At 37.0% G+C, this 72,089-nt stretch overlaps 1 protein-coding gene and 1 non-coding gene across 3 annotated transcripts; both read left to right on the top strand.

Moving 5' to 3' along the window:
* The first annotated feature begins 45,932 nt into the window (after positions 1-45,932).
* LOC122046887 (protein Brevis radix-like 2) lies at positions 45,933-49,951 on the top strand. Of its 2 annotated transcripts, none has more exons than XM_042607825.1 (7): positions 45,933-46,138; positions 46,248-46,352; positions 46,788-46,910; positions 48,259-48,623; positions 48,710-48,845; positions 48,945-49,384; positions 49,457-49,951. In XM_042607825.1, the coding sequence occupies exons 3-7, from the start codon at positions 46,803-46,805 to the stop codon at positions 49,533-49,535; spliced, it is 1,128 nt and encodes a 375-aa protein (XP_042463759.1). In that variant the 5' UTR covers positions 45,933-46,138; positions 46,248-46,352; positions 46,788-46,802; the 3' UTR covers positions 49,536-49,951. The 2 variants fall into 2 exon arrangements, with proteins under 2 accessions (XP_042463759.1, XP_042463760.1); XM_042607826.1 differs by having other exon boundaries at positions 46,216-46,352.
* Positions 49,952-70,799: 20,848 nt separating this feature from the next.
* Positions 70,800-70,881, top strand: TRNAS-AGA. Its single transcript has one exon. It is a non-coding gene; the product is annotated as a tRNA-Ser (tRNA).
* The last annotated feature ends 1,208 nt before the right edge of the window (positions 70,882-72,089 follow it).

Raw genomic sequence — 72,089 nt, 5'->3', positions numbered from 1 at the left:
CTCTGACAAATGCACGGTCGCCACGCGTCAGCCGGTTACTAGCTACCTTACGCAGAGCACGTGATGGGTAGTGTGGGAGAACAACGGACATCGATTCCCAGAAAGTACACGGCATGGACAAAGTATCGCCGGAAAGACAGATATCGCCGCACGGATGTGCATCTTTATGCCTGGCCGAGCGGCCTAAGGCAATGATCATTGTTCGACATATCGGCAGTCTAGTCAGTCAGACTTTGCCTCCTTTGACTAGACTCGAGAGGAAGGCAAGTGATCCGGCGGTAAAAATCCGGAACCCCATAAGAAGGAGTCAACGCTAAGAGGAGGTCAAAGGGTCCAGTGGCTCGCCGGAAAAGGGCGAGCCGACCGGACTCAGAAGAAAGAGAAATTTGATAGTAAAAGGCACCCTGGCAGGGACCAGGGTTCCGACGCTCAAATAAAGCAGTACGTAATGACCGAGCGGAAGGAGGTGCCGCCCGGACGGCGCAAAGAATCAAGGCCGTCCGGACGACGTTCATCGTCCGCCCGGCGGGCCGAACACCCCAGTCAGACGGTGGGTAAAAGACGGGGACATCTTCTGACAGCCGTCAAGTCGTATGGCTATGCCATACTTCTAGTCTGACAACGGGTGGTCCTGCCGTCCCATCAAAGAACATGCTCGGACTGGGGTAGCATGGTGTCAGGTAAGCTCTCTGACAAGTGCATACCGTGGTATGGGTTGCTGACACGTACGCACCTCGGCGGGCATGCATCAGTTCCTTCTCCGTCCTATATAAAGAAGCTATTACTTCGCCAAAGGTACGCGTAATACAAATTTGGCAGCCACTTTCTCCACCATTTACTTGACTTGAACGTCGGAGGGTCGTCGCCGGGAACCCCTTCCCGGCTAGACTTTCGTGCAGGATCGCCGGAGCTTCGTTCGACCAGCCGGAGATTCACCCCATCGACTAGGAGCGTGCCGCGTGCCCAGCGTCCTTTGGTTCAGCGATTCGGACAGGATCAGGGTTATTGTGTGCTTAATGATAGGGATGTGATTCAACAGTTGATCCGAGAGTGCCTAACTTTTGAAATACATGTCTGCCCAAAGGGGACTATTTTCAAGTGTTTGGGCAATCTCATATGGTTGCTGGCTGGGAGGGACCTCATAGCATGTTGCACTCTCTGCCCAAAGGGGAGACAACAATGATGCACCGAGACATCCCTATTATTTGTACTTGATATAATTCCTGCCCTTATTCTATTGATATGTTGCCTCTTTTGTTACCATGACAGTTTCCTTTGCAATTAACAACAATAACACTACTGTTGTGTTGTTGAATGGTTCAAACTTTAAGAAGTGGAAGCAGGATATAGAGTTTGCCTTGGGTATTGTTGATTTGGATTTAGCCTTGAGGTTACCTGAACCTGCTGCAATCACAGATACTAGTTCTATTTTTGAGAAGGAGTTACATGCAAAATGGGATAGATCAAATCGACTCAGTCTCATAGCAATTAAGAGATCCATCCTGAGCATCTATTGACTGGTCTACCTGAGACCAACAATGCCAAAGTACTGTTTGAGGCTATAGGACAGAGATATCAAGTATCCAGTAAGGCTGAGACTGGAGCCTTGATGAATGAACTCACGAGTTTAAGGTATGACAACCAGAGTGGGGTAAGGGAATATGTCTTGAAACTTATTTTTCTCCAATCCAAGCTAAGAGGTCTGAATGTTACTCTCCCTGCTGATTTCATTGTCCATCATGCTCTTAATAGCCTTCCACCAGAATTCAGCCAGATAAAGACTGCCTATAACACCCAGAGTGAGTATTGGACAGTGAATGACCTCATTGCCAAATGTGTCTTAGAGGAGGATAAGCTTAATAGAGAGAAAATTGAGTCTGCCTTGCTTGTTTCTCATTCCAAAGTCACTCCTGGGCAGGGTCATGGGAGTCGAAAGAACTATAAGAAACATAGTGTCAATACCCCTCATAAAGGTCATGGTCATACCTCCAACCTTTTAGGTCCTAATTGTTGGTGCGGTTAGCACTAACGATTTAACCCAGGTTTTGATGAATGACAAATAGGTTAAGTTAGTTTTGTTGTTGTCTGACACTTTGATCGAGTGTACAGGAGAAGTCTAGCTAGGTCGACGGGCTGACCGGATAGCTGGCGAGAAGTCCAAGCGGGTCGACGGGCTGACCGGACGCTTGGCGAGAAGTCCAGCTAGGTCGACGGGCTGACCGGATAGCTGGCGAGAAGTCCAAGCGGGTCGACGGGCTGACCGGACGTCTGGCAGGTAAGTGAGGTAAGTCACTGGAGGGGAGTGACTGCGAGGACGCGTTCCCGGGAAGGGAACATTAGGCGTCGATCCGGCTTAGATCCATTTCGGATGTCTAAGTCGAGATCGTGACTAGATTCCGGTCTCGAAAAGACGGAATCTAAGTCATACTCTTTGCTATTACTTTGTTGAACTTTAATTGTGCTAACAATCTGTTTTACAGGATATATATTTGCCTCCGGACTAACGTTTGTCGTGCGGGGCGGATTCGGTCCAGCGCCGGAAGGATCCGGCGCCGGAGGTAAACTTTATCCCGATTGCGCATCGCCACGTGGAGCATCTCGGTTTGGCAGTGCGTCACATTCCGCGCCGAAGGGATCCAGCGCCGGAGCACAAAGATATAAAGAAGCCCGGACAAGAGCCTCGAATCAATTCATCGAGAACTCTTCTGCTTGGTCTTGCTCGGCGACGCCAACAACGCTCCGACAAAGTGCTCCTTCCGTTTTTATTTAATTTCCTTGTCGGTATTGCTTTATTTTCACTAGCATTTCCTGTACTTATTCTGTAATCATATTTCGACTTGTTAGTGATTGCCCAACGAAAGTGGTCAAGGACCACGGGCCTTCGAGTAGGAGTCGTCACAGGCTCCGAACGAAGTAAAAAACATCTGTGTCTATTTTACTTTTCCGCTGCGTTTATACTCGGTGTTTTTTTTCGAATCGATATTCACCCCCCCTCTATCGAATCTAACGGTCCTACAAGTGGTATCAGAGCAGGTACCGCTCTGATTTGGTGCAACCACCAATCAGACTGGGGGTGAAATTCTTTCTTTTTTCGGTTTTCAGTTTTACACTCAAAACTCCAAACTGGTTTATAATTTTCTATTATTTTTTTTGGCTAAATTGGTGCAACACCAATCTAGATTTTTCTACTATTTCTTTCTTCCCGCACTACTAATCCAAGAACAAGTCTTGGGATTTTTTTTCGGTTATTTACCTGTGCAAAGAATGTCCCAACAAGAAGGATTCAGCACAGTGCGACATCCACTCTTCAACGGGGACGACTTTCCGTACTGGAAGAAGCACATGGAGGTCTACATCAAAACAGACTTCGACCAGTGGATGAGCATTATGAAACCCTACAAAATTCTAGTGGACAACTCCGGGAATCTAGTGGATCCTGAAGACTGGACAGCAGATCTGAAGAAAAAAGCATCAACAGAAAATAAAGCGATCAACACTCTACAGTGCGGATTGACAAGAGAAGAACTTAACAGAGTCGGTCCACACAAAAACGCTAAAGAGCTATGGGACAAGTTGATCGAACTGCACGAGGGAACGTGCGACGCTAAGGTAACAAAACGAGACCTGCTTTTAAATAAAATTTTTAATATAAAAATGCAGGAAGGAGAAACAGCGAATCAACTCCACGCGAGGATCAAGGACATCCTCAACGGGCTTCATGCGATAGGCCACCAGATGGAGAACAGAGACTTAATAAGGTACGCATTAAACGCCTTTCCACGTAATAGTTTGTGGGCATCAATAGTGGATGCCTACAAAATTTATAAGAATCTTTCTGAATTAAAATTAGACGAGCTTTTCTGTGAATTAGAATTACACGAACAAACTAATGCTGGAGCCGAGAAAGGTATAGCTCTATTTGCAGGTTCCTCCAAAGAAAAGAAAAGCAAGCCTGAATTTGAAGAAGAATCTGACCAAGACTCCGAAGACGAAGAACACCTGGTGAACTTGGTAAGAAAAATGTTCACCAGGAGAAAGAGGAGCTTCAGCAAAAAGGACCTTCAAAAGATCAGCTCTCCCTCAGAACAAAAGAACGTGACTTGCTACGGCTGCAATAAAAAGGGACACTACAAGAACGAATGCCCAAAACTGAAGTTCGACAAACCAAAGCCAACCAAAAAGAAGGCACTCAAAGCAACGTGGGACGACTCCTCGGACGAATCGGAGGAAGAAGAGCAGAAACATCAGAGCCACCTCGCACTGATGGCCCGCGAAGCCGAAACAGAAAATGAGTCGGAAGATGAAGACGGGTCTGAACCCGAAACAAGTCACGAGTCCGTACTCGTTTCCGAAGGCTCGAATGAGGTATATTTTAATTTAAACAAAAAGTTTTTAAGAATCATCTCTTGTTTAAATAGTAAATTAACTAAAGTAGAAAATGAAAACAAATCACTTCTTGAGGAAAATCAAAACCTCAAGGAACAAATCAAAAATTCAAATCCAACTCAAGATCTAACACTTGAGGAGGAGAATCTATCATTAAAAAATGATGTTAAAAATTTAAAAGAAATGCTAGAAAAATTCACAACAAGATCAAAAAATTTAGACTTAATCCTAAATAATCAAAAAGCATGTTATAATAAAACCGGACTAGGATATAAGTCGAATTCAAATAAAACCTTCAAATCATTAATAACCCAATACAAGTCAACCAATCTAGCTTGGGTTCCGAAAGCGTGTCTGACCACGCAAGTAGGACTTAATCAATATTATATACCTAAAGAAAAAATACATTATATAAAATTGAATAAACCAAACCAAAATCCAAAATACAAATCTAAATCAAATTCAAAATCTAAACATTTTAAAAATCAACAAAATTATCACCAAGTTAACTATAACTATAAAAAGAATCGACACAAGCCTAAAATCAAAATTTATTAAAGGCCAATAATTCAGGGGGATGCTCCAGAATAGCTGGCACCTCCAAAACTAACTTACCCGACAGGGTAACCCAAAATTTACCAACCCGGCAGGGTAATTAAGAATAGTTAAAAAGAGACCAAGTTTAACTTGAATCATGGTACTGGTGAAATTTTTGGATGATAGTACGTTAGGGAAGCTTGGGCATCGCATGTCTAGAAAGATATGGCTTCGATCTGGTGCATTTGGCCAAGTGGAACTGACCGAAGCTACCCTTAAATAAATCCTAACCAGTTAGACCAAGATTTAGTACTAAGTTCCGTGGATAGGACTATTCGGAAAACCTCGAAAGGTTGGTTACTTCTAATGATGTCCATGTGACTCACCAAGCTTAGAAGTTTATCTGAAGAATGCCTATTTGTGGAAACCAAAACTAAATCTGAATCTAACACACGTTAAACCAAAACTCCATAATTAAAAATCTAATTTCATCTCACAAAATCATAGGATTCCCTGATTGAAAATATAGATCGGGTGAGATGAATAAGGCTTCAAAAATTTTAATTTTAATTTCAAAATTTTAAACTTAAAAATTAATTTCAAAATTCTAATTTGAAACTTAAAAAATTATTTTCAAAATTTTAAACTTAAAAATTATTTTCAAAATTTTAAACTTAAAAATTTTAATTTTAAACTTAAAAATTAATTTCAAAATTTTAATTTTAAACTTAAAAATTCATCTCAAAATTTTAATCTTAAATTTAAAAAATTAATTTCAAAATTTTATTTTTAAACTTAAAAAAAAATTATTTTTAAACTTAAAAATTAATTTCAAAATTCTAATTTTAAACTTAAAAAATTATTTTCAAAATTTTAAACTTAAAAATTATTTTCAAAATTTTAAACTTAAAAATTATTTTCAAAATTTTAAACTTAAAAATTATTTTCAAAATTTTAAACTTAAAAATTATTTTCAAAATTTTAAACTTAAAAATTATTTTCAAAATTTTATTTTTAAACTTAAAATTTTTTTATTAATTTCAAAATTCTAATTTTAAAAAATTATTTTCAAAATTTTAAACTTAAAAATTATTTTCAAAATTTTAAACTTAAAAATTATTCTCAAAATTTTAAACTTAAAAATTAATTTCAAAATCTTAATTTTAAACTTAAATTAATTTTACACTTAAATAATGCATGCTCAAAAGACTAACTTTAAATCCTACTTACTGTAGGAAATCAAGTGGATTTTGGATAGTAGTTGCTCCAAACATATGACTGGAGATCACACTAAGTTCACTCAACTCACTTACAAAAGCCTAGGAACAGTTGCCTTTGGAAACTACGGCAAACTCAAGGTAATTGGTATAGGTAATATTGAATTAAAATTAGACTTTATAATTACAAATGTTTTACTTGTTGAAAATTTTAAATATAATCTTCTAAGTATAAGTCAATTGTGTGATACTAGGTATAAGGTCAAATTTCTATCTACAGAGTGTTTAATCAAACATCTAGATAATCCTACCATAAGCCTAAAAGGTTTTAGAAAAGACAACATCTATGCCATCAACCTAACCATTTCTTCCATTAAGTGTTATTTAACACAAAAAGAAGAAACTTGGTTATGGCATAGGAGGATGTCTCACACCAACTTTAGAAATATAAGTAAACTAAATGGACTTGTAAAAGGCTTACCAAAGCTACCTAACTTAGATTCAACCATATGTAATGCTTGTCAACAAGGCAAACAAACTAAATCAACCCACAAACAAACAAATCAACCACAAACTAACTCAATCTTAGAACTTCTACATTTAGACCTTTTTGACTCCCATGGAGTCAAATCTATAAATGGAAACTTATATTGTTTAGTAATTATAGACGATTATTCTAGGTTTACTTGGGTAAAATTCTTAAAACATAAAGATGAAACGTTTGAAATTTTTACAAATTTTTGCAAACAGGTTGAAAACAAAAAAGATATTAAAATTAAAAGAATTAGGAGTGACAACGGGGGAGAATTTAAAAATCGACACTTTAATAGTTTTTGTCTAGAAAACGGTTACCATCATGAGTTCTCATGCCCCAAAACCCCCCAACAAAATGGAATTGTAGAAAGAAAAAATAGAACCTTACTTGAAGCTTCTAGAACAATGTTAAATGAGTATAACCTACCTAAATATCTTTGGGCAGAAGCCGTTAGTACAGCCTGCTATGTACAGAACAGAACAACAATAAATAAAACTCATAACAAAACGTTCTTCGAAATGTTTTATAATAAACAACCAAATATAAAATACTTTAAAGTATTTGGGTGCCCAGTCTTTATCTTAAATACAAGAGAACACTTAGGAAAATTCACCTCTAAAATTGAAAATGGAATTTTTGTAGGATATTCCCTAAATAGTAGAGGCTACAGAATTTACAATAAGGTTACCTTAAAAATTGAAGAAACTACTAATGTAAAATTTGAAGAAACTAAATAAGACATAGAACCTACACAAACACCTGAGTTTGTTCCAGAAACCAACCAAACTCTAAGTCATGAAGAAGAGGAACAACATCAAGAGAGTCAACCCCCTAGAACAATAAGGGTTAACCCAAATCATCCAACTGATCAAATAATAGGTGACCCAGACTTAAGAGTTCAAACCAGATCATCTTTTAGAAACCTAAGTCAAATTTCATTAATTTCAAAAAATAAACCCAAAACTGTGGATGAATCCCTACTAGACCCAGATTGGATTATAGCTATGCAAGAAGAACTAGCCCAATTTGAGCGTAATGAGGTTTGGGACCTAGTCCCACCACCTAAGAATAAGAAAATAATAGAAACAAAATGGGTATTCAGAAACAAACTAAGTGAAACTGGTGAAATTACTAGAAATAAGGCTAGGCTGGTTGCCAAAGGATTTAGTCAAGTTGAAGGACTTGACTATGATGAAACATATGCCCCAGATTAGAATCCATTAGAATGTTACTAAGTTATGCAGCCCATAAGGGATTAGACTATACCAAATGGATGTTAAGTCGCCTTTCTTAATGGACTAATTAAAGAAGAAGTTTATGTAGGACCTCTGGTTTGAAAGTCTAGAACACCCTGATTATGTGTTTAAATTAAAGAAAGCACTATATGGACTTAAACAAGCACCCAGGGCATGGTATGAGAGGCTAACATCTTACTTAACATCTAAAGGATTCAAACAAGGTCAAATTGACCCAACCTTGTTTGTTAAATCATTAAATACAGACATATTTATTGCACAAATATATGTAGATGATATAATATTTGGCTCAATAAACTCTGAATTTTTAGAAGAATTTATTAATCTAATGGAAAAAGAATTTGAAATGAGCTTGGTGGGAAAATTAACCTATTTCTTAGGATTACAAATCAAACAAACAAATGAAGGAAATTATATTTATCAACATAAATACACCAAAGAATTACTTAAAAAATTCAGAATGGAAAATACAAAAGAAATAAAGACACCTATGGCAGTAAACACAATCTTAGACAGTGACCCAAATGGAAAACCAATTGATTTAAAACATTATAGAAGTGCAATAGGAAGCCTACTGTACTTAACTGCAAGCCGACTTGATATTTTATTTGCAGTTAGTATGTGTGCTAGATATCAAACTTGTGCTAAGGAATCCCATTTGACACAAGTTAAAAGAATTTTTAGATATCTTAAAGGAACAACAAATGTAGGAATCTGGTATCCTAGGATAAATAATTTTGAACTAATAGGGTATTCTGACTCAGATTATGTTGGATGCAAATTAGACCGCAAAAGCACAAGTGGTGGATACCAATTATTAGGTTCATCACTTGTTAGCTGGTTTAGTAGAAAGCAGCATTGTGTTGCTCTATCTACAACTGAGTCAGAATACATAGCTATAGGCGAATGTGTTGCATAATTATTATGGATGATGCATACTCTAAAAGATTTCAACTTAAATATCACAAATGTAAAAGTATTAATTGACAATATAAGTTCAATTAACTTAACCAGGAATCCTGTGCATCATTCAAGAACCAAACATATTGAAATTAGGCACCACTTCATCAGGGATCATGTTACTAAAGGTGATATTGAACTCAAGTACATTGAGTCAAAATCAAATTTAGCTGACATTTTTACAAAACCACTCCCTGAAAGTGAATTTAGCAACTTACGGCGAAAATTAGGGATGTGCCTGATAGACTAGGATTTTTTTTACAAAAAAAAAAACAAAAAAAATATACTTTCAAAAATGTTTTTTTACTTATAAGTTAAAACTGTATGTTTTCAAAACTTTCCATTTTTAGATTTTCAAAAACAGTTTTGGCCTTAGACTAGTTTTGAATCCTTAGAAAGCATGTACCCATAGGACTAGTTTTTGAGCATCTCACCAACACCTTAGGTTTACCTTGCTTGTGTTTGACAAACATAGAAAGGGGTGAGATGCATAGGCCAACTGTCTGGACTTAAGATGCTTATTTCAGTGCATCAGCATAAGTCTGGACGTTAAATACAACTCAGATATTAATCAGATTAAAGTTCATCAGTCAAGTCAAATATTGACTGGTTATAATCAACTTAATCTGACTAACCAAGTGAAAGCTACTATCTTCTGATAGTTAGTTAGTATCTAATTGGTTAGACAGCTGGTTAAATTTAAGTATCAAGTTCAGGGGGAGAAATTAACTTTATATATTTAAAAAATATATATATTTTTAAACTAACTTATTTTTAAAACACCAGTTTTCAAAAAGTTAAAATTAACTAAGTTTAATCCCACCTAATTTTTTAAACCTGATTTTAAAAGTTGAATATAGCAAATTTAAACTCATTCAATTTTTGTAACATATGCTTGAAAATTCAACTTTCCAAACTTAGCTTTTATCAAATTATCCTTAAAAATTTATTTTGGCAAAAATTTTACTTCTTGAAAAATTATTCTTACTTGTTTAAATTTTTGCTTTGTTTTTTAAAAATCGAAGTTGAAAATTTACCTTGTTGAAAAGTAAATGTTACTTAAACATGAAAAGTAAATTTGAAAAACCTGATTTGAAAATTTTTACACACTTGAAAAGTTAAACTTGATTAACTTTAAATTTATACTTTTCAAAATTCAACTTGTCTCCCCCAAGTCAACTTGACTATTTTTTAACTTGGTGTTAAAAATTGAATCAAACTTAGATATGTTTCAAAATCTGATTACTTTTTACAGTAACTCTACACTATGATTGTTTACCCTTGCTTATTTTTGATGACTGCCAAAGGGGGAGGGTTAGGTGGTTAAGTTAGCTAAACCAATTTGAAAATACAAACTAACTTTAAAACCACATAAATGCATGTTGTTTCTTGCATATGTTTTCACTAACTTAACCAGGTTGTCATTCCATCAAAAAGGGGGAGATTGTTGGTGCGGTTAGCACTAACGATTTAACCCAGGTTTTGATGAATGACAAATAGGTTAAGTTAGTTTTGTTGTTGTCTGACACTTTGATCGAGTGTACAGGAGAAGTCCAGGTAGGTCGACGGGTTGACCGGATAGCTGACGAGAAGTCCAAGCGGGTCGACGGGCTGACCGGACGCTTGGCGAGAAGTCCAGCTAGGTCGACGGGCTGACCGGATAGAGCGGGTCGACGGGCTGACCGGACGCTTGGTGAGAAGTCCAGACGGGTCGACGGGCTGACCGGACGTCTGGCAGGTAAGTGAGGTAAGTCACTGGAGGGGAGTGACTGCGAGGACGCGTTCCCGTGAAGGGAACATTAGGCGTCGATCCGGCTTAGATCCATTTCGGATGTCTAAGTCGAGATCGTGACTAGATTCCGGTCTCGGAAAGACGGAATCTAAGTCATACTCTTTGCTATTACTTTGTTGAACTTTAATTGTGTTAACAATCTGTTTTACAGGATATATATTTGCCTCCGGACTAACGTTTGTCGTGCAGGACGGATTCTGCGGGAAAACAGGGTCCGGGCGCCCGGAAGGAATCCGGTCCGGGCGCCCGGAAGGGATCCAGGCGCCCGGGAGGCAAACTTTATCCTGATTGCGCATCGCCACGTGGAGCATCTCGGTTTGAGCAGCTACGTCACATTCCAGGCGCCCGGAAGGGATCCAGGCGCCCGGAACAGCATATAAAAGAAGCCCCAGACAGGAGCTTTAGAATCAATTCATCTGAGAACTCTTCTACTGCTGATCTTGCTGCTCGACGTTCAGTGCGACGCCAACAACGCTCCGACAAAGTGCTCCTTCCGTTTTTATTTAATTTCCTTGTCGGTATTGCTTTATTTTCACTAGCATTTCCTGTACTTATTCTGTAATCATATTTCGACTTGTTAGTGATTGCCCAACGAAAGTGGTCAAGGACCACGGGCCTTCGAGTAGGAGTCGTCACAGGCTCCGAACGAAGTAAAAAACATCTGTGTCTATTTTACTTTTCCGCTGCGTTTATACTCGGTGTTTTTTTTCGAATCGATATTCACCCCCCTCTATCGAATCAAATGGTCCTACACTAATGTCACAGTCAAAAAGGTCATCAAGTGTTTTTTCTGTAAAAAAGAAGGTCACATAAAGAAAGATTGTCATAGGTACAAATTCTGGTTAGAAAAGAAGAAGAAACAGGAAGGAGGTAACTCACTTGCCTTAACTTGCTTTGAATCTAATTTCGTTACTATCCCATCAAATTCTTGGTGGTTTGACAGTGGAGCAACTGTTCATGTTGCCATGTCTTTGCAGGGATTCAGAAGCAAGCGGAGGCCAAGTGAAAGTGAAGCCAAGCTTAGAGTTGGAGATGATAGCATAGTTAGGGTCGAGTTCATAGGAGATGCCATTTTAAATTTAGAAACTGGTTTTCAACTTATTTTGGAAAACACTGCTTATGTATCGTGTTTTAGACGAAATTTAATTTCTATTTCTTCTTTGGACAAACTTGGATATGGTTTTCAATTTCGAAATGGTTTGGTTGATTTATTTTACAACTCTAAAATTGTTGGCTATGGTTTGTTATCTGATGGATTATACAGGGTGAAATTAAAACAGGATAATGAGTATGTCTCCTTCCATGTTGAACATAGTGTATCTAAGAGACCTAGAATTAAAGATCAATCTTCCATGTTATGGCATAAGCGTCTAGGTCACATTTCTAAAGAAAGAATTCAAAGGCTAATTAAAGATAACATCCTTATATCTCTTGATTTTGGAGACCTAGACACTTGTGTTGACTGTATTAGGGGTAAATTGACCAAGACTAGGAAGAAAAGTGCAACACGGAGTGGTGGCCTTTTAGAAGTCATACACACTGATATTAGTGGACCTTATTCCTCTACTTTTTGTGAAAATAAATATTTTTTAATATTTATTGATGATTTCTCTCGTTATGGCTATATTTACCTAATTAAAGAGAAATCTGATGCATTTGAAAAGTTTAAAATCTTTAAAATAGAAGTGGAGAATCAATTGAGTAAAAGGATTAAGGTTGTTAGGTCTGACCGTGGGGGTGAGTATTATGGTAGATATGATGTCACTGAACAACATATGGGACCATTTGCCAAATACTTGCAAGAATGTGGGATTGTTGCCCAATATACCATGCCCGGTAGTCCTGAACAAAATGGTGTGGCCGAAAGGCGTAATCGCACCCTTAAAGACATGATGAGGAGTATGATGAGTAGGAGTAATTTACTTGCATATCTTTGGGGTGATGCCATTAGGTCTGCCTTGTACATTCTCAATAGGGTTCCCAGCAAGTCTGTTCCTAAAACACCTTTTGAATTGTGGACGGGTAGAAAACCTAGCCTTAACCATTTTCGTGTCTGGGGTTGTCCGGCAGAGGTTAGGATATATAACCCTTTTGAAAAAAAAATCGATCCTAAAACCACTCGTTGTTTCTTCATTGGGTATCCAGATCATTCTAAGGGATGCATGTTCTACTGTCCTACGTCTGGTGCTAGGATTGTTGAGTCTCAAACAGCTAAGTTCTTAGAGCATGATACAGCTGATTTGGAGACCCCACAACAGCTTGATATTGATAAGCAAAGTGAGGTGGTGCCTATCCCCTTGCCTAATGTTCAGACTTTTGTTTTGCCTACACCAGTGAATGGAATTGATCAGGAGCAGCTGGGGATTAATGCACCCATTGTTGCTAATGCTCCTGATTCTGTTGATCCTATTCTAGAGGTACCTGTGAGGAGATCAGTGAGACAACGAAGATCTGTCATATCTGATGAGTTTATTGTTTATCTTGGTGAGAGTGACTATGATGTAGGTCCTGTGGTTGATCCAGTGACTTATGCTGGTGCAATTTCGAGTCCTCAGTCTGACATGTGGGTGGATGCTATGACGGATGAGATGCGTTCCATGGCGCATAATGGAGTTTGGGAGCTCGTTGATCTTCCAGTTGGACGTAAGGCTATTGGTTGCAAGTGGGTGTTTAAGACAAAGAAAGACTCTAAAGGGCAAGTTGAGCATTTTAAAGCTAGACTGGTTGCAAAGGGGTTTACTCAGAGAGAAGGGATTGATTATAATGATACATTTTCTCCAGTTTCATCTAAGGATTCATTCAGAATTGTTATGGCTTTGGTGGCTCATTATGATTTAGAGCTTTATCAGATGGATGTCAAAACTACTTTTCTGAATGGTAGCTTGAGTGAGGAGATTTATATGATGCAACCTGAAGGTTTCAAGGAAGAAGGCAGGGAGCACATGGTATGTAAGTTGAAGAAATCTATTTATGGTTTGAAGCAAGCCTCGCGTCAATGGTATTTGAAGTTTGATGAGATTGTTACTTCTTTGGGTTTTGTTGAAAATAAGGTTGATCAGTGCATATATCTCAAGGTCAGTGGGAGGAAATTTATTTTCCTTATTCTTTATGTTGATGATATTCTACTTGCTAGCAGTGACTTAAGTCTTTTGAATGAGACTAAGATTTTGTTGTCTAATTCTTTTGATATGAAAGATCTTGGAGAGGCCTCCTTTGTTTTGGGTATTGAAATCATTCGTGATAGATCACGTGGTATGTTGGGGTTTTCTCAGAAGGGGTACATCAATCGAGTACTTGAGAGGTTTAGCATGCAGAACTGTAGACCTGGTGATGTTCCTGTTACCAAGGGTGACAAGTTCAGTAAGAGTCAATGTCCCAAGAATGATTTGGAAATAAAATCTATGCAGAACATTCCTTATTCTAGTGCAGTTGGCAGTCTTATGTATGCTCAGGTTTGCACTAGGCCAGATATGCTTTTGCTATGGGAGTTCTTGGTAGATATCTTTCTAACCCTGGCTTGGATCATTGGGTGGCTGCAAAGAAAGTAATGAGGTATTTGCAGAGAACAAAAGATTATATGCTAGTATACAGAAAAGTAGACAATCTTGAGGTTGTCGGTTATTCAGATTCAGATTTTGCTGGATGTGTGGATGACATGAAATCCACCTCCGGATATATTTTTATGTTAGCTGGAGGAGCTATTTCATGGAAGAGTGTTAAACAGACTCTTACAGCTTCTTCCACTATGCATGCTGAGTTTGTGGCTTGTTTTGGTGCTGCAACCCAAGCTGTTTGGCTAAGAAATTTTATTACAGAACTTAAGGTGATTGACTCTATTGCTAGACCACTGAAGATCTTTTGTGATAATAGTGCAGCTGTATTCTTTTCTAAGAATAATAAGACTTCTAGTGGATCTAAACATATTGAGATTAAGTATCTGTCTGTTAGGGATTTGGTAAGGAAAGGTGACATCATCATTGAGCATGTGGATACAGAACAAATGATGGCAGATCCTTTGACCAAGGGACTCAGACCTATTACTTTTAGGAGACATGTTTCCAACATGGGTGTAATTGGGTCATTTGATGTGCTTGGTTAGTGGAAATTGTTTTCTTTACATTATTTGACAGATCTTATGTATTGGGACTTTTTTATCCTTATGGCTGTGTTTGATGCCATATATGCATGAATATATTTCTGATACTTGCATATCATATGGATTAATGTATTCAGAATTCAGCTTATTGATGGTTTTAAGTTTGGTGTGACTTAAGCAATTCAGGATATGTCTTGTGTTTGCACCATAAAGTTGTCTCAAGACAGTTGTGCAAGACATATGGGTTTCATTAGAAACCATTGGAATTCTCTTGCTTATTGAATGAGCATACAGTTAAGAGAATGTGCGGACTGATTGAGGATTAGCACTATTATTAGATCACATATGGAGTGCTTTTTCCCACCACACTGCCACATTTGATCCATGTCGATAGAGTTATTAGTCTTTGTAATCATGAGTGGTCTTGCATAGACTAATAATGTAATGACTGCCTTGGTTCGATATTGATAACTTTGTTGGACCGGATTGTTTTAGGTGTTGTTTCTCATCCTTGTGGCCACATACAATTATTTTCATGTTCTAACTCGAGAATTTCAAATTGTTTCTACAATTAATGTTGGCTCAAGTGGGAGAATGTTAGATTATTCTTGATTGAGCCCACATTATTTGTGAGCATTTTCTAAACACGGGTTGGACCTAAGTCAAGATGAGACAAACATGGTAAGCCCAATAAGGTTGTGATATGTTACACATGGGCTAGTGTGCACCTATTAACAATGTGGGTTGACGGTAATTAGTGTGGGCCTAATTAGTCAATTGAGCCTTTTATGGAAGGGCCCAATGTGGCTAGGATTTTCTTATATATATAAAGGCTAGGTCCCCTCTCTTCCCACGATCATCAGATAGTTTTCCATAAAAAATCGTCATAAAGTAGTGGGTGCAGAGAGGAAGACCAACCTTCAAGAAATCTTGTTCGAAAGCAATCGCCGCTCCAAAGAGAGACTTGTGAAACCATGGAACAAACAAGTAAGTTTATGCATTTAGTTTTGTTTCATGTTAAGTTCCTATTTTTCGCATATAATCTAGGTCAATATTATGATCTGTTTTGAAAATTTACAGAATCATCCTCATAAACCTTATCAACAATAATTGATACATTGACATCCACAGGATGATAATGGCTTGGCTTGTTTGTGGAAATGAAAATATCCCTTACTCATTAGTCTCGTCAAATTTTTAAGATGGTCGGTCCAAGAGTTACAATGTTATTACCCTTGCTCAACAGTCGACTATAACATGATAAATGGTTGATCCATATCTAAAATGATGTCAAATTCCATCATGTCAGTACTTGTAGTTATATAGTGAGGGTCTGACTACCAAAGTTGAATGTATAACCCTTAACTTTTTGGCTAGATGTCAGCACTTACTATGAGGGTATAATTATAACTATAGTAATCTTGCCTATAGGTGCCCTATTGGATGTTGAGGAGACGAAGGGGTGTTGCTTCCCCTTCATCTCTCTCATTGTTGCAAACATCAAGGAGACGAAGGAGCGTCCCTTGCCCTTCGTCTTTCTCACTCATCTTATATAAGTGCACCCAAGCCATGAAGATCCAAAGATAGAGAAAAAAAATGAGAGGGATATCCGATTGAAGGTGATCTCAAGCAAAGGAGAACGTCCTATGGAAAGGGATTTGGCTCATGAAACTCGAAGGGCTTTCCGATTGCATCTGTGATTGTGCTTCTGACATCAAGCAGAGATAAATATCATCTCGGGAGATCACTGTGAGCTATTTACATGTTTTATCTTGTGTTTCATATATAGAAGAGGCCACATGCCCAGTCTAATGTCTCTCCGACAAGTGTCGACAGATGGGTCAGGCATTCTAATCTAAATGTAGACTTCAGGACCTTGGGTAAATGGAACATGTGGTTAAGATCTTGAGCTACTTGATGAGAACAATGCTAGGCGAATCAACTATACTTCACCTTGTAATCCATTAAGTTACGGTCGCTTAGCTTAAGTTTCAGGAACTCTTAAAGATAAACTTTACACACAAAAAGTAAATAAATCCTATCTCTACGAATCCTTTTAAAATAATCACCAAGTGATGCTTTCCTCCTTCAAGATCGTCTTCTACAATTTCCACAAAGTAGTGGTTGAATCTATCAAGTGCTACATGCATGGGCGGAGCTTACCCAAGCCTAGTGTGGGTGCCCACACTGGGCCCATAAAAAATAATAGCCTAGCAAGATACTCACCTTTATTAACCTTGCATCCCACGTAGAATAGGAGATATGGAATAGAAGAATGAGTTGGAGACTGATCTTGCGGTTTATATTATTTTGCTAGCTATTGTTTTAATGATGAAGACAAGCTTTGAAATCAAAGTCTTTGTAATAACTTTCTTTTGCCAACTGCTATTATTTTTATTTAATCAAGTCATTCAAATTATTTCAATACAACTTACAATTTTATTTTATTTTTCAAATTGTTGCTAATTCGAGATAGATTGTTTGATGTCAATTTAGTTAAATGGTTTGTTAATAAGTAATAGCATCGAATGTTTTCGTGTGTGTGCTTTTTTAATCTGTTTCTATCCTCTTTTCTACTTGGAACTGTTTTACAATTGTATCTGTTTAGTTTTTATATTAGTTGTATCAGAAAAATGTACGAAAAGTTGGCACAATTTATAAGCATTGATATAGTAAAGTGTTGATTAGAAAAAAAAATACTATGAAGCTATTAGCTATATCTCATGTTTTCAAGTCGTCGACAAGAAGAAATAGTGCATTTTTTTTAACATACTTCTCATGATTTTTGGAATTTACCAAAAGTATATTTAGCTTCAGCTGCTCTGCACATGAACTGAACAACTATTTCAATTAATAAGTAATAACATTGTAGAATCTTTTTGTTTAAGTTAAAAAAAAGCTTATGCAGGTCCATTTCTGAGTTTAATTTGAAAAGAATAAATTATAAAGAAATTATTTTGTGATGCATTATAAGTTTTTATATTTTTGTTATTTTATTAATTATATTGAAGGGGATCCTTGATGAAATAGTAAATTATTATTATGTGATCTAAAAGTCACGGACTCGAGTCTCAAAAATAATCTCTTGTAAAGTAGGGTAGGACTACTTATAATAGATCATTCTTGGGACGCTATATTGACGGGAATTTCGTACACAAACTTCCTTATTAATTATATTATTGCCTATACTAAATCAAAATTCTAGCTCCACCCCTGGCTACATAGCTAACTCCACCTTCTCTGTAGTATGAGCGGTCCATGGGGTCAAAATCCCCATGGAATATAGTACATCAACCCTCTATTGACTAGCTAGTATTGGTATATGCACCGCACCGATTATCCATTTGGCAGTGACAAGGGAGGGTACATTTGTTGGTGCTTCTTGAGACTGTGCTCTATGACCCTCCTATAGGTGGTTGATGGGTTCAATCCTTGTTTTTCAACTCAGTATCAGTCGGTACCTTAGAAGAATCTACATTCTTTATATCAGGTTTGAGTGCCAAAGTGTCAATTGGTCGCTTTCGTGATCAACCCCGACCATGACTATGAATAAAGCTGACTCACTAAGCGTCATTCCTACTATAACTAAGTGAGTACCTAAGAGAAAGGTATAGTAACAACTACATATCCAACTAAATGGAAGAGTCTAACCATCTATACCTCAATTTTCTACGATATAAAACCTGACTAACAAGTAAACTAGAGGTAAGGTAAAAAAATATAAGATAACAACTAGAGGTATACATTACTTTCCTGTAGCTCAGAGATATCTTTCGGCTTGCCTTAAGGTCCCAAAATTTAAAAAACTATAAATCAAAACGAGATAGAAATTTCAAAACACAAAACCCACAATTCAAAATTGAACCTAGCTCTGATATGAAAAAAAATTATCATACATCGAGGGTATACTTATCTGCTAAACTAAATAGTACCCCCAAATGACAATATAAGAAACAATTGATACATAACCAATTAAAACCAACACAGATAATGTAATATAAATATCAATAAGTTACTAAATGATAATGCATGTATGCATGTTCATGTGTACATACTAAAACTACATAAGCTAAACATAATAAATATTTTAACAAAAACTCAAATATTTGATATGAATAAAAAATGAAAACCAAACAACATCGAAAAAGAAGCATCAAAACAATTATATATAAACAAATCAATAACTGATATCAAGTGGGACTGACAAGTACTGATCTCAGAGCGACGCAAGGGTAGTCAACACTGCATGTCCTCTACCTGTTAATTTGGAAGTCAAAGGAACAACAAAGGAATAGTGAGTACAAATTATTCTATGGGTATAAGATAAATAGTGCATGATATAAAATAGTGTAAGGAGATCAAGGGAAATAATCTTAGATAATGTTACTTACTAACATAAATAAGAGCAAAAATACCAACATAATCATCTACAAACCTAATCAACCAAGTATTACAAATAATTTGGGTGTACATCTCCTACATCCAAATCCTATATAAGATCATCACATAATAAGCATATAATAAATACTGATTATGAGCCATAACATGCTACCACTATTTAGTCTAGTGGATGGTCAGGGTATATAAATAGTCACTATCTACGAGAGAAACGTTCTACCACAGATGAGTTTTGTGGGCCTATGGGATAAGTAAATAGTCACTATCTGTGGAAGAAACACTCTACCACTAATGTGTTGGATCGAGACCGCGCTAGGGGGGGGATAGCGCTCGTGGCTTGCACGTGTTTCGAATTCGGAAAAACTATCGAGTAAAGCAGCGGAATAATAAAAACAAACACAAGCATAAGGGATACCAAGTATTTACTTGGTTCAAAGCCTTGGGTGACTCCTACTCCAAGGCCCGCGATCGTTAATCACTTTCGGTGAGCAACAACTATAATATCGTGTAAAGTTTACAGAAATGTAATACAAATAAAACAACAAGTAATCTTATACCGACAATAGAAAAGTAGTAATCTGAGGCTCCTGGTTGTTGAGGCATTGTTACAGCACTTCTGAGTCGTCTTGTTAGCAGCAAGAAGTAGAAGAATAGCTTCAGAGTTAATTATTTGAGCTGCTAGTCGAGATGTCCTTTTATTGGACGTTGAGGGCGTCTCCATGGACTCACTGAGGTGCCTCAAATGTGAAACCTTATCCCTCTTCCTGCGCTGTGATAAGCCTCCGCTATCTGCTGCTTATCTTGCCTGGAGGCGCCTTCATTGCTCCATGGAGGTGGCTCAAGCCTAGCATCCAAGGCACCTCAGCCTCCCTCGAGGGCGCCTCCAAGCTTGCCGCGCAGACTTCTTGTGTCTTGCACCTGAGGCGCCTCAAGCTCCATGAGGGCGCCTCGGGTACTGTTCATCTGAGGCATGATGTGCATTTTAGTCTCTGCAAAATATGTTAGTCCACAAACCACACACATATCCTGCAAGACAAAGTTAGCATGATATAAATACAATAAGTGAAATATTTGATAGTTACTGGACTGTCTGATTCTAACTTCGGATTTCCAACTGAAAATCCTAGATCGAACCGACGCCTACTGTTCCCTCTTCCGGGGAACGTGTCCTCACCTACTCCACTCAGGAGAGCATACCTGATGTCAGTCCGGTCCTCCAGACCGACTGGACTTTTCGCCTAGGGTTATCACCCCCTAGGACCTAGGGTTACCACCCCCTAGGGTTTTTCGCCACCTAGGGTTACCTCTCCCTAGGACCTAAGGTTACCCCCCCTTAGGACTTTACACCACCTAGGGTTACCACTCCCTAGGACCTAAGGTTACCGCCCCTTGGGATTTTTCACCTGCCTAACCGCAGTTAGGACTTTCCTAAAACCTCATTTAAGCTCATTAGATAACAATTAACCTTAACTTTGAATCTCTTTTGTCATTATCAAAACTAAGGTTTGATCGTCTGATGCTTCCCGCACCAACAATCTCCCTCTTTTTGATTATGACAACTGAAATTCAAAGTTAAGCAGAAAGATATAATAAAGAAATGTTATTAGCATAAGCAAAAATTTAGCACAAGCATAAATTTCATAAGCACAAATAAATCTCCCCCCTTTATAGAAGCTTACAAAAACTCTCCCTTAATAAAATCTCCCCTTAAATTTTTAAAAATCTTAAATTTTAAAAATTTCAAACTTTCTTTTCTTTAACTTTCTTTGAATTTCTTTATACTCTCCCCCTTTGCCATATATCAAAATAACTAAGGGAGCAAAAGAAAGAAAAAATTGATAAATTGCCTTAGCTAGTTTTGAGAAACCTTAACTCTTCAGAAATAATTTTTATCTTATTTTTCAAAAATAGGATGTCAAATAAGCACTTAGCTTTTAAAGAGGGAATGAAAAAATTTAAGAAACATAAAAGGCTTTTAAATAGAGGATTAAACATACTTTGATAAACACTTAATTTTCTTGTAAAACTTTTAGCTAAGTGAATTATTTTGACTTTGAAAAGGTAACTTAGCTGGAAGTACTTTATCAAATTTAACAAGTTTTGAAAGATACTTAGCATAAAAAAATTTGCTTTTAGAAATCGCTTTAAATGCTAAGTTTGAAACACTTTTAGCTAAGTGAAGTATTTTGACTTTGAAAAGTAACTTAGCTAATTTTTTAGAAGCTTTTTAACACCAAAAAAAACTTAGTTAAATTTGAAAAAAACTTTAGAAAATAATACTTAGATAATTTTGAAAAAAATGCTTAACTTGAAAAATTTGTAAAATTTTAACTAAGGTATTTTCACTTTGGAGAATAAAATAAGTAGAAAATATTCCTAAAGTCCAAGCATGAGTAACTGAGAGGTAATTACTTAAATTTCTTGGCCACATGTCTAACTATTAGTTACTAGCTGATTACCTAGAGGGCAACAACTTTCACTTGGTTAGTCAAGTTTGGCTTAGAATTCCAATTAGAAACTAAGACTGGATAACTTAACTTGATTAATGTATGTTAGTATTTATTGTCCAGACTTAGTGCGATGCACAGAAATAAGTATTCTGAAGTCTAGACTATACCTTATGCATCTCATCCCATTCTAAGTGTTTCAAACACAAACAAGTTAAGCCTAGTGTGCTTGTGAGATGCTCTGGCTGAAATTTAGGGGAACATGATTTCTAAGGTTAAGCCTAGGCTAAGTCCAAATTTTGAAAATCTAAGAAATTGTGATTTTGAAAATATTATTTTTCCTAGAGTTTAAAAACCAAACTGATTTAAAGACAAAAATTTCAAGTAGAGATAAATCCTATTATACTAAGCACATCCCTATTTGTCTTCTAAGTACACTGAACTCAAGTTCAGGTAAGGGCTTTGTGAATATATCAGCTAGGTTTGATTTGGACTCAATATAGTTAAGTACAATATCACCCTTAGCTACGTGATCCCTTACAAAATAGTGTTTTACTTCAATATGTTTGGTCCTAGAGTGGTGAATTGGGTTTTTGGCTAGATTGATTGAACTTATGTTATCAATTGAAATTTTAGTATTCTGATATTCTAATTGGTTGTCTTTATGGTATGCATCATCCATAATAATTGAGATGCACATTCTCCTAGGGCTATGTACTCAGCTTCAGTGGTAGATAAGGCAACACTGTGTTGCTTTCAGCTTGACCAACTTACTAGGGACTGACCTAGAAATTGATAGCTACCACTTGTGCTTTTTCTATCTAGTTTACATCCGGTATAGTCTGAGTCAGAATAGTCAGTTAGATCAAGGGTGCAAGTTCTAGGGTACCACAGTCCTACATTTAGGGTTCCCTTAATATACATCAGTATTCTTTTGACAAAGGTTAAGTGAGACTCTTTTACACAAAATTGGTATCTTGCACACATACCTACTGTGAAAAGAATATATGGTCGGCTCGCAATTAGGTACAGTAGACTCCCTATCGCACTTCGATAGTATTTCAAGTCTATTGGTTTACCTTCTAAGTCTGAGTCAATTTTAATATTAGTGGTCATTGGTGTACTAATATTTTTTGAGTTTTCCATTTCAAATTTTCTAACTAATTCCTTAGCATATTTAGTTTGATAAATGTAAATTTCATCTTTGGTTTGTTTAATTTGTAAACCTAAGAAGAAGTTAAGTTCACCTACTAGACTCATTTCAAATTCATTTTCCATTAGTTTGGTAAATTCTTTTAAGAATTTTGAGTTGGTTGATCGAAAAATTATATCATCTACATAAATTTAGGCTATAAAGATATCTTTTTCTAAGATTTTTACAAAAAGGGTTGGATCTATTTGACCTTGGTTGAACTCTTTTGATATTAGATAATTGGACAAGCGTTCATATCAAACCCTAAGTGTTTGTTTTAGTCCATATAGAGCCTTTTTTTAGTCTAAAGACATGATTTGGATGTTCTAAGTCCTCAAATCCTGGGGGTTGACCTACATATACCTTTTCTTTAATAAATCCATTTAAAAATATAGATTTTACATCCATTTGGTATAGCTTGAATCCCTTGTATGCTGCATAGGCCAGCAGCATCCTAATGGATTCAAGTCTGGCTACAAGGCATAGGTCTCATCATAGTCTAACCCTTCTACTTGATTGAACCCTTTAGCTACTAACCTAGCTTTGTTTCTAACTATATCGCCTTGATCATCTAATTTGTTTTTAAAAACCCATTTAGTATCAATTACGGTCTTGTTAATGGGTTTAGGTACTAATTCTCAGACCTGATTTCTTTTAAATTGGGCTAACTCTTCTTGCATTGCTAAGGTCCAGTCTGGGTCTGGTAGGGCTTCATCTATAGTTTTAGGTTCAATTTTGGAAATGAGGGTTATTTGGGTTAGGTTCCTATAAGATGACCTAGTTCTGACTCCTAGAGTTGGATCACCCAAAATTTGGTCAGATGGGTGATTGGTGCTTGTTCTTGTTGGTCTTATATTTGGGTTAGTAATTGGTTCTTCAGATTCATTAGGTTCAGGTTGAATTTTGTCATCATATTCTGCATTTCTTGAGTTAACATTTTCTATATTATTATTTTTGTTTATTATATTGGATAGTTTATTTTCTTCATCAAATATTACATTTGTTATTTCTTCAACTTTTAGGGTATTTTTGTTATAAACTCTATATGCCCTACCAGTTGTTGAGTACCTTAAAAATATTCCTGGAGTTATTTTTGATGAAAATTTCCCTAAGTAGTCTTTAGTGTTTAAAATAAATACTTTACACCCAAATACTTTTAAATAGTTTAAGTTAGGAATTTTATTATAGTATATTTCATAGGGTGTTTGATTAAAATTCTATTTTGTATATAACATGCTGTATTTATTGCTTCAACCCAGAATTGATTAGATAGTTTGTATTCGTTTAACATGGTCCTAGCGGCTTCTTGTAGGGTTCTATTTTTACGTTCTACTAGACCATTTTGTTGGGGGGGGGGGGTCCTAGGGCAAGAATATTCATGCTTATATCCATTAATTTCACAAAATTTAATAAAGTTATGATTTTCAAATTCTCTCCCATGGTCACTTCTAATTCTTTTTATCTGAGTGTCTTTTTCATTTTCAATTAATTTGTAAAAAATTTTAAATACTTCAAAAGTTTCATCTTTAGTTTTTAAAAATTTTACCCAAGTAAATCTTGAGTAGTCATCGATTATTACTAAGCAATATTGATTTTTGCTTAATGACTTGACTCCATGTGAATCAAACAAGTCTAGGTGAAGGAGCTCAAGTTTTGAAGTTGTTCTGTTTAAGTTAGTTAACTTATGGTTTGACTTGGTTTGTTTACCTTGTTGCCAAGCATCACAAGTTGATTTTTCAATAAATTTTAATTTGGGCAGACCTCTAACTAGATCATTTTAACTCATTTTTTAAATGAGTCTAGTATGAGTGTGACCCAGTCTCCTGTGCCATAACTCAATTTCCTCTTGTTGTGTTAATAAACACTCTAGTGAGGAAGTTGGTAGGTCTATAGTATAAATATTCTTTTTCCTAAAACCCTTAAGCATAATTTCAGGATTATTAATATTCTTAATTATACATTCAGTTTTTGAAAATGTGACTAAATATCCTGAGTCACGTAACTGGCTAATACTAAGTAAATTGAAGCTGAATTGGTCAAACAATAATACTTTTTGAATGTAAAATTTGGAATTTAATTAAATATTACCTATTCCGATTACCTTAAGGGTCCCGTCATTGCCGAACGCAACAGATCCTAGGTTCTTGAGTTTCAGCTTACTGAATTTCAATCTATCTCCAGTCATATGTCTGGAGCATCCACTATCTAGCATCCATTGATCCAAATCTTTATGTTCCTATATAAAGTATTTGATTTGGGTCAATCTAATGGATTAAGAAGATAGTTTTGATTGAACTCAATTTTAATTTTCCATCTTACCCAATCTACATGATCAAAACATGGTATCCCTATGGGTGGTTGTGAGATGGTATATTAAATTAATCAAGGTTAACTTAATTAAGTTAATTTTAGTTGAGTTGGTTAAGTTGATTTATTTGATTTAATTTGACTAAATTGAGTTAATTAATATTAAATTGAATTGATTTATTGAATTAATTTGATTAAATTGAAATAATTGAATTAAATTAAAATTAATTTGATTATTTTGGAATTAATTTGATTAAATTAAAATTAATTTGATTATTTTTAGGCTAAGTTCAACCTAGATCCATCTCACCTGATTCTACGTTATCAATCAGGGAATCCTAAGTAGTTTTGTGAGATGGTTATCTTTTTAAATTATTTCTAAGATTAATTTACATTTGTGTTAAACTTAGGTTTTTCAATTGGTTAATTAAATATACATTTCGAAGATCGGCTCCTAGGCTGTGGCGAGACACTAAGCCTTCTTAGGTATGAGATCATCCATCACTTCTAGACAGAGCCTCTCAAAGAAAATATATATTTAATTTTTATTTTGAGACCCCTAGGTTTAACTAAACAAGTGTAAATTATGTCTAGGTCTTTAATCTAATCTAATCTAAACATGCATAATACAAGGAATTAAATAAACAATCATCAAACAATTCTATCTATTTATTAAGATAGTTTTTCTATTGGCTCCCCCTGGATCATAGCCTCGATATGGTCTATCAAGATAATGAACTTGATCCTTGGGGACCCAATATTGACCAAGTCCAACTTGATTGACCAAGTTGGACTTAGGTGTTAGAGTGTATACTAAAAGCCTATCTTTTGTAAATATTTATTTTGAAATAAAGAATCACATTGGGCAAAAATGTCTACATTTATGCTAAGTGTAGTTGCTCAATTAATTTATATTGTAGATAACATGGTGTATGGTGTCACACATAGAAGATCATGTTATCGGTTCTTTATAAATTATAAACAGTAGCTCGCAACTAAGATGGAAAGGATCAAACCATTGGAATAGTCGTAGTGTAATTAGGTATTAGTTTATCTTGACTAATAAATTACATTAGTACACTCTAAGTGTATTGAGCAGGACCATTTAAGGTAAGTTCTTTTTATACTGACTTAATAAAAGAACAAGACCTTAGTTATTATGGAAGTGTGTGCTCTTAATCCTAATATAATAACAAGCACATATATTTAGTATTTATTTCTTTGACTTATCAAAGGGTGAGATTTAACTCGATAAATCAATAGGCCCGATAAGTTGGGAAATGATATTACTTATAGTGTGTGTTGTTGATTATAGAAGGAAACTGTGTCCTAGTAATTTAGGTTGATAATGTCCCCAAGAGGAGCTCATAAGGATTGTCATGTTAAACCCTGCAGATGGACTTAGTCCGACACGACAATAAGGTTGAGTGGTACTACTCTTGGAGCTAGATACTAATTAAGTGAGTTGTCAATAACTCAATTAATTAGTGGACATCCGACATCTTAAACACAGGGAGACTAACACGCTCATAATAAAAAGGAGTCCAAAATGTAATTTGGGATTGGTGCGGTAGTTCAATAATAATTCTTTAGTGGTATGAATTATTATTGATGAAATTAAGTTGGGTGTTCAGGGCGAACACGGGAAGGTTAATTTCATCGGGAGACCAAAACCAATTCCTCCTTTCGGTCCCTATCGTAGCCTCTTGTATATAGAGATTTATACCCGTCGTATACCCACTCCTTACCCAACCCAAAGGGGTCGGCCAAGCAAGCTTGGAGTCCAAGCTTGGCCCGACCAAGCAAAGGGTTGAGTCAAGATGAAAGTGGTCGGCCCTAGCTTGGAGTTCAAGTTTGGTGCCCGGCCCTAATAAAATTAAGTGGATTTTATTTTTAAAATCTTATCTTATGTGGATAACATGGTTTTATAAAGGAGAGTTTAAAATTTAAAATCTTTCCTTTTATAGTTTCTACAAAAAGATTAAGAAAAGATTTGAAATCTTTCCTTATTTGTAGATTGAAAGGAGATTTTAAATTTTGATAAAACTATACTTTTTTGTAACCATGTTCATGATTTAAAAAGAGAGGTTTTAAATTAAATATTTCCTTTTATAAGTTTCTACAAAAGATTAAGAAAAGATTTGATATCTTTCCTTATTTGTAGATTGAAAGGAAGATTTTAATTTTAGAGAAAACTTTCCTTTTTGGAAATCATCCACATATTTTAATAGAGAGATTTTAATTTATAAAATTTCTTTTATAACCAACCATGAAGGGAAAAATTGTTAGAGAAATTTTTATTAAAATTTCCGGAAACAAATTAGGAAGTTTTAATTTTTGTGTTATTGAAACTTTCCTTGTTTGGAGCTTGAAGGTGACCGACCACTTGATTCATGAAAAGGAAATTGGTTTTAATCAATTAAATTTTCCTTTTTATGGAAAAGATAATAAGGAAGGTTTTATTTAAATTTTACTTATTTGCAAAGACCAAGGATTATAAAAGAGAGGGTAGGGGTGCCTTCATGGCGAAGAACTCTATTCTATTTTCCTCTCCTCTCTTCTTCCTTGGTGCGGCCGGCCATATTCTCCTCTTCTCTTCTTCTTTAGTGGTCAGTTCATCCATCTCTTGGAGCTATTGTTGGTGGTCGGTTCTAGCTTGGAGAAGAAGGAGAGAAATGAGGCTTTGCTCTTGCGTCCCTTGAAGCTTATTGGTTGGTGGCCGAATCTTGCTAGAAGGAAGGAGGCTTGGTGGTTCTCGTCTCGGAAGATCGTTGCCCACACAATATCCGAGATTAGAAAAGGAATACAGTAGAAGATCAAGAGGTTGTTTACTTGTAAAGAAAGGTATAACTAGTAATTATTTTCCGCATCATACTAGTTTTTCTTTGTACGAATTCCAAACACAAGAGGCTAGTGATTCTAGATTTTCGGATTAGATATTCGAGTTTGTGTTTCTTTTGTTTTGTTTTTCGATCTTGTGATTTGATTGTTCCTTTTGGTTAAACCTATAATTATATAAGGAAATTAAATATTAGATTTCTCTAAAAGTCTTTGTCTTGGAAGTGGTGGTTGTTCCCATATCCAAGAAGGCCTAGTGCCTCACCATGTTTAACCTGGAAGCCAATTTTGGAAATTAATATTTAATTAAATTTATAACATAGGTGGATTTGGATCAATAATGTTAAGTATTGTTTGCGATCCAAATCTAAACCATTAAGAACAGATAAGTTAAATTTGGAATCAATAATGTTAAGTTCCGTTTGTGATTCCTAATTTAATTTCTAAAGAACGCAATAGGTTGTTTAGGAAAGGTTCGACACTTGTATAAAATTTTTATACAGTGGAACCGGTACGATCTTCCTAGGACCAACCAACATTAGGTACCCCTGCTTGGCCTATTTTACTATTTGGTCTGTTAATAAGCGATAAATAAGACCGATGTTTCTTTTTAGCTTTAAATCCTAGTCCGAATCGATGGTATACGGCTTTTTATTTTCCAATAATCAAGTCAAGATTCTTGGAACCCAGTGTAAACTGTTCCAATGTAGTCTTCAAATCCTTAACTTGACTTTTCAGGCTGGAATTCTCTTCCTCAAGTTTTTGGACTTGAGTTGAGGTTCCAGTTTGAACAGGGTCAGCCAAGGACTCAGTATTAGTCACTTCTTTAAGGGATGTTACCTCCTTTAGAAGCAACTTGATCCGAACATTGAATTTTGGTAACTTATGCATTAAATAATTAATTAAATTATATAGACGATTTGTACTTACAGAGGGGTTTGGCCCTTCGGAAACGGATGTGGATCCGTGGCTTCTCTCGGACTCGGCTTTCAATTCGTTCTCGCTTCCGGATTCGCTGATGCAATCTCGGGCCGGCATCGCAAGAAAACTCGTCTGTTCGAGTTCTTCGTCGTTGGACTCTTCCGAGGATAACTCGTCCCAGGTTGCCTTCAGAGCTTTCTTCCTTCTTGGCTTCTTCGCATCTTTCTGATTTGGGCAGTTCGCCTTGATGTGCCCCTTCTGATTGCATCCGTAGCACGTCACCTCAAACTTTACCTTTGGTCGGGCCTCCTTCGACTGAATTACCTTTTTTACATCCTTTTTGTTGAAGCTCCTCTTCTTTCTGTAGAATTTCTTCACCAGGTTGACGAGTTCGGTTGTGAGTTCGTCGTCGTCATAAGAGTCCGGTTCTTCTTCCGATTCTGGTTCAGTTCTGCGCTTTGTTTTTGCCTCCCTGGTTTTGCTTGTACCTGCAGCCAAAGTAACACCTTTCTCGATCAGACGTGTGTTTACCTGTTCATGTAATTCAAATTCTGCATATACTTCATCTAACTTAATGGAAGAAAGATCCTTGGAAACTTTGTAAGCATCTACCATGGACGCCCACAAGGTATTCCTCGGAAAAGCATTCAAGGCATACCTCAAGATGTCCCGGTTCTCTACTTTTTGTCCAATTGCATGTAGACCGTTTAGTAGATCTTGTATCCGGGCGTGGAGCTGGCTGGCCGTCGCACCTTCCTGCATTTTAATATTGTATAATTGATTAAATATTAAATCTCTTTTACTTACCTTGGTGTCAGACGTTCCTTCATGAAGCTCGATCAGCTTCTCCCAAAGTTCTTTGGCGCTCGTGAATGGGTCGATGCGGTTCAGCTCCTCCTTTGTCAGTCCGCATTGGAGGGTGCAGGTCGCTTTAGCGTTGGATTCTACCTTTTTGATAAGGGTTGCATCTCAGTTTTCGTACGGTCGTGATTTGCCGGTGCCGTCAGTTGGTATTTCCAGCCCAGTTTTGACGATCATCCAGACTTCAAAGTGAGTATGGAAATACGCCTCCATCCGGCCCTTCCAATACCCGTAGTCATCTCCGGAGAAGAGCGATGGGCGAGCGGTGCTGAAACCTTCTTGGAAAGCCATTTTATATCTAGCACACAGAAAACTAACAAAAACAATGTCCCAAGACTTGATCCTGGATTAGCAGTGCGGTATAAAAATAAGAATAAATTATGTTCTCGAGTGGTGTTGCACCAACTTCGAGAAAAGAATACGATTACGGAAAAACTAGATCCGAAGACGGCAAGAATACTGATTCTGATCAACTCCGAAAAATTGAAAAACACTACGAAAAAGTGCTTGATTGGTGGTTGCACCAAATCAAGGCTACCCCGCTCTGATAGCAATTGTTGGATTGAGACTGCGCTAGAGGGGGGGTGAATATCACTCATGGCTTTCACGCATTTCGGATTCGGAAAAACTATCGAGTAAAGCAGCGGAATAATAAAAACAAACACAAGCACAAGGGACACTAAGTATTTACTTGGTTCGGAGCCTTGGGCGATTCCTACTCCAAGGCCCGCGATCGTTAATCACTTTCGGTGGGCAACAACTATAATATCGTGTAAAGTTTATAGAAATGCAATACAAATAAAACGACAAGTAATCTTATACCGACAACAGAAAAATAGTAATTTGAGGCTCCTGGTTGTTGAGGCATTGTTACAGCACTTCTGAGTCTTCTTGTTAGCAGCAAGCAGTAGAAGAATAGCTTCAGAGTTGATTATTTGAGCTGCTGGTTGAGATGTCCTTTTATTGGACGTTGAGGGCGCCTCCATGGACTCACTGAGGCACTTCAAATGTGAAACCTTATCCCTCTTCCTGCCCTGCGATAAGCCTCCATTATCTGCTGCTTATCCTGCCTAGAGGCGCCTTCATTGCTCCATGGAGGCACCTCAAGCCTAGCATCTAAGGCGCCTCAGCCTCCCTCGACGGCGCCTCCAAGCTTGCCGCGCAGACTTCTTGTGCCTTGCACCCGAGACACCTCAAGCTCCATGAGGGCGCCTCGGGTACTGTTCATCTGAGGCATGATATGCATTTTAGCCCTGCAAAATATGTTAGTCCACAAATTACACACATACCCTGCAAGATAAAGTTAGCACGATATAAATACAATAAGTGAAATATTTGACAGTCACCGGACTGTCCGATTCTGATTTCGGATTTCCAACCGAAAACCCTAGATCGAACCGACGCCTATTATTCCCTCTTTCGGGGAACGCGTCCTCACCTACTCCACTCAGGAGAGCATACATGATGCCAGTCTGGTCCTCCAGGCCGACTGGACTTTCCGCCTAGGGTTATCACCCCCTGGGGTTTTTCGCCACCTAGGGTTACCTCTCCCTAGGACCTAAGGTTACCCCCCCCCTTAGGATTTTACACCACCTAGGGTTACCACTCCCTAGGACCTAAGGTTACCACCCCTTAGGATTTTTCACATGTCTAACCGCAGTTAGGACTTTCCTGAAACCTCATTTAAGCTCATTAGAGAATAATTAGCCTTAACTTTGAATCTCTTTTGCCATTATCAAAACTAAGGTTCGATCATCTGATACTTCCCGCACCAACAGAATGAGTCGTATGGGCAAACAAGATGTGTAGGTAGTTATCTAGTTATGGACTGTGGGAGAAGCACTCTACCATGGATGGGTCTCATGGGCAGTCAACACTACAACAAAAATTCTCAAAGACAACATATTTTCTCTTAAAAAACTATTATAATTGACACTGTTGTTAAAAGTACACTAAAATGATAACGATTTTAAAATCGTTGTCTTTGAGCATCATAGACAATAGTTCTGTAATGATTTTAAATTATTATCTTTTAATGTGAAAGATAACAGTTTCGCAATGTTTAAAAACCATTGTCTTTGGATACTTTTGACAATAATAAAACATTTTGATTAGAAAATATTTTGACAACAGTTAAAAATAGTTGTCTTTGAAATTTTTTACAATAGTTTATAATCATTGTCTTTATTCATTGTTTCAATAGTCAAAAACTCAATTCTGTGTAAGACAAACAGTACACAACCTCTATTTACAATACACAACATCTTTTATAAAATTAATTAGTAAGCGCATCAACATCTTTAACCATTGTCTTTTACAATACATGTACAACATCTATTTATATTTACACAACATCATTTATAAAATTATATGTACACATCATATTTACACAACATCTTTTTACAACTCATAAGCTACTAAACCTAGTTGCATCTTCAAATTTCTTGGACACTCAAACCTACAAAAACAAGAACAAATAATGTTTACCATAAATGAATCAATGACAACTTAATATGTGGATTTAGCACACAAATTTACTTTCTTGCAATAGTAAGCACTACTGCATTAAATTAATATAGAAATAACAGTAGTAATGGTAAAAAAAATACTTTAAACATTCCTATATGAAATTATAAAAGTTAATTGGTAAACATACCAAATATGATTTTCCCAAGTTGAGCATAGATTGGAGAAAAAAATTCATCCACAAAATAGTAAAACCACTAAGTGATATAGAATGTCATTGCAATAGGAAGTTGTAAGGATAACAGTAGGGACTACTGTTCTATCATGCTATGAGTTATGGATATAGTAAAATATGCTGATGAAAAAAGTAGTGGCAAATGGTAGAACCTAAGGACCCAGACAACAAACTTTTCTCAACTTCTTGGGTTATCAACAGTAGCTCTTACAATTGATAGATTTTGTTGCCTAATCTTACATAACCTAAGTACCTTTTTTGAACAACTGTCAATTTGGAATGGAAGAAAGTAGTGGGAGATGGCAGAACATGAACCAGTACTTAATCATGAACCAGTACTATCAAAATGTACTAACTAAACAAGGTAGTTCATCAACTATAAAAAGAAACACAATAGTAGGAGCAGCCATCGGCTATTAAATGAAGCAGCCATTAGTTTGCAAGTAGCTTCACACAAGTAACAACAAAAAATGAAGCAGCTAGCCATTAGTTACTAAATGAAGCAACCATTAGTTTCCTGAATCTGCTTGAGGAAAGAGGCAAACTAGAAACAAATTAGAAATTGGAGGATCAGATATGATCATCAAAACACATTAGTACAAATAGCAAGAGCAAAATCATCGATCTGGAATCACTTAGGGCTTGTAGTGGCCGATAGCAATGACCCCTGCTATTAAGCGAACCCTACCATAATTGGGTAATGCAAACCATAACCACAAAGGATGGAATAGAAATAAAGAAAATTTTCATTAGATCTTGTAAAAACAATCATATAAATTATGGAAATGTTCAGCCATGGTCAAACTTTAAGATTGTAACTTGAATACAACAAGGCATATCACAAAATGATTAGCCATAGTCAAACACAACACGTTCATAAATGAGCATCTTTGCACACAAATAAGATGGGAAAATTGTTGGTGCAATATTTCTAAGTTAAGGCTGACCTGGTTGACTAAGCTTGAGTTGGCTCAAGCTTGAGTCTTGATGTTTGAGTTTCGATATTTGACAATACATGGAGATTGCAGATGCAATCGTCCGATTGGGGAGATTATTGATATAATTCCCCTCTGGTTAAGGACTGACCAGTTAGATATGAAGAAGAGTTAAGTAGGTTAAGGTTGACCAGATACTTGACTGGAAAAGTCCTAATTGGAGGTTAGGCAAGAGAAAATCCTAGTGAATAAAGGCAGGTGAAAAATCTAGTGAGTGAAGCTAGGCAGTTGGAAAATCCTAGTGAGTAAAGTCAAGTGAAAGACCTAGTGAGTGAAGCTAGGCAGGTGAAAGTTTCGATGAGTGAATCCGAGTAGTGGAAAATTCTGGTGAGTGAAGTCAGGTGAAAGACCTAGTGAGTGAAGCTAGGCAGGTGAAAGTCCCGATGAGTGAAGCCGGGTAGTTGGAAAATCCTGGTGAGTGAAGTCAGGTGAAAGACCTAGTGAGTGAAGCTAGGCAGGTGAAAGTCCCAGTGAGTGAAGTTGATCAGTGGAAAATCCTGGTGAGTGAAGGCAGGTGAAAGACCTAATCAATGAAGCTAGGCAGGTGAAAGTTCCACGGTGAGTGAAGCCGGACAGTGCAAAAATCTTGGTGAGTGAAGTCAGATGAAAATCCTAGTGAGTTAAGCTAGGTGAAAGTCTTGGTGAGTGAAGCCAGGCAGATGGAAAATCTTGGTGAGTGAAGACAGGAAGATGGAAAGTCCTAGTGAGTGAAGCTAGATAGTTGGAAAGACCTGGTGAATGAAGCCAGGCACGTGAAAATTCAGGTGGGTTAAGATTGACCAGACATCTGGTGTTTGGAAGCCAAAGTAGGTCCAAGGATTGACCGAATACTTGGCACGAGGAAATTCAGATGGGTCAAGGGTGACCGGGCATCTGGTGGAAGTCCAAGTGGATAATGGAGGACCGAATACTTGGCGCGAGACGGTAATCCAAGTGGGTCAAGGTTGACCAGACACTTGGCACGAGGAGAAAAGTCCAAGTGGGTCAAAGGGTTGACCAGACACTTGGTAAAGAAGTCCCGACAGGTCAAGGTTGACCGGATGCTAGGCATGAGGAGTTCCAACAGGTTACGGTTGACCGGATATTGAATTTGGGGACCCTAGACTTGAGTTAAGCAAGTCAAAGGGAGGTCAATTGATCAGTCGATCGATTTAACCGAAGCCCAATCGATCAGCAGATCGATTGGGCATGGTGCTGCGATAAATGGCAGACCAATCGATCAGCCGATCGATTGGGAGCCTATATCGTGCACATAGTAGCTTCCCCAATCGATCAGCCGATCGATTGGGCTCCTCAATCGATTGGTTAATCGATTGGGGCCAGGTTTCTCGTGCAGACGCGAGAGAACAGAAGAAGGCTGTGTTGGACCCCGTGGTTGTTTTGATGTGATCAACCAAGTTAGGTTAAGTCCTGTTTGATTTTGATCCCTGCGTCTAAGTGTACAGGAGCTTAGGAGCACAGGAAGTCGAGCGGAAGACACAGCTAGCGAGAAGGATGACACGGGAAGGGAGCCGATGAGTTCGGTGCATCCGAGGGACGAAAGAGTTGTGGAAGAATACACCAGTGGATGAGAATAATGTACGTGACATTCGAGGGATGAGAAGTCGGAGCGGAAGCATGCTCGAGGAGAAGATCAGAAATTGGATTTGGGTGAGCCCTATTTTGGTTGGCCGCAATCACCCAAACAAACGGAGCAGCGAAAGATCCAAAGGAAGGCTGGAGTTATTTATATGCAGCAGGCAGAGGGCGCCCTCCATAAGTATGGGAGGCACCCTCCATAAGTATGGGAGGCGCCCTCCATGCTTATTGAGGGTGCTCTCAACCCAGTCATTGTAGTCATTTGGCAATGGATAAAGCTTTATCCGTTGCCTCACTGGAGGCACCCTCCAAGCCCCTTGGAGGCGCCTTCAAATAGTAGATAAGATTTTTCAGGGGCTATAAAAGGACCCCTGGACCTAGGAAAAAAACAACAACTTGAGAACAACTACTGTATTCATTTCCTAGAGATTTTTTGAGCTTTTCAAAGAGTGTAAGAGATTTTTCCACCTACAGAGAAGGAGATTTTTCTAGTAGAGCTTTGCAACCACCTTGGATTAACAACCACTTAAGTTATAACCAAGTCAAAACAATTTACCTCTTTTCTTTTTAATTAGCTGTTCATTTCAGTTTAGTTTAATTGTGATATTGCTACTAATCTTGGTTGGAAAGAATGGAAAGGTTTTATTTTTATTTTCAGACGCTGCGCCAATAGGATGAATCGATCAGCTGATCGATTCAAGCCTCCCAATCGATTGGTCGATCGATTGGGATTCGACCATTGCACAGGATGCAGACGATGGAAGGATGCAATGGTTGGGATGTGATGTGGCAATCAATTGGGACGATGCTCAATCGATTGGGAGCCGCAAGAGCGCACAATATATAGCCGTTGCGAGCGTTTTTCTCAGTGCTTTCACGCGTGATTCTTCTCGATTTTTCACGCAATTTCTCCACTGCTCACAACCAGGTCTTGAAGACTCTTGGGGACAAATGCTGGTGCACTTCCAAGGTTCAAGGGACAACAACAAGCGACAAGTAAGCAAGATGAGAAGGTTTTCATTTGTATTCATTGTATTTTTTTTTCTTGCGTTGAGTTGTTGTATGTATGAGTGTTGTACGAGGTTTCTCCACCTCTAGTGGTTACCGAGAATGAGTGTTTTTATTAGTGGAGTGAGTGTCGTGTGTGCATCCTTGGATTAGTCACCTCTTCTTGCGGTGGATACCAAGTAAATCCTAGCGTTAGCGTTGTGAGTGTGCTTTGTGTGTATTTTCGCTGCATTTCATCATCACAAAGCGAACAACCAAAGCACGATGAGCTATTCACCCCCCCTCCCCCCGGCACACAAATCGACCCTAACAAAAATGAGTAGTGTGTCACCATACTTGCTTGTGCATTAATTAATCATATCCCAGACATCCCCAAGCTAAGCTAACAGCATTACTGACTATACTGCAATTTAGGTAAATTGAATACTAATTGTAATAAGATAAGAACCAATTATACAGGCTATGTCTACAAAAATGGAAATGAAGTTCAACAAAAAAAAAAAAAGGTTTCCTAGAACTCTAGAAATTGCAGAGGCATATAAGACTTAATACTAACCTTAATAGCATAGAAAATCATAGAAAGTACAGTAAAAGGTAGGCGTTTGGGACTACCAATAACAATGTACTTCCTTATAGTATATATGATCTGACAAAGCGTATAGTTGCAATTAGACCAGTTGGAAAAACATAATTATATAGGCAAACAATAAGGCATGAGAAAATTCATCAAAATAGAATAACAAGAGCCAATATAGCATACAACCAACACGACAAATTCTACTATCCAAGCCAATATAGCATACAACCAACACGACAAATTCTACTATCCAAAATTTTTATTAGAAAGCCAAATGCTCTTGAACATAGCTATGAATGTATATAGTTCATATGACAAATCAAACAAGTAGTAGTATCTAAGAAGATTAGCAAATAAGATGCCAAGCAAATGGATTCTCAAAATTTTCACCCCACATGCAACTTCATGAAGTTGCTAACACAAAATATAGTTTTAGCTAAAAAAGCATAGTCAAAGGTCCAGGAATAGCATCACTATATTATTCATGGAACTTTTGTCTTTTAGTAAGATAATGAAAAGGAAACTTGGATAACAAAAAAAAATTATATCTGGATGCGAGTTTAGGATTATCAAAAGTCAATTCCTTTTTCTTCTCTCATCTCCTTTTGTTCTTATGTGAAAGCTACACTTTGATATCCATCTTAATTATAAGTCAATGTCTATGGGTCATACTCAATTAGATAAGGAACATTGATCCATCTTATTGTTGTACCCTGAATCTGCAAGCTTATGTAAATTCTATCCAACTTTAAAATTTTAATGGGCCATTCTTATTAACAAACAACATAAATATCTAAATGACGTTGAGTATACTTCATATGGTATGTATCTAAGTTTTGGACAATTTGCATACTTGTATATCCTATTTCGATTTATGTTGCTTCTAGTCTGAGGGCCTTTTTATTTCTCTAGATCTAGAATACTATCTGGTCCTCTAAAACATGTTTTCCCTTTCACCCAAAGAAAGAAAGGATGATACAAAATCCTCAAAAAGAAAAATGAAAGAAACAAAAATTATAATAGTTCAAACAACCTAGATGTTGTTAATAAATAGAATACACTTGTCGGAATACATAACTTCACTAGATTTACCTTCAACATTTCCTCTGGGTCATCATTATGCAATATGTGAATAAGACATACAACATAATTTTTCTCCTCCTTGAAATCCTCTTCGTCAATCTACATCCAAAAGAAAGACAAAGCACAAAAGAAATCAGATTGTTAGCAGTATAACTTAATATAATAGCTGCATCACAGGGAGAGATAGAAATTTGTCTCAAGCACCCATGCTTACACTCTCGATCAACCAAGACTCTTATTGAAAAAAAAAACAAATGTACTTTATACGGAAACTTTATCTAACTAGAAAAGAGTAATCTAATGCACACTTAGTCATCTTGAGTTTCATCAACATCTTTCATATGCCCTTTTACCATAGTAGTTATGAATATCTTGAATGAACATGACAACATAAAGGTATAAAATTTTAACCTCTATAAGATTTTCTCACAAGAAATGGTTACCTTGCAGTTGCAGGATAGACACAGCCACTTGTCCTTGCAATACCAATACCAAAACTATAGATTAGAATCCTATTCTTCCATGGCTTTCCGTGATTTGATAAGCTAAGAGAAGGGGTTGCTTACTTGGATTTGAGAAGGTGAGCATAGCCGTAGAAGGGGTTGCTTATTCCCTCTCCTAGTTAGACCATTATAGAGAGGGAACGAAGAGTGCTGAGTTAGCCTGCTACGAAGAGGGAATTGAATGAAGGTGGGTGCTTCGGCAGAGATGTTCAGTGGGAGAGGGATTCGACATAGAGGGGTTAGGCGGAAAGGAGTTCGGAGGAGAGGTTAGGCAGAGAGTGGATTGCCAGCATAGAGGGGGTTCAACAGCGTGAAGAGATTATGAAAGAAAATTATGAAGAGATCATGGGCGAAAATGCTTAGGGTCCGGAAAGGGGGGGGAGGACATAGCATAAAAAAATTTCTGGGAGAGGGAAAGAAAAACGCGGCGACAAAAAATGACAAAGGGGAAAATGACGAAGAGAAAAAATAACGGTATTTAACAACACTTAATGGACAATGATTTTTAAAAATCGTTGTTATAACTCTAAAAAAGTGCACATAGACAACGATTTTTAAAAATCATTGTCATAGCCTCCAAAAAACAGTTCAAAGACAACAAATTTTCCCAATTGTTGTCCTTGATTAAAAAAACAAAGCTCAAAAACAACAGTTTTTTTGTTAAAATCATTGTAAAATTATAAAGAACAACAATTTTTTATAAAATTATTGTAAAAACATAAAAATAATAATTTTAGTATAAAATTGTTGTCTTTTAAGTGTTGTTGATTAAGGATTTTCTTGTAGTTACAAAATATGTAAATGACTACTATCTATTGGAGAAATGCTCTACCATGGATGGATCCCGTGGGCAAACAGGATGTGTAGGTAGCTATCTAGCTATGAACTATGCACAAAGCACTCTACCATGGATGGGACTTATGGGTTGTCAAGATGTATATGTATACAAAGTAATAATAACCAAGTAAATAATCACAATCCATCCAAGAATAATGCGCTACAAGCTACATTACGATCTGATCTCACTAATGTATAAGCACAAGTCTAAATAACAAACAAACGCCTAATAGGATACTCGATATCATACACTATAGTATGATTTTGTTAGCATATAGGCACGAACCTAAATAATTGGCAAGGGCTTAGTAGGATATTCAATATCTTACACTACGATATATTATCACTAACATATAGCCATGAATATAAATATCAAGTCAGTAACCTAGTTCAATATTTTACATATACTATGATATAGTATTGCTAACATAAAAGCACAAATATAAATGATAATAAATAGCATGAATAACAACGAAACTGCATAGATATCAAGTAGACTAAAATAAGATCAAGCAACAAAATGTCAATTGCAAGAATAATATAGAGTTGATAAGATAAGCAAGTAACTATTATCTAATCAATATACAATAAGAAATAATCATGTATTAAGGTCAAAAATCTAAAAAGGCCAAAAGAAGAATTACCCACCTCTCAACATAAAATATCCTTTGATCTTCAAGTCATAGGGCTTGTCTCTAGCTCAAATCTACATGTAAAGGCATGAAGAGCATCTAAGGATTTCTAACAAATTAATCATTTCTATTAATTAATTAATCAACCTATTATTTATTTTATTGATCAATATGATAATTTAAGCAATCTTGATTAATTAATCTTTTAATTAATTAATAACCTAATTATTTAATTAGTCAATTTATTCATAACCAAATATAAATTAATCAACATTTATCAAACCTAATTAATCCATCAATTAATCAATACATTAAACTTAATTAATTATCAAACCTAGTTAGTAATAGGTTCAATTAAGCCTCACTATTAATATGCTTTAATCAATATAAATCTAATTAAATTAACTTGTTAACCTAATCCCCATTAATTGATAATTAATCAACCTTAATTAACAATCAAATTCTAATTAATATAATCAAATTAACACTACTGTTACTCATTGATTTACTCTATTAACTACTGCTAATAGGATTTAATCAATCAAATAAACTTAAGTCGATTAATTTGTTACCCTATAGTCGTCGGCTTCTCCTTCTCTAGCGACGGCTTACGGTGGGCGGTGTTAGCATAGGGTCAAGAACATGATGGTGGTTGAAGGATGCTTGCGAAAATGGTAGCACACGACGATGGCAGATCGTGATAGTGGTGCATGATCAAGCAAGCCAAACGGTGGTGGACATTCTACTATATGCGGTGGCTGATAGGGTGGTGATGAAGCGTGTAGCTGGTTCGGCGACGAGGCGTCACAGGAGAGTCACATAGTAGCAGGGGAGAGGTGAGCAATGGTGGGGAGAGTTTTAATTAAAACTTAGGTTTTAATTTCTAAACTTAGATTTATATTTCGATCAACTCCTTATTTAAATAGATAGGTCAAAGAGACTTTCCCAAATTCTAACCGATCCTGAAAAAAATCCATAAATTCATTTTAAATTATGAAAATTCTAATAAAATTGTCTATATTTTTTATATTTATTTATTTATTTATTATGAATTATTATAATATTTTATTTCGTATTAACTTAAATGAAGTTCAAATATACTAAATCTCTATCTCTCTATATATAAATATGGTGTATAACAGTATGTCTATCCTCATGGTTAATAAGGATATCCTTAAAAAAGTGTTAGGTTAAGAGGAGACTCTATTAAAGACCTATCTTTAGAAAGAATGTTTTTCAAAATATTTTGAAAAAGAGTTTGACATAATAATTTTTTTTAAAAAAATGATATTTTCATACATCAAAATTCTTTTCTTTAGAAAATATTTTTAAAATTATTTTTGAATATATATATTGATTTTTAAAATGCTTTGAAAATAGGAAAATTATTTTTTTAAGTTGTTTGAAAATTTTGATTCTTTCAAAATATATTGAAAATATATTTTAAAAATAAGTTTGAAAATATCATTTTTACTTATGGTTTTGAAATATGAAAATGCATTTTAAAATATTTTGAAAAATAATTTTCAAAATCTTTAAAAATGAATTTGACAAGGGTTTTTGAAAGACCTTACATACTTTGAAAATATTTTGAAAGATTCTTTCAAAATGACTTCGAAAATAATTTTTGAAAAACCCATGAAATAGTTTTTAAATAAATCCTTTTACAATCCTACAAATTCTGTCAAAGTTAATTGGTTATTTTTGAAAAGGACATGATAAAAAATAAATGGTCTTTTCAAGAGGTAAAGGGAGGTTATTTTGACTAAGAAGAATTCATAATTGGTGAAAAACCTAAGGAGGTTTTTTGGAATCACAAAGTAGATAGTTTTTTCATGTATATCAAAGGGGTCAAAGATGAGTTTAAGTTAGAAACTTTTATTTTTCAATTTTGTCATAAGATTTGAAGAGTTAGGTTGAGTATTAATTTAGCCCAACTTAAATGTATTATAATATATATATATATATATATATATATATATATATATATATGAGGAGTGATCTCCTGCGCGCTCGCACGGTACGAGACTGTGAACGCGCAGGAGATCGCTCGGTTTTTTTTTTTTTTAATATTTTAAATTTAAAAAATCAATTAAAAAATTTAACATTTCCTTATATAAATTTTTAATACCTTAATATATCCCTTTAACATATTACAATACTCAATAAATGCTTAAATTAATTTTATTGTAATTTTTTTTTAAAACCAAACACTATAACCTAATTGGAAAGCCTAAACCCTAGAGGTAAAATCTAAAAAAAAATAACTTTAACATTATAACCAAAGCCTGAACCCTATAAATAAACTCTTAAAAAAAATATTTTATTTTAATTATTTTTTAATTCATAAATTAAAATAAAAATAAAAATAAAAAGAAGAAAAAACAGTTGTTATCCTGCGCGGCGCGCACAGTCGCGCACTGTGGCGTCGCGCAGGATAACAAAATTCTCTCTCTCTCTCTCTCTCTCTCTCTCTCTCTATATATATATATATATATAGAGGAGTGATCTAGAGATCGCTCGGCTTTTTTTTTATTTTTTTGATTTTTTAATATTTTAAATTTAAAAAATCAATTAAAAAATTTAACATTTCCTTATATAAATTTTTAATACCTTAATATATCCCCTCAACATATTACAATACTCAATAAATGCTTAAATTAATTTTATTTTAATTTTTTTTAAAACCAAACACTATAACCTAATTGGAAGCCTAAACCCTAGAGGTAAAATCTAAAAAAAAATAGCTTTAACACTATAACCAAAGCCTGAACCATATAAATAAACTCTTAAAAAAAATATTTTATTTTTTATTTTTTTCAATTATTTTTTAATTCATAAATAAAATAAAAATAAAAACAGTTGTTATCCTGCGCGGCGCGCACAGTCGCGCACTGTGGCGTAGCGCAGGATAACAAATCTATATATATATATAAGATTATTGGTGCAATCGGCCTCTAGAATTTTGATTTTTTATAATATATTTGTATTTGGTCAAGGTTGACTAAGGGTTGATCCCAACAAGTCAAGATTGACCAGATGTTTGCAAGTAAATTGATGAGAAATCCAAGCATGTCAAGGTTGGTTGAATGCTTGGCGGTATAGTGAGGAGTCCTGACAAGTCAAGAATAAACTAGGTAAGTGAGAAGTTCAGTCAGGTCAAGATAGACCAAATATCTAATAAAGGAACAGTCCAAATAAGTCAAGGATGATTGGATACTTGACAAGGGAAATGATTAGGTAGGTCATGTTGGGTGTCTCCATGTACATTTTAAATTCTATTTCGAAAAAACATACAATGGAAGTATAATAATTTCTTAAATTATTACAATAGGTATCACACACATCACAGGATTCACACGTATAGACATAATTGTAGAATAAAAATCTTTGATTAGTGATTATACTTGATGGATGACATTTAGATATCCACGTCGAGATACCTTCAAGATGACTTCTCTATGTTAAAAATTATGTCTCTGCTTCAATACTAGCCAAAGAGAGGAGACAATGTGATCTGAGAGAGGAAGGCTCGACTTTGTGCCAAACAGTGAGGGCAACCCAGCGGCACAAAGCGAGATGGAGCAGCAACCTTTGCTGCTGTCTAGCGCCCTTAGGAGCTTCTATCGGTGGCTTTTGGGCAAGCGGATGGTAGCAGGCAGCGGGGTGGCTGATCGACAGCAAGTGCCTAGAAGGTCTACGCTTGGGGTGGCCTGCAGTGGCTCCTTGGGTGGGTCGTGATAAGAGAGGCAGAGGAGAGCCCTAAACCTAAACCTAGAGGAGAGCCTCTAATTTACTAGAAAATCATAGTTTGATCTCAGAATCATTCTAAACCCTTTAGTAGCTACGGTTATTAGTGAGCCCATTACTTTCACTCATCTTATACACACTTGATTTAGGACATGGTCTATATATACGTCAGCTCCCACTAGGCTGACTATGTCACAGCTAGCTCAAATAATAGTTCCTTGTCCTGTGGATTCAAATTACTCAAACACGTATCCAAGAAGATCATCATCTTGATGTATAATATTTTGGCCAAAGACTTATGAGTAATAATCCTAACAAGAGACCTTAGGGTATACGTCTCCTAAAAATGAGATCTTTATTAACATGTATAGAACCATATGAAGTCTCATAGAAGATCACATCTAATGAACTAGTTACCCTTAACCAATATTCATATGTTAACTCTCAACATCTCAATATTTTCAGCCAATGAGAATCGACTGCTTATATAAACCAAAGAGCATAACATATACTAAGCTTACAGAATTGATGATGTTCAGTCTCATCAATTCATTGACAAGGAAATATTTTAATAAGTACATAATTAGACATGATGAGATACTCGCTAATTGTGATCCAATCACAATTTCTCTCATGCTATGTATTATATTGTAGACTCCATTAATTAAGTTTAAGATCAAATTATATAGAGAGAGGATGTATTTTGAAATTTTAGCTGAGGGTGCGCCATTATTGTGATCCAATCACAATTTTAGCTGGACTCCATTATTATGATCAAATTATAATTTAAGATCAAATTATATTGTGGACTCCCTAAAAATGGGCGCGCCACACAGTGTGTGACTGCGCGTGCAGGACATCAGCAGTATATTTTTATTTTTAAATTTTAAATTAAAAAAAAATCAACATCTCTATATATAACTCCCAAATACATTAATATGTCCCATAAACACATTAATATACTCCGTAGTACTTAATTTTTTTATTTTTAAATTTTCTTTTAACTAAATACTATAAACCAATTGAAAAGTCTAAACCCTAGGCGTAAAATTATAAAAAAATTTAGCTTAAATATTATAACGTAATTAGGAAGTCCAAATCTTAGGGCTAAAGAGTTAAAAAACCATTTTAATTAATTTTTTTAATTAAAATTAAAAAAAAACTTAAGAAATGTCGCTTATGTCCTACGCGCGCACATGATATCATCTGTGTGATTATCCTATTAGGTGGCCAACTATATAGATATTTCTATGCCATTGAGGTTTATCCTCTACTATATCATTATTGAAATTTAAATAAATTTTATCTTATTTTATTATTACTAACTAAGTCTTATTTGGTCTTACTCTTATTCGTTTGATGTGCACATTTATTAACCATAAATCTTTCACTTCTAAATTTGAATTTCATGCACATTACATTATCTTTCGAAGAATCTTAAATATAAAGTTAAGTTGTGGAGTCAATTTCAAACGAATTTAAAATATCTCATTGAATATCTAATCTTTTCTATATAAAGAATTATTGTGCTAGGGTAAAAATATCCCTTATAATTTACCTACTTATATCTAATCAGGTACCAATGATACTAGGTCGTCTAAGATGAGCATTATCAACTTTTTACTCTAATTAAATATAAATTAAAATTTTAAATAATTATAGAGATCTATTTATTTTAAATTATTCTTAAATAATTTTGAAAACTGAATTTAAGTTTCTTTATCAATTCCAAAATAAGTTTAAAAAAATCACTTTAAAAAAAATCAGCTCATGGACCCAAGTTAAAATATATTGTGAATTTATGGGCGAAAATTTCACCAATGAAAACTGAGAAAAAAAACATATGGAGAGCAAGGCATTCCAGCAACCCTTATTATATAAATCAGGACTGGTGTGGACTACCAACAAGGCAACAATTGGACAACTCGAGAAGGACGAAGGTCAATCCGTCAAATCTCCAAATGCTTTTACTTAACCCGAGGGAGACCGTACGGTTGCATGCATTTGTTATGGGGCACCGCTGTCATATAGATTAATGCGTAAGGGTTAAATTTATGTAAACTAATTTTGCCATTGACATTCTTTTGCATTCGGGCAAAAAAGAAAGTAAAAGAAAAGCGTACTTTAATGGGTGAGACGAGGAAGAGCGAGCCAACGCTCTCGCTCCGATGCATCCGTAGCGTACGGTCTCAACTTACACAACCCAGTCCCCGCCCGCTTCAAGGTCTGTGCGACACGATCAGCTCCTTCCATTTGATGGGATCCATCGTTGATGACAAGACCACTCGCCCGCAAAAATCATGCGGGTGACGGACGGCTCAGATATTTAGACGAAAATACGATATTGTTGGCCGCACCAGCAGCAGCAGCAGTGCTGACGGAGTTCCTAGCGGCCGTTAACGTGAGGAGGCTTGTGGGACTGACAGCCGGGAAGGGACAACACAATACGCGTAGGCGTTGGTTATAGTTAAACAGTGGCTTACGCTATAAATAGGACGGCGAAGTGGGGCATGCTTCTTCAGCGATTTTAATTTCCTTCCCTCATTTGAGCCAGTTGCATGCCTAACCCGCCTTGCGACTGTGGTGGTAAATTGGTTTAATTTCCCGAGTGCGGAGTACGAATAGCTTCGATTGACGTTGTCTTGTTCGTTCTCCGGTGAGACGTTTGTAGGGGAGAGAGGTAACTTGGATGTCAGAGTCGAGGAGCGAGGACATCTGCCAAGGCAAAAAGGTAGTTAGAGTTTTCGGTTTCCCTGATGTAGTTTTGTGTTAGGATTGATGAATCCTGTTCTTCGTTACCGCCATCAGGTTTCTTCAACATTATCTTTTTGGCATCTCAGAGATCCTTGCTCAGTTTTTGAAATTAACGGACTCTGATCTTCTAACGATTGCTGTCAAAGGCTTGCGTCAAGGAGCAACAAATTAAACCCCTTACCGAATCCGCGGTGAGTTATCTTTTCCATTGTTACTACTTCTCCATTTCTCATGAGGGCACGATGCAATGAGAGATGAAGAAACAGGGGAAGGATTTTCCTTCTTTTTTTTTTTTTCGGGGCAAGGGGAAGGAGTTTGTTGGGCGCTTGTCAGTGGCTAGAATCCCTTGTCTCGCTCTTTGTCCAGCCACATGAATGGAAACTGCAGCCGCTTCTTTGCATTTTATAAGCAATAGTACGATCATAACTCGTCCACTGTGCCTTCTTAATAAGGGAGAGCGAGACATGGACTGTCCTCTCTTGCTCGCTCGAAAGAACCCATCTATATATGATATATCAGGGAAGGGAATCACTGAGAAGTTTGTCGGGAGCATCTCATATTTTTTGAACGGTAAGATTTGACCTTTTTGTATTGAATTGGCAATTTGCATTGGCATTATTTTGCAGGGGCAGGAGTCTTCGATGCTGGCTTGCATAGCGTGCACCAAACACGAGCCTGAAGATGTCGCAGACGGCTCTGCCGCGCGGCCGTCCCCTGCCAAGGACACGGTCAAGAGCCTCACATCTCAGGTTCTCTTTCCATTCACTGTTGGTCTATAATCTGCCTCCCTAGTTTATTTATTGACAGGAGCCCTATATCACCTTGTACATAGTTTTTGTCTTTATAGGAGAGAGAATAAGGGAAATAGTGGGTTATTTGGCAGGTTGTAGGCAGGCAGGAATATATTTGTGCTTTTTTAGGAATATTACTGGCAAACTTGCTGCCTGAAGCGAAACCATTAGTATTGGATATGGTGGTTTGAGTAATTTGCACCAACCCAGCTACTAATTCATTCATCCACTCCATTCTAATTCTTGAACATATTAGACTGAACAATTACTTTGATGATTTAATCAGTTATATTCCACTAGTCCGAGTGGAAAAGTAACAAGTGCGGTGGGTAGAAGATTTCGTCTAGGGTCTGTCTTCTTAGGAAGGAGTGCTCTGTTGGAAAGAGATCCCTTGGACGGCCATCAAAGTAAGGAATAAAGTGAGTGGTGGTCCTTTCATAAATCTTCACTGCGTGGCAGCGAGAGCGAGAGATCTTCTTACTGGGGTCTTTGTCTACCTTTTGGACCTACCTACGGTAAATTAAAATTGCCTTTGGGTCTTTAGCTGTTTCGTTAAAGCCCTGTTCTCTGTTGGCTATTATGTACCTGACAAGTTTTGTCGCATCTTATATAATGCCCAGCAGCTTCTCTGTTTGTTACCACTCACATTAGCTTATATTGAGCCGACAGAGGGCCTGATGCAGGGTTTTTCCTTTCTTCACTTTACCATTGTTAGTGTCTGCTAGGAATGCAATTATATTGACGTAGAGGTCGATGGCCCCCCCTAGATGGAAGGTACCACTACTAGTAGAGCATGTGCAGCGGCCTGTATCTGCTGAACCCTCTCAACAACCGGGTAGACCTTAGGTCGCCCTATCACAGGACGCTAGCTGCCAGCGTCGCCATGTTAATTAATTACTTGGTCGCTTATACAGTTCAGTTAAGTTCCGCCCGTGTCCCCAGTTTCCCTAGGCAATTGTTTTACTCGTGAGTATAAAGTATGTTCGATTTAAAAGTAAAAAAGTCATTGAGTATCCGCATTAATTAATTTGCCGGCCACACCAGCGTTTGATGGGCCAGTGTGGTGTCAGCCGGAGAGAGAAGGTAGTTATCCATCTGTGCTGCAGACCAGAATCTTTAATAAATTAATGGACATTTAGAAATCACTTACCATTCTGTTCTGCCTTTATTAAGCAGCGGTTAAAGTGTTATCAATAGGCCTAGCCTAACATAGAGTGATAATAATCCTGTTCGATCGCATCAAGGCTGATTTGATTTATTAATCATTTATCAGTGCATACATCTCAATGCGTTAATTAATTTACAGTTGAAGGACATGGTGCTAAAGTTTTCGGGCACGCATCGCCATTGTAAAGGTAGAAGCACGGATTTTGCTAAACACACACGAAGGTTTCACCATAGTCCCGACCATGGGGAGAGAGATGGACTATCCTGTATTGACGGTGGCAGTCGCGGATACGACTATCTCCGCGCCGAAGCCAGCTCGAGCTCAGTGTCTGTGTGTGGCTTATCTTCCAGTTACAATGTGCTGGCGGAGGAGGGAGAGTTTGCAGTGGAGGAAGAAGAAGGCGAGGTGAGGGAGTGGACGGCACAGGTTGATCCCGGCGTCCAGATCACCTTCGTCTCCCTCCCGGGCGGCGCGGGCAATGACCTCAAGCGGATCCGCTTCAAGTAATTAGACTTTCTAATTAATAATTAATTTCTACGATCAATTGCTCTACTCATCTTAATTAGTTGCAATGCAAACAACGATGCAGCCGAGAGATGTTTGACAAATGGCAGGCGCAGAGATGGTGGGGAGAGAACTACGACCGGGTCGTGCAGCTATACAATGTCCGTCGGTTTAGCCGCCAGGCCTTCCCTACTCCTCCATGCAGGTCCGACGAAGCCGAGGTACGTACCAACATTGATCTCCATGAAATACTTGGTTAAATAATGATTATTATTATTATCTTTCTTTTAAAACAATAAAAAAACAAAACATTATTTAAGCTGGTGGTACAACACGATCACCAATGGCTCGGGAGTCAAGATGGCCTTATCAGAAACACGAATGGCCTACCACCGCCTATTGCTGGGTCTGTTCATGGTGGGATATCGATGGGGCTTAAAGGAGGAGGAGGAGGGGGAGGACCTTACCACTCTCCGCCAGTGCCGGACCCTTCCCAGCATCTCCTCCTTTCGCATTATTTCAACCCCGCCTACGGCGCCGCTGTCACTACCGGCGTCGTCACGGGCGTAAAGGGAGAAAGTTCGTCGATCGACGCATCTAGAACCACCACGTCGTCCAGAGATGAGGTCGCCTCCGTCTCCATCAGTAACGCTAGCGATTTGGACGTGACCGAATGGGTGGAGCAAGTGGAGCCTGGAGTGTGCATTACCCTCCGGGAATTGTCCGATGGCACTCGAGAGCTTCGCCGCGTCAGATTCAGGTTAATAATTGCTTATCTGATTTATAGATTTTACACGGAAAGTATTTGAATAATTGATATCTGATGTGTCAGTCGAGAGAAGTTCGGGGAGATGCGTGCAAAAATTTGGTGGGAAGAAAACATAGAAAGGATACAAGCCCAATTCCTTTGACAATTATATTGCGCATCTGACAGTGAAGCGTGCAGGAGAAAACGACACGCGTTGCATCCGGTAGCTGCTAGTCCTGGTCTCCCTCAATTTTGACGTTAATCTGCCTTTCCTCTGCTACCATGAAATACAATCTCATTATATCAGCGAAGCTTGTTTGGCGTCCGACGTGACCGCCAACTTTGTATCATTTACTTTTCTTTAAAGCGGTGTCGTATATTATTGTAACTAACTCACCGATCTGCTTGTGAGACTGACCTTGCTGAATGACGAGCACCCATGTTTCCACACAACTTGTGAAGTCGTTGTGCCCGGCCTGTCTCTTTGATGCAAATTCACCTGGCAGCTGAAAGAATGCAAATGCTTTCATCCTTTTTAAATATAATCCCATCAGCCATGCAAAATTCATGCTTCCAAAATTTCTATTACTTTACTGCTGTTGTGACTCATTCCTCGGTGCTACAATTCTCTGTTCCTTTGTGCCGTTTGTGCTGGTAATTAAGAATTTATCATTATAACACTAGGCAATACTTGTAACATATCTACAATCAAGTATGTATACAAGTCTTAAAATAACTCAATAAATTATAATAAGTATCAAAAATGCAAAAAAAAAAAAAAAAATTTAAAAAAAAAGCAATTTATCAAATGACGCAGGGAGAGATTTAAATTTGATTTAAATTTATCAAAAAAATGTATGTTATTTTGATATTTATCAAAGAATGTATCTTCTTTTTTCTCTCTTTTTTTTCCAATGCACATGCATAATATAAACCTGATATATAAATCATATCAGACCCACAGCGTTTAGAGTTTGGTTGATTTTTTGATAACATTTTAGGGGGCGTTTGGTTTAGGGTAATAGGAGTAGGGAATGGGAATGAGAATCATTAATTCCCATTGTTAATGTTTGGATTATAAGAATAGGAATATAAATAAGGGAATGAATCCTTGAAATTGGGTAATAACTCATTCCCATGTACCCTCCTTCAATGAGTCATTACCCTATTTTCATCAATCAAAATATTTCCTTATTCCAAAAATACTCTTGACTTAAAACTAAAATTTTCTCCATTAATATCAAATATCAAAATATATTTATTTATTTTTTCTTTCATATCACTTATCTCTCCTTATTCTCTCTCATTATATTTTCTCTCTCATCATTTTATCACACACTTTCTCTCTCCTTAATCTCTCCTATCACACTCTCTTTCCTCTTTTTTTCTCATTACACTTTCTCTCTCATCATACTTTCTCTCTCCTCAATCTCTTCCATCGCATGCTCTTCCTTCTTTTTTTCCTCATCACACTTTCTCTCTCATCATGCTTTCTCTCTCCTCAATCTCTCCTATCATACTCTTTTTTCTCATCACACTTTCTCTCTCATCATATTTTCTCTCTCCTCAATCTCTCTTATCACACTTACTCCTTTTTCCCCTGTGCAAAAAAGTCTCGGCCCACTGCGTACTTGCCACCGAGCTATCGTGATTTACCTCCCTCGTGATGACCCTGGGCAGGGTGCGGCGGGGGCCCTAAGGGCAAGGGTTTCGCCTTTTGCCACACTTACTCCTTTTTCCTCAACACACTTTTTCTCTCATTATACTTTCTCTCTCATCATACTTTCTCTCTCCTCAATCTCTCTTATCACACTTACTCCTTTTTTCCTCAACACACTTTCTCTCTCATCATACTTTCTCTCTCCTCAATCTCTCCCATCATATTCACTGTTCTCTTTTTCTCTCACCATACTTTCTCTCTCCTCAATCTCTCTCATGACACACTCTCTCCTTATTTTTTCTCACTATATTTTCTCTCTCTTCATCCTTTCCTATCATACTTTCTCTCACATCATATTTTCTCTCATCATGCTCTCTCCAATCACACTCTCTTTTTTCATTTTCTCTCATCACACTTTCTCTCTCTTCATTCTTTCTTATCACACTTTCTCTCTCATAATACCTTCTCTCTCATCATTCTCTTTCATCATATTTTTCTCTCACATTCATCTTTCTCTCACATCTAATTTTTTCTCTTATTTTCCTTTAAGGGTAAAAAAGGAAACTTTGATTTATTCCTATAAAAGATATACAACTAACCAAACATTGCTTTTAAGAGTGATATCCATGCTCATACCCATTCTCATTCCACAATACAATGATTCCCATTCCGATTCCTATTCCTAGGAAAGAACCAAACGCCCCAATATATTTGGAGAAGTCGAAATAATCAATAGATGACATATTTGAATTCTTTGCAACCCCATAAATTAACAGAAACTAATCCATTATTTATTTCGGTTTCTACGGATGTGTAAAATTGTATTAATGATGAATTGGCAAAAATCCTCATGCGTGGGCCTGATATAAATCATATCAGGCCGAACGTATAGGAATTATTTTGCTAAATCTTTCTTATTATATTTTAACATCTTTTAGAAGTTGAAATAAATAATAGATAGCATATTTTAACTCCTTTCAACATTAGAAATCCACAGGAACTGAAATGGGTGCAATTGGAGCTCTCTAGGTCCATCAGTGGATTTTGATCGAAACTCACTAATCAACCTAGAGACCTCATATTGCAGTCATTTCGGATCCTATGGATTTCTAAAATTGAAAGGAGTCCAAATATGTTCTCCATTAGTATTTTTAGCATTCCTAGTAATGGATCAGAGATTTTGGAAAATCTAAATCTCTCTTTCTTTCTTTTTTATTTTTTTTATTTTTTATTTTTTTTTGTTATTAGATCTGATATCTCCTATATCAGGCCCACGTTGGGCCTGATATGGGGAGATATCAGGCCCACATTGGGCCTGATATGAAGAGATATCAGGTCCAACGTGGGCATGATATCTCTTCATATCAGGTCAAATAACAAAAAAAAAAAAGATTTAGGATTTTCAAAACCTCTGGTCCACCACTAGAAATGCCGAAAATAATATAAAGAGCATATTTGGATTCTTTACAATTTTAGAACTCCACAAGAACTGAAATGTGTGCAATCGGAGCTCTCTAAGTCCATCAGTGAGTTTCGGTCAAAACCCACTGATAGACCTAGAGAGCTCCAATTGCACTCATTTCAGTTCCTATGGATTTCTAATGTTGTAAGGAGTTCAAATATGCTTTCCATCGTTATTTTTGACATTCCTAGTGGTGGACCAGAGGTTTTGAAAAATCTAAAACGTATGGGGATTGTTTTACTGATTCTTTCTTATTATATTTTAACATCTTTTAGAAGTTAAAATAAATAATAGATAGCATATTTTAACTCCTTTAAACATTAGAAATTCACAAGAACTGAAATGGTTATAATTGGAGCTCTCTAGGTCCATCAGTGGGTTTTGACCGAAACCCACTGATCGACCTAGAGATCTCAGATTGCAGTCAGTTCTTGTGGATTTCTAAAATTGCAAGGAATTCAAATATGCTCTTTATATTATTTTCGACATTCCTGGTGGTAGACCAGAGGTTTTGAAAAACCTAAATCTCTCTTCTTTTTTTCCTTTTTTTTATTATTAGGCCTGATATCTCCCATATCAGGTCCACGTTGGGCCTGATACCTCCCATATCAGGCCCACATTAGGCCTGATATGAAGAGATATCAGACCCATATCAGACTTAATAACAAAAAAAAAAGAGAAAAAAAAAAGAAAAAAAAAAAGAGGAGAGATTTAGGTTTTTCAAAACCTCTGCTCCACCACTAGAAATACCGAAAATAATAATGAAGAGTATATTTAAACTCTTTGCAATTTTAGAAATCCACAGGAATTGAATGGGTGCAATCGGAGCTCTCTTGGTTCATCAGTGGGTTTCGGTCAAAACCCACTGATGGACCTAGAGAGCTCCGATTGTACTCATTTTAGTTTCTGTGGATTTCTAATATTACAAGGAGTTCAAATATGCTCTCCATTGTTATTTTTGGCATTCCTAGTAGTGAACCAGAGGTTTTGAAAAATCTAATGTTTTGCTGATTCTTTCTTATTATATTTTAACATCTTTTAGAAGTTAAAATAAATAATAGATAGCATATTTTTGTAGGACCGTTGGGCCGGCTAGGAGGGGGTTGTTGGATATCCTGCTAATTAAAAACAAACAACCCTTCCTCGAACGATTAAGCTAACACTTGTAAAATGAATTAAGCAGATAAATAAAAGCATAAAAGAAAAGACAAGGCACCAGATGTTTACTTGGTTACAACCGATGTGGTTGTTAATTCAAGGAAGATTAAGCTCAAAGACTCCTTCAGGCGGAGAAGCCTCTTACAGCGTTTAGGCACAGAAAACAGAAGCTTAACTACAACTAAAGCATACAAGTGTTTGGAAATAGAATGATCGTGATTGTTGAAAAGCTTCTGGACCAAGGCTATATTTATAGCCTTGGTCGGGGCGCCTGGAAGGGTTCCGGGTGCCCTGGGGGGATAAAACTTTATCCTCCAACGTCCAGAACGCGAAAGACGCGTTCTAGTCAAACTTCAGGTTCCGGGCGCCCCGGGCTGTTCCGGGCGCCCCGGAGCAAAAGTCAACTCTGGTTGACTTTTGCGTCCGGGACCTCTGCTCCGTTTCAGTCCCGCCTCGGTCCGGGTCTTCCGCTCCGGATCCGCTTACTTGGGTGATCTCTGCCATCCGGAATAGGGCTCACCCTAACCCATCTTCCGGTCTTCTCGAGCGTGCTTCCCTCCGGCTTCTCGTCCCTCGGAATTGCCGCGTGTTCCTTCTCGTCCACCAGGGTACTCATCCGCAGACTTCGTCCCTTGGTCGCACCCCGTGCCGACCTTCGCGCTAGCTGCGTCTCTTGCTCCCCGAGCAATCTTCCGCTCCGGCTTTCGTACCTCGGAACCACCGCGCGCACTTCCTTCTCGTCCGCCGGTGTACTCTTCCGCAGCACCTCATCCCTCGGACGCACAGCGTGCCGTCCTTCTCGCTAGTTGCGTCTTCCGCTCGAGTACCTGTGCTCCTAAGCTCCTGCACACTTAGACACAAGGTTAGAAACAACGCGGAACCTAACTTAACTTGTTGATCACACCAAAACAACCTTGGGGTTCCAACAATCTCCCCCTTTTTGGTGTGATCAACCCAAGTTAAGCTAGGGTCAACAATAGATATGAAATTAAACAGTTTATTGCAATAACATGCAACATGATAGAAGAAATTAAATTTCAAACATTCCAAATTTTAATTTTCAATTTTCTACCTCCCCCTAGACTTATACTTTCCTTCTCCCCCTTTGATCTCAATAAAAATGGGGAACAACTAAAATCTAAGGGTTAACATTAAAAAAATTTGAAAATATATTTCAATAATTTTTAGGGAAATATTTCTAAGTCAAGACAAATTTCTAAGTCAAGAAATAACTTTTTTTTAAAAAAAAAATTTCAAGTATTCGTCATCAATAATTAAACACTTTCTAAGCCGAAAAATTTATGCAAGAAAATTTTAAGAGAATTGATAACATTAAAAGAAATTTTCTATGCATTTATTTATTTATATATTCTAATGCTTTTATTAGAAAATTTTAAATTTCCATTTTAATTTATCATAATTTCTTAACTTTGAAGCAAGAAATTTTGAGCATGTAGAAATTTGTGCAAATTGTAACATGTCATTTTGAATTCCTAATTTGCAAAGATATTTCGATAATATAAACTTGATAAAGTTTTTCGACAATACTTCTGATTTGCAAACTTCGTTCGACAAAATATTTTGTAATTTGCAAAAGTATTTTGACAACATAAATTTGCAACAATCTGTGGATAATAGATTTACTACTCCGAAAAACTCTTTCGATAATATCTCTAATTTGCAAACTTTGTTTAAAAAAATGTTTCGTAATTTGCAAGATTCTTTTGTCAAATTATTTTGCGATTCGAAAAACTCTTTCAACGAGATAATTTGTACTTCGGAAAGATTTTTAGATCCGCAAAAAGTTTTCGAAAAATTACTTTGTGATTTGCAAGAATCTTTCGTCAAAACACTTTGTAATTCGAACAAATTTTTAGATCTGAAAAAAGTTTTCGATAATATTTCTAAGTTGCATAATTCTTTCGTAAAAATATTTTGTAATTTGCAACAATTATTCGACCAAAGATTTTCTAATCCGAAAAGTTCTTTCGATAATTCAAATTTTGGTTCGCAAAAATCTTCAGGTAATTTGATTAATTGAACCAGTTGTTCAGAGGGTAGAGGCCATACCTTACTTACCTCGTTGACCGTTGGTTCTCCCCTTGTTAAATTAATTTCTTCCGAAGATTCTCCCCCTTCATCGATCTCAGGATGTACTTCGGCTGTTGGGGTTGTCTTGGTAATTTCTTCCGTCTCGGATTCTTCTGATGACGGCTCGATGTCTATTGAGGAGACGACTTCAACCGGTTCTTCGTAGAGCATTAAGAACTTTTCCCAAAGTTCTTTCGCGCTTTTGTACTCTCCGACTCTGTCGAAATCTTTAGTTGGTATTGCGCTTAGAATGTGAAACTCTGCCCGAGCATTTGTCATGGACTCTTCACGTTGCTTCTCGTTCCAGAGGCGTATGCCGATTTTCTCTCCGTTCGTGTCTTTCTGTGCTTCATAACCTGTTTTCATTATTAGAGAAATACCAATATCAGAGTTAAGAAATACCATCATTTGTTGCTTCCAAGAAGCAAGCTCCCCCTCGAATGCTGGTGGGTAGTCGCTAGCTCCGGCCATTGTTTTGTAGCTTCAGACGGCGGTTAGTCCCTCTGAGGCGTACTCGGCTCTGATACCACTTGTAGGACCGTTGGGCCAGCTAGGAGGGGGTTGTTGGATATCCTGCTAATTAAAAACAAACAACCCTTCCTCGAACGATTAAGCTAACACTTGTAAAATGAATTAAGCAGATAAATAAAAGCATAAAAGAAAAGACGAGGCACCAGATGTTTACTTGGTTACAACCGATGTGGTTGTTAATCCAAGGAAGATTAAGCTCAAAAACTCCTTCAGGCGGAGAAGCCTCTTACAGCGTTTAGGCACAGAAAACAGAAGCTTAACTACAACTAAAGCATACAAGTGTTTGGAAATAGAATGATCGTGATTGTTGAAAAGCTTCTGGACCAAGGCTATATTTATAGCCTTGGTCGGGGCGCCTGGAAGGGTTCCGGGTGCCTTGGGGGGATAAAACTTTATCCCCCAACGTGTAGAACGCGAAAGACGCGTTCTAGTCAAACTTTAGGTTCCGGGCGCCCCGGTACATTTCGGGTGCCTCGGAGGGGTCCGGCCACCCCGGTCAGTTCCGGGCACCCCAACCCAAAAGTTAACACTGGTTGACCTTTTCGGTCCGGGTCCTCATCTCTGGCTCTGGTCGCCTCGGTCCGGGTCTTCAACTCCGGATCCCCTCGCTTAGGTGATCTCTGCCATCCGAAAAAGGGCTCACCCGAACCCATCTTCCCGTCTTCTCGAGCGGGCTTCCGCTCCGGTTTCTTCGCTCCGGCTTTCGTACCTCGGAACCACAGCGCGCACTTCCTTCTCGTCCGCCGGTGTACTCTTCCGCAGCACCTCATCCCTCGGACGCACAGCGTTCCGTCCTTCTCGCTAGTTGCGTCTTCCGCTCGAGTACCTGTGCTCCTAAGCTCCTGCACATTTAGACACAAGGTTAGAAACAACGCAGGACCTAACTTAACTTGTTGATCACACCAAAAGAACCTTGGGGTTCCAACAATCTCCCCCTTTTTGGTGTGATCAACTCAAGTTAAGCTAGGGTCAACAATAGATATGAAATTAAACAGTTTATTGCAATAACATGCAACATGATAGAAGAAATTAAATTTCAAACATTCCAAATAAAATTTCAAACATTCTATTTTCAACATTAGAATTCCACATAAAATGAAATAGGTGCAATCGGAGCTCTCTAGGTCCATCAGTGGATTTTGACCGAAACTCACTTATCGACCTAAAGACCTCAGATTGCAGTCATTTCAGGTCCTATGAATTTCTAAAATTGAAAGGAGTCCAAATATTCTCTCCATTGTTATTTTTGACATTTCTAGTGGTGGACCAGAGATTTTCAAAAACCTAAATCTCTTTTTTTATTATTATTATTATTAGGCCTGATATCTCCCATATCAGGTCCACGTTGGACCTGATATGAAGAGATATCAGGCCCACATTGGGTCTGATATGAAGAGATATCAGGCCTAGTAACAAAAAAAAGAAAAAAAAGAGAGATTTAGACCTAGAGAGCTCTGATTGCACCTATTTCAGTTTCTGAGGATTTCTAATGTTCCAAGAAGTTCAAATATGCTCTCCATTGTTATTTTTGGTATTCCTAGTGGGGACCAGAGATTTTGAAAAACCTAAAATGTATAAGGATTGTTTTGCTGATTTTTTATTATTATATTTTTAACATCTTTTAGAAGTTGAAATAAATAATAGATAGCATATTTTAACTCCTTTAAACATTAGAAATCCGCAGAAACTGAAATGGGTGCAATCGGAGCTCTCTAGGTCCATCAGTGGGTTTTGACCGAAACCCACTTATGAACCTAGAGAGCTCCAATTGCACCCATTTCAGTTCCTGTGGATTTCTAAAATTGCAAGAAGTTCAAATATGCTCTTCATTATTATTTTTGGCATTCCTAGTGATGGACCAACGGTTTTGAAAAATCTAAATCTCTCTTTCTTTCTTTTTAATTTTTTAAATTTTTTTTGTTATTAGGCATGATATCTCCCATATCAGGCCCACGTTGGTTCGTGGTCCTGATATGGGGAGATATCAAGCCCACGTTGGGCCTGATATCTCTTCAAATCAGGCCCAACGTGGGGTCTGATATCTCTTCATATCATGCCTAATAATAAAAAAAAAGAAAGAAAGAGATATTTAGGTTTTTCAAAACCTCTGGTCCACCATTAGAAATGCCAAAAATAATAATGGAGAGCATATTTGGACTCCTTGCAATTTTAGAAATACACAGGAACTGAAATGGGTGCAATGGGAGCTCTCTAGGTCCATCAGTGAGTTCGATCAAAACCCACTGATCAACTTAGAGACTTCAGATTGCAATCATTTCAGGTTCTGTAGATTTCTAAAATTGCAAGGAGTCTAAATATGCTCTCAATTGTTATTTTCGGTATTTTTAGTAGTGGACCAGAGGTGTTGAAAAATCTAAGGGTGCATTTGGTACGCGCGTTTTCCATTTTTATTTTCTGGAAAACGCTCGTTTTTTGAAAAAAGGTGTTTGGTTTTGCATTTTTCGTGCTTGTTTTCTAAAAAAAAATAGCTAGCATTTTCTAGAAAAACAGAGAATGACAAAAAGTCATTTTCTGTTTTCTAGAAAATGCACGTTTTCCAGAAAATGAAAATGGAAAACACGCGTACCAAACGCACCCTAAATCTCTCTTTCTTTTTTTTCTTTTTTATTTCTTTCCCCTATTATTAGGCCTTATATCTCTCCATATCAGGGCTACATTGGGCCTGATATGGAGAGATATCAGACCCAACATGGGTTTGATCTCTTATAACATGTTTGAGAAAAAAATTGAAAAAAAAAAAGAAAGAAAAACAAAGAGAAGATAAAAAAGAAGAAGGAAAGAGAAGATACGTTGCATGCATAATAGGAAAGAGAAGAGAGAGAAATGATAAAGAAAAAAAAAAGAAATCAGATAAATTTGTCAGGAGGATAGAATAGGAAGACCACTGTAAAAAGGTTTGTCATTTGGTAAATGCTAAAGCAGTATGTATCTTTTGGTAAATTCAAAAACCTAAGTACGTCTTTTGGTAAATTATCGAAAAAATGCAAGAAACAAATAACAAGGCATTTGCCGATAGAAGTTTGTAATTAAGGTAAGAATAATAAATTTTATTAATTTAAATTTATAGATTTTATGTGAAGATTAATAAAATTATTATTTTGTCATAGAAAGTAATGTCCACTAGAGTTGCTAAGGCGTCTCAACCTGGGGCAAAGGGAGAGGGGTTATAACCTCTTTCCACCGATGTGGTTAATGACATTTATTGTGATGTCATCGGTGAAAGGAAGAAGACATCCTTCTAGGGCTTGACTCTCATATCAAAGTTATTCATGAGCGAATGAAGGCTCTAGGGATAAGGGGTCATCCTAGTGCCTCCTTATCATCTAGTGAGGTACGAGAATTACTGAATGAAAATAAGGATTTGATAACTCGACTATCATCATTGGAGAAGACGATGGCCAGGAGGGACTTAGATGATACGAGGTGTTAAACGTGGACCACGGGGTGACGTGGAAGTCAAAGACAATGTGACATGTCAGTCAAAGTCAAGGAGAGAGAACAGTTAGCATATCCCTCTTTTGCTCCTCACCCAACGCTAAGGTCCTAATTCAAGGACGATCGACCCTAGCTTCGGTCGGATCCTAAAGACCTAGCATTTTACTCTTGACTAAGGCACTACTTAGTGTATATTTGACCGTCCATTATCCACTCAGGTTTAAGAGAGGACCTATCCAGAATAGGACCAGCTAGGAATATATTCGTTCGGGTCCTGCAAATTCAGCCTTTCAATCTCAAAGTATAACTTAATAGGCAACCGGTCAAACATATGAACTTTTACTGTTCATTCCCCCGTCCTCCTGCATATGGGTAGCTGGGTATAAAGTTAACCAGAGTTATAAGGCTCAGTATCTTTATCTCTAAAGAATCAACATACAAGGCAAAGCTCGGAAGAAACTCGACCGGATTTCTAAAGCTCAAGCTATATCACTTCAGGAACAAGCCTCCAAGTACAAGGTCGATCAGCTCAAAGTACCAATCGGACCTCTCAAGGCTCGGTTCCCCATTCTTCAGAAGTAAGTATCCTTACATATGGTCGATCGGTCATAAAGTCATCCGAACCTAGGGGACTTAGTTCTCTATTACTTTATAATCAAATCTCCAGCATTATCCGAGTAGCTTAAGGGCCGAATCCCCTACCATACTTAGTACTATACTTTTATATATACACCCGATTGGCTAAATATCCGGCCGAGACATCTTCGGGGGACCACATGATCAGATAATCACAACAGCCTATCAGAGAATATTCTTTTGTTGTTACATGAGCATTTAATAGAACATTACTTAAAGGTGACTCTACACTTTCTATCAACCAACACATATTGACAGTACATTCCTTCAACCGCTGCATTAATGGCATAAGTTATGAAAAGGGTGTTCACGAGTAACAAAAGATTCCTCAAACGATGATTGTACGCCTCCCAGGTTGTCTCTTACTTGACAACTTCTAGTACCCGAGATTCTTTGTCACCTCACTACAAAAATACTCGCAAATAACGACTGAATATTCCGTCGGTATTCCGTCGGTAAATGCCTTTTCCGACGGAATACCGACGGATATATATCTATCGGAAAGAATTGGGTCGGCGGGCAATTTACCGACGGAAAATATATTCAGTCGGACATTACCGACGGAATTATAAACTCCGTCGGTAATTATTACCGACAGGAAAGTTTCCCGTCGGAGAAATGGCCAACGGCGGGTAACGGAGTTTACCGACGGATTATATATTCCGTCGAGAAATTCCCGACGGAATTATGAATTCCGTCGGTGATGTATCGTAAAATTTCTATTACAAATTTGATATTTTCCGACGGAATTACGAATTCCGTCGGAGATCACCGACGGAATTCGTAATTCCGTCGGAGATCACCGACGAAATTCGTAATTCCGTCGGAGATCACCGACGGAATTCGTAATTCCGTCGGAGATCACCGACGGAATTACTAATTCCGTCGGAGATTGTATCGTAAAAAAACTGTTACGATTCGATAAATTACCGACGGAATGAATATTTCCGTCGGTGAATTCCGACGGAATATAAATTCCGTCGGTAATATCCAGTAAGTTTTGAAATGTCTGCTCTGCATTTTCCAATTATCATACATACAAATTTTATACAATACAAACCATCACAACCGATGGTAACACAAACTCAAATCATATATAATAACAATCCATACAATACACAACCAACACAACATACAATATGCCCACAAACAAATAATAAAACTGTCAAAAACAATACAAAACATAGTAACAAGTGTCCATATCTCCAAAATTCCAAATATCCAAAACATATTGACAATCAAAATTATCCAAAAGTATTAACAAGTTAACATCAAATACAAAATATCCAATCTTACAATGATACATCACCTACACATATATCCAAATATAATCCTGTAAAAGTCAAATATAAAAGATTATAATCAGACTGAATCGATATAAATGTAATATATACCTCAAGAATTGTAATATATAAGTAATTTTGCATGTAATAAAATACCTGGATTATATTGTAGATATCCAATGATAGTACGGTGGTGATTGTATCAATACGCACTCCTGCAAAATGTAATACAATTTAAGATAAATATCTAAATTTGTTAAGAATCTAAAACCTAATAAGAATATGAAATTGTTATGACTACTCTATCTTATAAGAGATAAGGAAACAATTAATCATATTCAAGCATTAGTGGAAAGCAAGATGTATGCAAATGCTCATGGTATTTGAAATTTGAAAATACACCAGACATAGCATTAGAAAAAATAAACATTAGAATAAGACAAATGACAGAAAAAATACTATGATTTAAAAATATAAACAATTAATCCAAATGGTTATTAAATGTTTATGAGAAATTTTATGATGGGGAAAATAAACCATATGTTCGGTTCACAATCAAACAACACTAATATTGAATTAATAACAACTAGAATGATTGCACTAAGAAAAAAATTTAGTTGTAATTGATTGAATACCTCAGAAGAAGCTAATCATCAGCAGGGTCTAATGGGTCTCGAGTCTCCTGTGACTCAATACCATGCTCTGACTGGGGATCCTGTGACTGGGGCGGCTGTGATCGGTCCCATCTAGCAATGACTGCTCGCATCTGGGACAATGCCTCCTCCTGAGCAGCCCATCTCTCCTCCCACCTCTGATCCATGGTAGTCATCTGAGTCTTCAATTCTTTATTTTCTTTTCTTAATGACTCCACCTCAGAAGAAGAAGAAGAAGAGGAACTGGCACGACCCCTAGGAGTCCTCAAACGATCAAATACCACCTTGGCCTGGGAGCCAAGACCGTAGAGGGAGGAGTTCTTTGTCCTTCCACCCACAACATCATAATAAATTTCATTTATTTGCTGGGTGGATAGATCCTGTGACTCCCCTCCCTCTACTAGTGGCTGAGATGCCTGAGCAACCCTGCTTGTCATTTCCTCCTGTGTAGAAAAAATATACAAATTATATCTTATACACAATTACTAGAGTTATTTAATAATGAATAACGATTAATTATAATAAAGTTAAAAATTCAAACCCCAATGTTCTTCGATCGAATATCTACGTATGTGCCATCCTTTCTCTTGTGAGTCTTAAGAAAGACCTCCAGGCAAGTGGGTTGTCTTTCTAAAGAACGCTCCTGCATGCATAAATAAGTTGGTTCACAAATATACAAGCTTGTTAATAAATAAAAATATAATTTACAAAATATTAAATTCAATTCACCAGATCCATGGCGTGCTCAACAATAGATCGAGATCCTGATGTATGGCGAGCAGATCCGGTACTCGGGCCACATGGCTCTGTATTCCTATTTTCTCGAGCTTTTAGAGCCTTTGACTGCCATTTTTCTGCAGACCAAGTGGCCGTCCATGCACTCCAAATCTCCTCGGATACATAAGCTGGTCTAGTGCCATCCTTTCTCATATAATATAAAAGGTCCTTGTATAACTTGGCACAGTAAATATTCCAAGTCCCTACAAATTTTCCCTCCTGTCCTTCCTCCCATGTATATTTTTTCTGCAAATAGAAGTTAAAAATTTAGTATATTAAAGATTAAATATATTGTACATATTCAACTTACTTACCAGAAATTCATTAAAATAAAAATCTTTAGTCGCATTATCTACATGTCTCCATGTAGTACCAGCAATGCAGACTCTTTCTTTAAATTTTTTTGTAATATATGTGGATACTCGATGGCCGTCAGGAGTAAATCTGCATATAAACAATTTTAAAACATAAGCTATATGTTTAAAAAAAGAAAATGAATTAATAATAAATAAAAAATACTTACGTCTCTCCAACAACCCTAAGAACTGTAGATCCACGAAGTGGTGGTGCTGGATGATCTGCCATGAGTATCTACAAAATAGCATACAATAAAGTGAACAAACATGGTAATCAAACAATAAAACAGGATTGAATCATAACTTACTTAAAGATCAATAATGCTAAAATTTAATCAATGTCAGTCTCTGGAAATAGTTTTACTCAACATCAACAGTTTGTAAGTCGTCGTCGCTAGACTCTGTTATGTGAGCAAAATCCTCACTGCTAGATGTCTCTACATCATCTAGCTCCTCGTCATTGGCATTAACATCTACAAGTAATTGTGATGTAGAAGGAAATTGTGAATCAACTGAATGTCTCTATACTTCATCATTCTGAAATGCATCATGGTTTTGAGCAGTAATGGTGTTCGGCATTTCTATGATCGAACGAGGCTTCATTCGACAAACAGACAACCATTCACTAGCTCTTCTTCTCTTCGTAGGATATTCAAGATAAAAAACTTGACCCGCTTGTATTGCAAAAATGAAAGGTTCAAACTTATTGAACCTTCTATTTGCATTAACCTCAACTAAATTATAATTTGGATGTATTCTGGTACCTGTTCTTGGGGTCGGATCATACCATGAACATTTGAATAACACACACCTTTTTATAGGTAATGCTGGATATTCAATCTCTATAATTTCCTCAAGTCTACCATAGTAATCAAACTCAGTGTTATTTGTGTCGATAGATCCCTTTACACAAACACCAGAATTATAAGTTAATCTCCGTGAATCTCGTTGTGTCACATGGAATTTTAGACCATTAACATAGTAACCAGAGTAGACCATTATTTGGCGAAGGGGTCCTGATGCAAGATTCAATATTCTATCATCTTGCACATTTGATATTCTGCTGTCTTTCACCTATCAAAAGATGTATGATATAAATTAGCTAGGATCGATCTTAATTTTATGAAGAATTATGAAAATTTCTCTAACTTACATAAATTTGAAACCATAATGCAAATTCAGTCTCTAACTTGTCAGCAACTTGACTTGCACTCATTGATGGATTTTGTAGATATAATTGTTGTTCATACAAGCTGTGAACAACAATGGTTAATTTGAGGCATTTCGGATATTAAGAAAACAAATACAGCAAGATTAAAGTTTGAGTGGGTAAGTTAACTTACTTGATGTATGGTTTGACTTCATCACAATTTAAGAGTATGTATGTTCTTGCAGCATGATATTCTTGTTGAGTTAACCATCTAGAAACAGATGCACCCAATGGTTTACCAGCAAATTTGAAAATAGATAGCATCGATGGGTCAATATTCTGAGTATCATCGGAATTTCTAGGACATTTGTTCCTTCTGGTTTTAACATGATCAGCAAAATAATAGGAGCAGAAGGAAGATGCTTCCTCAACCAGATAAGCATTACTTATTGACCCTTCAACTTTTGCTTTATTACGGACATTATTCTTTAATTTTCTCAAAAATCGTTCAAATGGATACATCCATCTGTATTGAACAGGACCTGCTATTCGTGCCTCATATAGTAAATGTACTGGCAGATGTTCCATTGAATCAAAAAAACTAGGTGGGAATATGCGCTCCAGCTTACAAAGTATGAGAGGAATTTCTGTTTCTAGCCGAAGCATATCGGTCATCATAATACACCTTGCTGTCAAATCTCTGAAAAACAAACTTAACTCCGTAAGTGCTTGCCAAACATTATTGGGAAGTAAATCATGAAAAGCTATTGGAATAAGTCTTTGCATGAACACGTGGCAGTCATGACTCTTCATTCCAAATATTTTTAACTTGTTCATATCAACACATCGAGCCATATTCGAAGCATATCCATCTGGAAATTTAATTTCTTTTAACCAATTACATAAAGCTTGTTTACTATCTTTGTCCAATGTATAACACGCTTTGGGAAACTTATTGGTTGTTTCATTCTGATGTAACTCTGGTCTGTTGACTAGTTCTTTTAATTCCTCACGTGATTTTGCAGTGTCCTTAGTTCTTCTAAGTACATTCATCACAGTGTTGAAGATATTATCAAAGAAATTTTTCTCAACATGCATCACATCTATATTGTGTCGAATGAGTAGATACTTCCAATAAGGCAACTCCCAGAATATGCTCCTTTTTTTCCAACCACACTTGCACATCCTAACAAGATATTTATTTATCTCATCAGAATTAGGCTGAGATACTGGGAGAAATCCATAACTATCTATTTGTTCAATGATTTCTTCACCTGAAGCATGGACTGCTGGAGGAGGTTTTCTGACTACAACATTCTTTAGAAAGTTTTTCTTATTTCGCCTAAAAGGGTGATCCAGTGGTAGAAATTTACGATGATTATCAAACCAAGATACCTTCCCACTGCAAGGTAATGAAAATGCATCGGAGTCTGTCATGCAATGTGGGCATGCTAATTTACCCGCCGTGCTCCATCCCGACAACATTGAGTATGCTGGAAAATCACTGATCGTCCATAATAAGGCAGCATGCAATGTAAAATTAGTTTTACTTGCAATATCATAAGTCACCGACCCTACATTCCATAATTCATTCAGCTCAGCAATTAGAGGTTGCATGAAAACATCTATCTTATCTTTTGGATTAGCTGGACCCGGAATAAGCACGGTAAGGAACATAAATTCATCTTTCATGCACATCCATGGCGGTAAGTTGTACGGTGTTAATATAACTGGCCAAGATGAATATTGTTGTCCCGACTGGCCAAATGGTTGAAATCCATCTGTAGAAAGTCCCAATCTCACATTACGTGGTTCCATTGCAAAAGAGGGAAACACAGTATCAAGATGTTTCCATGCAGGAGAATCACAGGGATGGCACATTATACCTCCATCGTGCTCATGCTCATGCTCATGCTCATGATGCCACGACATGTGGCCAGCTGTAGCTGCAGATGCATACAAGCGTTGCAGTCTAGCAGTTAATGGAAAATAATACATCACCTTCCAAGCAATATTTTTCTTTTTCTTCCCTGGTATGCGAGTACGATGCTTAAAACGCGGGTGAGTACATATTTTACATTCATTCAAATCACTATCTTCATTCCAAAATATCATGCAGTTGTTTATACAACAATCAATCTTCTGTACAGGCAAACCTAAACCTCTGATCAATTTCTTTGTATCATAGAAGCTATCAGTCATTATGTTATCAGCAGGGAGCAACTCTGACATCAATTGACAAATGTCATCGTAACACCTTTCTGAGAAATGATGTTCTGCTTTCATATTCAATAACCTTGCAGTAGCTGATAGTTGAGAATGACCAGAAGGAATACCTTCCCACACTTCTCTTTCACTAGCCTGTAACATTTCATATAGTTGCTGATATTCAGGGGTTGGTATTTCATCTATATTTGAATAATCAACTGCATTCATCGCATCTTGAACCATTGATTGCATTGAAATATCAATATTATTTGATGTTTCAGGAGCGGTAATAGTAGTCCCAGAAGATGAACCAGCAGAAGACCCAATTGGTTCATATAAATAAGCCTCTCCGTGACGGTACCAATTGTAGTAATTTGGCACAAAACCATTTCTACATATGTGCATTTTTACAGTATCCTCATCACGAAATGCTCTATTTTGACATTTTTTATGATTGCAGGGGCACCGTAACTCAGCACCATTCATACATTCTGGATGACTTTTAGCAAAGGTCATAAACTGGTCAACTTCAGCAATAAAATCCTCTCTAATAAAACCATTATCTAATCGATTGTACATCCAAACTTTGTTCATATACATTGTTATAACCTAAAAAGAATATAATTTGAAACATTATTAAACTTATATCACTTGAAATAATTTTAAATGCGCACAATTTCATCTCACAATCATCGTATCATATTACAATAAATCTCCTCTACACTAAAGCAAATAAATGAAACTAATATATCTCCGAAATGCAAACTATAAAGTAATGTCCGTTTCGTTCAAAACCAATACGAAAGGACTTCTTATTGTTGTTGAACAACTAACATATCATATATCCGAATTCAAAGTGAAAGTTTAAGCAACAATTTCTTTCCAAGCATTAGAACTTTATACAACTAAAGAAAGAAATAAGGGCAGGTTACAATAAACCACTAGTACCAAGGAAGAGAGCTAATGATCCAATGATCCATTACATAAACAGAATCAAATGATATATCGTAGTGCAGCTGAAGATTTGCTACAAGACAACTTTTTCTAATTATAACATTAAAAGAGAATACAAGCTTTCGTGTACATATCAAGTTTGCATCAAATTCAATTGGTTTGTTCAATAGCAGGATAATTTAGATATGGAGGAGAATGAACAAAGTGCTTAACAGTTAACACTAACTTTATCAACTTCACTTGGCTGGCCGCGATTAGACAGCGAGCAGGTGCCTGCGACCGCTGGGATGCCGCAAACAAGGGAAGCTGGGCTGCCGCAACTGGCTGCCGCGAGGACCTGCCTGCGGTGGGTGGCTTGCCGCGAGCAGGCCGCGGCGAGCAGGCCGCGGCGCCCCGCTCGCGGCGAGCAGGCCGCGGCGCCCCGCTCGCGGCGACCAGGCCGCGGCGGCCGCCAGCTGTGTGAAAACGGAGAGAGAGAGGGGCACGGAGCATACCTGACTGCTGGTTGCAGATGCCGGTGAACGGGAGGAGAGGACGCGCTGGGAAATCGCCGATCGTGGACGGAAATCGCCGAGAGAGGAGGAGGAAGCAGATCGCGCGAATAGGAAAGCGGCCGATTTGGTGCCCTAATACTGAAATACCGACGGAATTATTAATTCCGTCGGTAATTGCCGACTAATTAAAATCCCGTCGGGAATTACCGACGGAATAATTAATTCCGTCGGTATTTACCGACGGAATTATAATTCCGTCGGTAAGTAGTGAATCTATCAGTATACAATTTTTACGGCGGGTTTAAAATTAGCGGATGCGGGCGAAAATTCACCGACGGGAATATAATTCAGTCGGTGTTTACCGACTGAATTTTAGGTCCGTCGGTAATTTACGAAAACCGCTAACCCGAGCCTTGCAGATCCGTTGCATATCGTTCGTATTCCCGACTGAAGTAAATCCCGTCGGTAATTGCCGACTGATTATTTATATCAGTCGGTAATTACCGACGGAATATAAATTCCGTCGGTAAGTTACCGACGAAAATGTTATTCCGTCGGTAATTACCGACGGATTTATATTCCGTCGGTATATACCGACAGAATATAATTCTGTCGGAAAACACCGACGGAATATAAATTCCGTCGCTAAGCCCGTCGTTAATTACAGGTATTTTTGTAGTGCCTTATGATTGCAAAGATTATGAGGGGTGGTATATAAAGGGGGGTTCTCTCCGTTGGCAAGGTATGCTTTTACAACAGTCTCATTTATGTGTGAGTCTTTACTATTCATCTCTCTATTTTTCCACTCAATCACTATACTGACATGAGCATTGGAAAGTTTTTGCTAGGGACCCTCTCCCTAGTTTTTAGCATTGACATTGTTTACCCCTCTCCCTAGTTTTTAGCATTGACATTGTTTGCTCTCTTGAGTGTGTGCAGAGAGGATTTTCGCTCCAATCCGTAGCCTCTTTTTCTGATTAAAGGTATTTTTTAGTCAACAACAAAGCCACCTACTCAGCTTGCCATCTCTACCGTTTTCAGACATGATCAGCAGAGATATAGGAGATGTGGTGGCGACAGGCTTACACTGAGGCGCTAGTTTGTCATATGCAAGCATTTGCAACGACGTTCTCTCTGGATTCACAGATACATCGCCCGTATCATTTGGAGTCACAAGAGACCTAGGATTCCGACAATTCCCTCGTGGAATATATCATTTTGAGGTATGTATCATTTATCTTAACTTTAAATTTCAGTAAAAAATAATATTCTTTTTTTAATAATTATATGCATCTTTAATTGTATTATACATTTCCATGATTATTTTCAAATTTTATGTATTTTATCCCAGGGATATAGGGATGTATTTTATCCCAGGGATATAGGGATGTATTTTTAAATAATATACACGGGCTAAACTACTTATTAGTTTTATATAAATAATTATTTCTTTTGTAGTTTAACATCACATTTTTTAGGATCAGGATGATTTTGTTCATGACTTCCCTTATGATGTATTGTATTGGATTACTTTGTCTTGTTCTTTATTGGATTAAGATGATAAACTTTATCTTGTATTATATTTATATCTGTGTTTGAATTTACTATTGTCTATCTATTGTTCATTTTAGTTCATATGGATTGTTGTACTGTTTGTGATGTGTTGTGTGTTTATTATGTATTGTGAGTTTGTTATGTTATAATTGTTGTTGTATAATGAGTTGTTGTGAGTTTCGTTGTTATGTATTATGAGTTTATCGTGAAAACCATCGCTTGTGATGGTTGGAGTGAATTATATTTAAACGTAAATAAAAAAATAGGAAAAATGAAAAAATCATGTGCCACTGTATTAAAGTTTAGCTATAGAAATTTAATTTTCCATCGCTAAATATCCATCGTCAATGGCGACGGATTTTTGAAACATCAGTCGACATTAGCGACGGAAAATTAAATTTTTGTCGTCATTAGCAATGGATATTTCAATTTACGGTGATACTTTCTTCGATACTCTTCAATAAGCAATTAGCGATGAATATAAATAAAATATTCATCACTATGATAGAAATTTAACTTTTTCATCGCAAATACTTCAATAAAAATTTTACACCGTTCGATTAGTAGCGGCGGATATTAAATATCCATCGTTATAATATCAACGACTAATATATACACAATGGTACATATTCTATTTCTATTTTGTCGCACTATGCCTCCAGTGACAAAATATTTCCATCGTTATTTTGAGCATTTTTTCGATGTGAGCTTTCGATTTAGATTTCCACTTAAAGCTTTCTATAAGCGACGCCTCATGTAACAACGACATCAGATCCGGGGAGTAAATCATGTCATCTAATCAAAATATCCTCATAAATTTTGCTACAAGTTTCTGACATGCGTTTGTTGTCTATAGTATCTGCATGTTCATGGCTTATTGAGAGTTTCCAAGTTCCAACTCTGGTCACTGAGTCGCATGCTAGAACAATTATGTTACTTAGAATTCTGTTGGCCATTAACATAGTTATGTCTATATATATAATCAGTGGAATACATGACATCTAGTGATCGTGCCGGAGTGGTTATCGGGCATGACTAGAAATCATGTGGGCTTTGCCCGGGCAGGTTCGAATCCTGCCGATCACGGATTTTTTTCTTCTTATTAATCAATTTTTTAACCGAAGAATGATTTTGTTCTCTCACTCTTTTTTTTTTTTTGAATTTTGTCTGCACTTTTTAACATAAATATTTCTAACAGAACCATAAACACATGACGTATTTTTTCTTATTAATCAATTTTTTAACCGAAGAATGATTTTGTTCTCTCACTCTTTTTTTTTTTTTTTTTTTTTGAATTTTATCTGCACTTTTTAACATAAATATTGCTAACAGAACCATAAACACATTACGTTTTTTTTCTTATTAATCAATTTTTTAACCGAAGAATGATTTTGTTCTCTCACTCTTTTTTTAAAAAATTTTATCTGCACTTTTTAACATAAATATTTCTAACAGAACCATAAACACATCCTGTTAATTTATATTTATATTCTCACTAGCTCTTCGTTATATGTCTAGTAATTAGTATTATTATATCTAATAAGTAATACGTCATTTAAAAAAGAATTATGTGACCATAGCGCTTCATCATTTTTTTGGTAATGGTCAATTAATTTAATCTTGATACCTTCTCGTTTAAAAAAAAAATAAAAACACACGTGTCAAGGATGAATTTCTGTTATTTATTTGAATGAAAGATTTAGAAACTTTTTTGAAAGTCATACTGATCCGATAATGATAAGGATCCCATCAAGAAAAGGTCAAAGTAGGAAAATTAGTTGAACCGGAAGATAAAATTAAGTGGAGTATCTAAATTGGTTGATTGGACTAGGTAGGATTAAATAGAATGGTTACTATCGAGCGGATAGTACTAACTTAGGAGATATGTAAATCAGGCTCTCTTCAATCGGGTAAAATTGTCTTATGATAACAAAGAAAGCTAAGTAGCATTGGTCTTGTTGACCGGGCTTCTCGTCCGGTCAAAACGGGATAGCCGATGACTGTCAAGAAGTAAGAAAAGAGACGAGCCGACGGGTCCTAAGGACACTGCCGAACGAGGGTAGCCCAGCTGAGCGGACTTCCTCTTCAATTCACCACCGCCAAAACCTTCGTTCCCTCTCCCTACCAAAACCTTTGTTCCCTCTTCCTAGCGGTTGAGACATTGGTACCCTCTCCTTGGCGATAGATATCGTCATTTTTATTCTCAACGCACTCGTTGGTGGTATCCTTCCTCTCCTTAGCAGTATCCTTCCTCTGAGCACTCTCGTTGCATGTCGCTCCCTTTGCCTAGGGTT

The sequence above is a fragment of the Zingiber officinale genome, chromosome 2B, assembly GCF_018446385.1.
Source record: "Zingiber officinale cultivar Zhangliang chromosome 2B, Zo_v1.1, whole genome shotgun sequence".
Lineage (NCBI taxonomy): Eukaryota > Viridiplantae > Streptophyta > Magnoliopsida > Zingiberales > Zingiberaceae > Zingiber > Zingiber officinale.
This window is presented reverse-complemented; position numbering and strand designations above follow the sequence as displayed.

What these genes read in the sequence shown, in the direction of transcription:
- LOC122046887 (XM_042607825.1), top strand. Translation starts at nt 46,803, where the DNA reads ATGCTGGCTTGCATAGCGTGCACCAAACACGAGCCTGAAGATGTCGCA. An exon ending in TCAAGAGCCTCACATCTCAG is followed by an intron (nt 46,911 to 48,258) that starts GTTCTCTTTCCA and finishes ATTAATTTACAG; the next exon opens with TTGAAGGACATGGTGCTAAA. An exon ending in GCAGGTCCGACGAAGCCGAG is followed by an intron (nt 48,846 to 48,944) that starts GTACGTACCAAC and finishes ACATTATTTAAG; the next exon opens with CTGGTGGTACAACACGATCA.